The 56,226-nt window shown below is 37.6% G+C and overlaps 3 protein-coding genes across 4 annotated transcripts; 2 read left to right on the forward strand and 1 right to left on the reverse strand.

The window, feature by feature from the left end:
- Positions 1 to 6,506: 6,506 nt before the first annotated feature.
- On the reverse strand, positions 6,507 to 7,886 carry LOC113325003. The gene has a single exon (XM_026573253.1). The coding sequence runs from the start codon at positions 7,884 to 7,886 to the stop codon at positions 6,507 to 6,509; it is 1,380 nt and encodes a 459-aa protein (XP_026429038.1).
- Positions 7,887 to 29,322: 21,436 nt separating this feature from the next.
- On the forward strand, positions 29,323 to 36,614 carry LOC113321805 (AMP deaminase-like). Its single transcript, XM_026569722.1, has 19 exons — positions 29,323 to 29,953; positions 30,401 to 30,567; positions 30,713 to 30,914; positions 31,177 to 31,355; positions 31,483 to 31,534; positions 31,643 to 31,770; positions 31,882 to 32,061; positions 32,217 to 32,284; positions 32,395 to 32,537; positions 32,900 to 32,961; positions 33,250 to 33,363; positions 33,797 to 33,937; positions 34,403 to 34,555; positions 34,731 to 34,784; positions 34,864 to 34,974; positions 35,379 to 35,552; positions 35,665 to 35,745; positions 35,870 to 35,968; positions 36,096 to 36,614. Exons 1-19 carry the CDS (start codon positions 29,551 to 29,553, stop codon positions 36,162 to 36,164), a joined length of 2,580 nt encoding a protein of 859 aa, XP_026425507.1. The 5' UTR covers positions 29,323 to 29,550; the 3' UTR covers positions 36,165 to 36,614.
- Positions 36,615 to 37,767: 1,153 nt separating this feature from the next.
- Positions 37,768 to 50,122, forward strand: LOC113322049 (anaphase-promoting complex subunit 1-like). Of its 2 annotated transcripts, none has more exons than XM_026570059.1 (36): positions 37,768 to 38,137; positions 38,212 to 38,275; positions 38,359 to 38,712; positions 39,098 to 39,203; positions 39,300 to 39,460; positions 39,868 to 40,055; positions 40,129 to 40,198; positions 40,652 to 40,822; positions 40,915 to 41,399; positions 41,809 to 42,268; positions 42,362 to 42,700; positions 42,781 to 42,864; positions 43,049 to 43,141; positions 43,294 to 43,353; positions 43,771 to 43,869; positions 43,965 to 44,105; positions 44,223 to 44,303; positions 44,760 to 44,831; positions 45,077 to 45,148; positions 45,436 to 45,529; positions 45,615 to 45,697; positions 45,883 to 45,939; positions 46,093 to 46,170; positions 46,262 to 46,383; positions 46,467 to 46,627; positions 46,894 to 46,970; positions 47,048 to 47,161; positions 47,242 to 47,343; positions 47,489 to 47,629; positions 47,775 to 47,948; positions 48,078 to 48,141; positions 48,241 to 48,380; positions 48,468 to 48,625; positions 48,954 to 49,032; positions 49,169 to 49,267; positions 49,396 to 50,122. In XM_026570059.1, exons 1-36 carry the CDS (start codon positions 37,899 to 37,901, stop codon positions 49,780 to 49,782), a joined length of 5,469 nt encoding a protein of 1,822 aa, XP_026425844.1. In that variant the 5' UTR covers positions 37,768 to 37,898; the 3' UTR covers positions 49,783 to 50,122. The 2 variants fall into 2 exon arrangements, with proteins under 2 accessions (XP_026425844.1, XP_026425845.1); XM_026570060.1 differs by having other exon boundaries at positions 43,055 to 43,141.
- Positions 50,123 to 56,226: the final 6,104 nt, after the last annotated feature.

Genomic DNA, 56,226 nt, shown 5'->3' on the forward strand with positions numbered 1-56,226 from the left:
GAACGTATCGACTAAAGAAATTGTCCTACATCACATCTGATGGTATGTTGAACTCTTTTCCTTCACCGAGGTTACTTTTTCCCATTGGGTTTTGTTACTCAGAAAGGTTTGTAGTGAGACAACAATAATACCATAAATGCAAATCATGGGGAGATGTCGACATCAGGGGGAGCATCTAGCAATGCACTGATGACATCAAAGTGTGTTGTACTCTTTTCCTTCACCGAGGTTACTTTTTCCCACAGGGTTTTGTTACTCGACAAGGTTTTTAATGAGACAACAAAAACATTATTAATACAACTCTGGCTGAGGTTGTTCTTCTCCTTACGAATGTTCAGGTTTTTGTGCAAAATATTTTCGTGACACGGTTCCACAAAGGAGAAAAATCTTGAAAAACGACGCCATCTCAGAAGTTCAAATGTCTTTCTCCTTCGACCAGTTTTTCATCAACGAACGTTTTCTGGCAAGGTTTTGACAAAGCAATGAGTTTGTGGTGAGGGTCATCCAAGGGGAGTGTTATAGTAAAGTGGACACATGGTATGGATGACCACTCCTTGATGGCTAAGTGCATGGCACATTGGACACATGTCTTTAAGTTGGACACATGTCTTTATGTTGGACACATGTAGAACTAGTTTTATGCCACTAGACACATGTACCTCTTTCTCTTGTTCTTTACTACAAGTGTACTAACACAAGCTCTCCTCTTTCTTGTATTTATATGAGAATGATAAATGAATGAAACACTCTAATTCTCCTTCTCCTCTACTTTTGCTTCTATTATGTTTGTCTCCTATTTCCAATATACTTAAACAATTTCTTTATTATTATTATTTGTTTAGTTAGTTTTTAGTTTATTTTAATTTGTTTATTATTATTGTTGTCCTACTATAATACTTATGGGTCCAATGTAATATTTCGACTTATAAAGTCTTAACGTATAATAACTTTTTTGTTATAAAGTATGCTATGTTTTGTACTAAACTACTTATTCAAACTTAATGGAATATGATTTTTTTGCTATATTTTGTTTGCTGATGGTTTTTGTTCATTTTATGGAGTTAACCACTTGAGATTTTGTAAGATTTTATCCTTCATCAATTGTTATAAAGCTTGGAAAACAGTTACAATTTCGCTGTTAGACAAGCGACATATGATACATTTGCATAAGAAAAAAAGGTACTATTTTCAGAATTTCTTTTGTGAAACTTTTAGTATTTCGGAAAACATCTTTTTTATTATAAAATTAGCCATACTCAACGATAATTCCTAGGTCCGTCCCTGATCATATATACCTTCGCTTCGTTGCTATAGATGGTTATTATATATATATATATATGTCGTAGGACCGAAAATATGGTCAGATGCTATACTTTTACTTATAAGTCTTAACGTATAACAATTTTTTGTTTTAAAGTATGCTATCTTTTGTACTAAAATACCTATGCAAACTTAATGGAATATGATTTTTTTGCTATATTTGGTTTGCTGATGGGTTTTATTCATTTTATGGAGTTAACCACTTGAGATTTTATAAGGTTTTAGTGATTCTTGTTGCATCCTTGCATGTGCAGTGATGTGTAGTTCACCAATTGCTATAAAGCTTAGAAAACGGTTACGATCTCGTTGTTGGACAAGCGACATATGATTTGCATAAAAAAAGTACTACTTTCGGAATTTCTTTTGTGAAACTTTTAGTATCTCTAGAAACATTTTTTTTTATAAGTTTAGCCCTACCCAACGATAATTCCTAGGTTCATCCCTGATTTCAGAGATGTGGCGTTTGGTTTTTACCAAGGGAAAGAGATGGTGTTTGGTTTTTACCAAGGGAAAGTTCCAGTTCCATGCTTCGATAGTCCTACTTCTGTACTAATCCCTCAAGTTTTGGTGGGTGTGTAAACAGATGGCCAGTTCTGACACGAGATTTTTAGATTGCGGAAAATGGGTCATTTGTCCAAATATTTTTAAATCGCGGTTCAAATGGACGAGTAAAAATTAATATGGGTGAAATGGACAAAAAAATAGCAAGGATGAAACTGGATTTATCCTGGCTTAAACTTAAAAAATAGCAATGATGAAACTGGATACATCCTGTGTAAATTAAAAATAAGAAAAAGTATTTGAAAATTGGCAGGATGAAACCGGTTACATCCTGGCTATTTTTAAATTTTTAGTCATTTAAACAGTATCAAAATAATTTTTGGCCATTTAAACAGTATCAAAATCTAACTGTCAATTTCACCCAGAAATTGTAGATTTTGGTCTTATTAACCAATTTTGTGTTTAGATTGCAGGGTACACAATTGTGCATGAGTTCTAGCTATCATCCGCAAATAGATGGCCAGTCTGATGTTGTTACCTTTGTTGTTTCGCCGGTGACCACCCAGCATAGCTAATGTTCTCACTCTTTTGAAATGGATTTGGTGCAAGCTCAGTCTAGGATATGAAAAAGAATGCAGATTTAAAGAGAACTGGCGAAGAATTTGCAGGGATAGACTGATGAGAGAAAAAAAAAATACAGCCTAGTAATGCGACTGTCCCAACCTGACTGGCGCTGGCCAGAGAACAAGAGAAAGCTGAGAAATATAGCCTAGTTTTTATTTTCTTTTTTTTTTAAAAAACAGAAATTCATTAATATAAAGTTCCAAGTCTTTGTCTAACAGATTCCTATATAAAGACCGGAGGGACATCTCGATTTTTGAAGCAAAAATTAACCTTCCCATTAGACACTATACCATTTTTTTCTTTTGTAATGTTGCTTCAATCCTTTATGGATAATGCTTTCGGTTGGTCATCTTTTTTCTTGTTATCCTCGACATTAAAATCAGAGTTAAGTTTGACCAAGCTCTTGACATACTTATAGACAAGTGATCGTAACATTTAATCGTCAAAATTCTTATACATCTTCAAACTCGTAGCGGTTCGTTTCTCTGGGTCATATAACACCAAGGCCGCTGTCTCGAAATAGTCGTAGTGAACCTCAAGTAGAATCTCGCCATTTTTTAGACACTCAATCCTCCTCAGGTACATAAATGTTTCAGATTCAAGTAGTAATATCAGGTCCGGTATGCTGTATACTTTTGTCCACGATTCTCTCATTCCATAATCCTTCATTACCCATACTTCGGAAGCAGCGGAATTACTATAAAGAATGCAAATACACCCGTCCAACACATCAAGATGTTTACGGTTTCCAAATTTCTTCACATCAAAGTATTCCGGTTGCGGAATTTCAATGCCATATTGGCGCAGCGTATCAACGGTAATTCAGCTCAATCTAGAAATTTAGGTTAAAATTTCTAGAGACCTGACTTCTTGAATCGAAGAGTTGAATCAAATTCGATGCAAGGCTCTTGAATTGATGACAGAATCAAATCAATGCAAGGCTTTAGAGAAAACTCTAGTTTATTATCTCTTAAACTGAATGAATAAAACTATTTTACAATCCCTTATTTATATTAACCTATCTTTCCTAAAAATCGAACATCTAAAAAAAAGAAATTATAAAAGAAAAGGAAATCTAAAAAAAAAGACCAAAATTAGGAAAGGTATCAAGATGCTGCATCAGGTCCCGCCGGGGTAGAAGGATTCGACCACGAATCTGGAACTGGGTCTGGTGGAACAAAACGTGATAAATAACGAACATTGAAGACATCCGAAGTGTTGATGTTTGCTGGAAGTTGTAGGCGATAAGCATTGTCATTAATTCGTTCCACAACTGTGAGAGGACCTATTTTCTTTGCCTTGAGTTTATTATAAGCATGAGCCGGCATTCGATCTTTAGTGAGAAATACCCAAACTTGATCACCTACTTCGAAGAGAACACGACGGCGACGAGAATCAGACGCAGCTTTGTACTTTGAGGAGGATGACTCGAGATTGGTAATAACCTGCGTATGAATCTTATGAATGTTGTCTACAAAATCATCAGCTACACCATGAAGACGTGTACGGTCTGGAAGAGTAGATAAATCCAAAGGACCACGAGGGAGAAGACCATAAACGACCTGAAATGGACTGAACCCCGAACTTCTATTTAGTGAATGATTATGAGCAAACTCTGCTTGAGGAAGTTTTGAATCCCAAGTTTTAATAGAATCACCCACAAGGCAGCGAAGCAAATTCCCCAAAGATCTATTGGTCACTTCTGTTTGACCGTCCGTTTGAGGATGATAAGCGGAGCTCATGTCAAGGCTGGTTCCTAGTAATTTCCATAAAGACCTCCAAAAATGTCCTAAGAACCGAGAATCCCGATCAGAAACGATGGAAGTTGGCAATCCATGGAGTCTGTAAACCTCTCGAAAGAAAAGTGTTGCGACTTGGACTGCATCTGATGTCTTTTTACATGGAATGAAGTGCACCATCTTGGAGAAACGATCAACAATGACAAAGATTGAATCGAAACCCTTTTGTGTACGAGGAAGACCCATCACAAAGTCCATACTGATGTCCGTCCATGGTTGTGTTGGAATAGGGAGAGGAAGGTAGAGACCGGCATTCGTGGAATGACCTTTTGATGTCTGACACACTGTACAGCGTTCGACAAAACGCTCAACATCACGTCTCAATGCAGGCCAAAAATAAGACTGAGAAAGTAAATACAACGTCCGGTCGCGACCAATGTGACCTTCATTATGTGTTTCAGCAACAAGTTTAAGACGGAGGCTGCAGTCTGGAATGCAAAGACGACTGTCTCGAAAAAGAAAGCCATCGTGCATAGTAAAATCTCGAGAAAGACCATTCTGAACGTCAAGAAGAACTCGACCAAAGAAGTCATCAGACTCATACAAATCAGCAAAGGTGGAAAATCCCGGAACTGAGACATGAAGAACACTCAGCAAAGAATGGCGACGACTCAGGGCATCAGCAACTCGATTGGAAACACCTGACGTGTGTTTGATAACAAACGTAAATTGTTGCAAGTAAGATATCCATGATGCGTGACGAGCTGAGATTTTATCTTGACTGTTCAGGTGTTTTAAAGCATCATGATCTGTGTAGAGAACAAATTCTTTATGGAAAAGATAATGTCTCCAGTGTTTGATTGCTTGAACCACTGCATAAAATTCCACATCGTAAGTACTATAACGTAGACGAGCTCCAGCCAGTTTTTCACTGAAGAAGGCGATAGGTCTGTTGCGTTGGCTCAAGACAGCACCAATGCCCAACTTAGAAGCATCACTATGAAGTTCAAAAACTTGAGTAAAATCTGGAAGAGCTAGTATAGGTGCTGATAACAATTTCGTTTTAATGATCTCAAAAGCTGTAGTTGCTTCGGTAGTCCAAGTGAAGACACTATCATGACGAATACAATCAGTGATAGGTGCCATCAAACTGCTAAATTGCGGCACAAATCTTCGATAAAAAGATGCTAGACCATGAAAACTTCGAGTTTCAGATAAAGTAGTAGGAGTAGGCCAAGATTTGATTGCTTCTACCTTGCTCGGATCGACGGCTAGACCTTTTGCTGAGACGATGTATCCAAGGAAGTGAACCTCAGGAGATCCGAACTCACACTTCTTTAGTGTGGCAAATAGTTGATCTCGACGGAGAAAAAGAAGTACTTCTCTTAAATGTGCAAGATGTTCTGTGAAGGACTTACTAAATATGAGAATATCATCAAAATAAACAACTACAAACTTACCTATGAAGGGCCGAAGAGATTGATTCATAACACGCATGAAAGTGCTTGGTGCATTGGACAAGCCAAAGGGCATGACAAGCCATTCAAAAAGTCCTTCTCGAGTTTTAAAAGCCGTCTTCCATTCATCTCCTGGGCGGATTCGTATCTGATGATAACCACTTCGAAGATCCAGCTTAGAGAAAATCGTTGCAGCTCCAATTTGATCTAATAGATCGTCGAGACGGGGAATGGGAAATCTATAGCGTACTGTAATTTTATTTATAGCACGGCTGTCGACACACATCCTCCAAGATCCATCCTTCTTTGGTATAAGCAAAGCTGGGACTGCACACGGACTCAGGCTTTCACGTAAATATCCCTTCAACACAAGTTCCTCAACCTGACGTCTAAGTTCTTCATGCTCACTCGGACTCATACGATAATGAGCTCGATTAGGAAGAACATCATCTGTAATTAGATCAATATGGTGTTGAATATCTCTGAGGGGAGGAAGGCCGGGTGGTAACTCATTAGGAAAAATATCCTGAAACTCTTCCAATAGTCTTTGAAAATGTTCTGGAGGTGACGGCAAAGACTCTCTGACAACCGAATTGATCAATATTAGAACACATCTTTCTTCTCGAAGTGTTTGTTCAAAAGCCTTTTGCTGCAAGAAAAGGACTGGAGCTGATGGTGTATGTTGTTTCTCGGGCAAAGAAGGCTGTAGAGTGAAATTGCGATTATTGTAACGAAAACTGTAGGTATTACGATAGCCATCGTGTTGTACTCGAAGATCAAATAACCAAGTACGTCCTAAAAGTAGATGGCAAGCATCCATTGGAGCAATATCACAATGAATCTGATCCTTATATGAATCACCCACCTAAAAAGAAATCAATGCTCGTCGAGTTATGAGTACATCGGTATTCCGATCCAACCATGCCAACTTGTAGGGGTTAGGATGTAGTTCTGTTGATAATTGAAGTTTGGTTACAACTTCCTCAGCAATGACGTTTTCACTACTACCAGAATCAATTATGAAGTTGCACACCTTGCCTCCAATAGTACACTTTGAATGAAAAAGATTATGTCGTTGAGGGTTGATATCTGTTCCACGCGGAGCTAAACACACACGTCGCAACATTAATGTTGGTCCACTATCAGCTTTAAGAACCTCTACTTCATCTTGTGGCTCTGTAGTTTCCTCATCGTAAATTACTTCAACGTCATTACCAGCAGTGTCAAGGAGGAGGCCTCTTCTGTTTCTAGTGGGGCAGTTAGACTGTCGATGACCTAAATCTCCACAAGAAAAGCAACGAATTGAGTTTGGTCGAGTTTGTCGAGTGTCAAGAGCTGGAACAATGGGTGTGTCTGCTTTGACAGAAACAGCGTCATCTGTCGCAGTCGGATTGTGATTTGGTCGAGAAGAACGAACAGTAGACCATGATGAAAAGGATAATTTAGTTTTCGCCTCAATAGTTAAAGCTTGTTGATGTGCTTCTGACAGTGTTAATGTATGGAAGAGATTGATTGTGTGTTGAATCTGTTGTCGTAATCCTGCTGTAAACCGTGCCACCAGTTGACGCTCAGAGTCTTGTATATCAACTCCATTGAGAAGTAAAAAAAATTCAGTGGAGTAGTCAGCCACAGATCGATTTCCCTGACGGATGGTATGGAGACGCTGAAACATAAGCTGGTCATAATTGTATGGAAAGAATGTTTTCTTAAGTTTTGATGAAAGTTTATCCCATGACATGATCTTTGGTTTTCCAAGACGTGCACGAGTTGTCTTCAATTGTGTCCACCATGCAGCTGCTCTTCCACGAAAACGCATTGTTAAAACAGGAACACATTGATCCATTGGAGCTCGTTTGAATTCTAGGATTTCTTCTACCGTGACTATCCAATCGAGCAGTTCTTCAGCTGAAGAATTTCCATGAAACTCTGGTATCTCGGTTTTGAAACCCGATTCCCAATGAATATGAGCTGCTGCATTTTGTACGTTATCTGGTGCTAGGGTACGGTTGGTGTGTAGAGGAGCAAAGGGATTAACGTCGTCTGCAAACGGGTTTTCTTCGTTATCAACATCGTCTCTGTTACTGTTAACGTGAGCAACATGTTCGCGTACGGCTGGTGTTGGTTGCTGAACCATAAGGGCTTGGAGGGCAGTTGTGATGGAAGCCATCTGGGCTTGTAGCTCAGCAATGGCGTCATGAGTGATTTCTGCTTCAGTACGAACTGGTGCTCGACGAGGTCTTACCATTGTAGTGACAGAAAAAGAACGTAGCCTGTATCTGATACCAACCTGGCGCAGCGTATCAACGGTAATTCAGCTCAATCTAGAAATTTAGGTTAAAATTTCTAGAGACCTGACTTCTTGAATCGAAGAGTTGAATCAAATTCGATGCAAGGCTCTTGAATTGATGACAGAATCGAATCAATGCAAGGCTTTAGAGAAAACTCTAGTTTATTATCTCTTAAACTGAATGAATAAAACTATTTTACAATCCCTTATTTATATTAACCTATCTTTCCTAAAAATCGAACATCTAAAAAAAAGAAATTATAAAAGAAAAGGAAATCTAAAAAAAAAAGACCAAAATTAGGAAAGGTATCAAGATGCTGCATCACATATCAAAAGCTAATAAGACTTCAGGGTAATCGTATGTCGTTCTTGCAAACCAATGAAGAGCTCCATTACAGAATACACCATTTGGTGCTTCCATATATAGTACGTCGCGAGTGAGCAATAAATATGGAATATATATTCGTTTCCATTTATCCGATCGGAACGAATAAATGTCAACTTCAGACTGCCTCTCCACTGAATAAATAAAAATACGTACACACTTATGTTAGAAAAAAACGGGTTTCATTTTAACAATTAAAACCAAATTTGCATGGAATATGATTTGATCCCTATACCTATTGCCCACTAGTTGTTTTTTCATTTGAATAGATAAAACAATAGTCCCACATAGACTAAAATCTAAAGAGTTTTAGACTTAAATACCGTAGAATTTGCTAAAAGGGCATGGCCCTTGGGTCAACACACTTTGGTGTGAGGGAGAATACCTAGACTAGGGCAAGGTTGCCTTTCCCGTACACGCGGTGCTTCGCACCGACGCACGCCGCTGTCGGTCGGTCGGTTCGGGTGTGGGTTCATTAGATCCTATCTTTTTGCTGAAACTTTTGGTACGTGTTTTCCACACATGTAGAAGAATATTACTCCTTGTCTGTACGTGTTTGGCTTTCCCGTACGCGCGGTGCTTCGCACCGACGCACGCCGCTGTCGGTCGGTTCGGGTGTGGGTGTGGGTGTGGGTTCATTAGATCCTATCTTTTTGCTGAAACTTTTGGTACGTGTTTTCCACACATGTAGAAGAATATTACTCCTTCTTTGTACGTGTTTGGCTTGGATTCTTTATGTGTCTCGCATGCTTTTGACTGACTGACAAAAGCAAAAGCAACAAAAGTTGTTTTCTGCAAAAGCTAAAGTCATTTTCTGTAAAAGCTAAAGTTGTTTTCTGCAAAAGCAACACTCTGCTCTATGCTTGACAAAAGCATCTCTCTGATTTTGTCTTGCACTGTTTTTAACCAAACATTACCAGTATTTCTGTCATACGCATGGGTTCGTTGCATGGCTTTTCCCTCTTGTTTGTAATGGCATAAACACTATATAAGAGAGTAGTTTTAAGCTCATTAGATATACAACAGAAAAACATCTCTTCTTTTACTCTCCATCTGTTAACAGTTCAAGTTTTCTCTGTGTTTAAAAGTTTTGCTAGACACTGCCAAGTTCTAAGAGTACTCTCTTTGTATGCTACATTGAGGGGTACTATCAGTAGTTGTATCATGGAGGTGACTCGCCAACTGCTATAGCATCTCAGAGGAGTAGCAGGCGATATTGCCTTTAGGACAGCGTATCATATACGTGCCTCTATCCTTTTCTGTGCATCTTCAGGAACATCAGTCAAGCGTCGGTTTGAGCTAAGTATTCTCTTCTCAATTACTATGATTGTTGTTACATTTTCTCCAACAACTTATAGTCATCACTCTTTGCATCATAACCAAATCCACGTCCTCTTTGTAGAATGCACCGTGTCTCACTCACTGGAAATCCAGGTTTTCGTAGATATTTGAACTCATGGGTATATGGGTTCCACAAACATGGATCCCATAACCAAAAGTCTTTCTCCATACGGTACATGTAAAACAGGCCATTACAAGAACCCACAATATTTGTATTTTTGAGATCACTGTCCAAGGAAACGAGTGGGTTACGAATCTTCTTAACACGTCCGTCGATACCACCGGATAATGATGATGATAATGTTTGTATTCATGAGATCATTGTCCAAGGAAACGAGTGGGTTACGAATCTTATTACGAATCTTCTTAACATAGCAATTCTCTCTGCTTGCTATATCTTGAACCGAGTTCCATTTAAGAAATCTGACAAAACTCCATATGAGTTATGGAGAGGTAGACAACCTTCCTATGCATACTTTAAAGTGTGGGGGTGTTTGGCCAAGATGGCCGTTCCTCGTTCCAAGAAAACCAAAATAGGACCTAAAACTGTGGATTGTGTTTTCCTAGGCTATCCTGAGCACACTAATGCTTATAGGTTCATGGTCATTGGTGAGAGCACCATAATGGAATCTAGAGATGCAGTGTTTTTCGAACACATTTTTCCTTTAGGGTCCGGACCTCGCAAAAGGGTCCGCGATGATCTCACAGATGTTCCTTCGACTAGTCAACCCCCATCTCTAGATGCTGAAACCGAACCTAGAAGAAGTAAGAGGGTTAGAACCGGGAAATGTTTCGGTCCAGATTTTGTGACTCTTACGGTAGAGTCTGAACCCCAAACCTATAAGGAAGCTATGACTTCTCCGGAAGCTCCCTTCTGGTAAGAATCTTCGAATAATTAGTGGTATTCCATTCAACAAAATGAAAATTAGGAGCTTGTAGACTTACCTCCTGGTAGTAAAACCATAGGTTGCAAGTGGGTCTTCAAAAGGAAACTTAAAACAGATGGAACTATAGAAAAACACAAATCTAGGTTGGTAGCTAAGGGGTATAGACAACAGGAAGGATTAGATTTCTTTGATACCTATTCACTGTTCACAAGAATCACTTCTGTCCGGATGCTGATTGTTATTGCTTCTATTTATGATTTGCTTATACATCAGATGGATGTTAAAACTGCATTTTTATATGATGAATTGAATGAAGAAATTTATATGGACCAACCTGAAGGTTTTGTTGTGAAAGGTTTTAAAGATAAAGTATGCAAACTGAAAAAATCTCTGTATGGTTTAAAACAAGCACCTAAACAGTGGCATGAAAAATTTAATCATGTAATGATATCTAATGGCTTCAAGGTTAATGAATCTGATAAATGTGTTTACATTAAATTTGTGGATGATTCTCATGTTATTGTGTGCCTATATGTTGATGATATGCTCATATTAGGTAGTAACCTTGATAGTATTAATACCACTAAAAGCACGCTTAACGAAAACTTTGACATGAAAGACTTAGGCCCTGCTGATGTAATCTTAGGGATGAAAATCAGAAAGATGTCTGATGGATATAGTCTTAGTCAATCTCATTATGTTGAAACTGTGCTTAAGAGATTTAGTCATGAAAATGCTAAACCTGCAACTACTCCTTATGATCCCAATTGTAAATTGAAAAAGAACAAGGGTGAGGGAATTTATCAACTTGAGTATTCTCGTGTTATTGGCAGTCTTATGTATTTAATGAACTGTACAAGACCTGATATTGCCTACACTGTGAGTAGATTAAGCAGGTACACTTGCAACTCTGGGCAGGATCATTGGAATGCTCTCTACAGAATTCTACGGCACCTGAGAGGAACTTCAAACTATTGCTTAAGTTTTGGGAAGTATTCTACTGTGCTAGAAGGGTATTGTGATGCTAACTGGATATCAGACTCACATGAGTGCAGATCCACTAGTGGGTACATCTTCACACTTGGAGGTGCGTCTGTGTCATGGAAGTCTTCCAAACAGACATGTATAGCTCGATCCACCATAGAGTCTGAGTTTATAGCCTTGGATAAAGCTGGAGAGGAAGGTGAATGGATACGAGGTTTCCTGGGAGGAATACCACTCTGGCCCAAGCCTGTGTCTTCGATTGCAATCCACTGTGACAGTCAAGCTGCTATTGGATGCACAAAGAATAGTGTATACAACAGAAAGTCTATACATCTTCAAAGAAGACACAAGACAGTGAAACAACTACTCTCTACTGGTATCATCTCTATATACTTTGTGAGGTCCAAAGAGAATATTGTATATCCTTTGACGAAAGGGTTATCTAGAGAGGTAGTTAGATCCACATCAAAGGGGATGGGACTCAAGCTCATAGAATAAATATCCATGAAGGACACTCAACCTTGTGAATGGAACTCCAAGATCAAGGTTCAATGAGAAAACTAATTTTTGGTGACGTCGCGAGAGCATTATCTTTGTCCCTCCCTATGGTGTAACCGTATGATAGTGTTGCCTGCATGAGTTAGGATGATCTGTCAAGATCTTAATGAGTTCCATGGATTTGCTTAAAACGGGGTGTGGCATGACACTCTTAATGGACTCACCTATGTGGTTGTTGGAAGTGGGGCCGCTTCCTATGAGAATTTGAGCTTTTTCTCTAGAGACATTCATTAAGTCCTGGATTTAGCCCACGGCCAAAACGGGCACAACGGCAAGAGCTTGGCAGCTTTTTCTTTGAGACATCAAAGTGTGGTTGTTATTTCTGAATTGCATTCACTGTTGGCGATTCAAGACATTGTGTTCACCGTAACAACAAGCAGTTCCGGTAACCTCTCACTAAGTTAAGGTTCAATCTCTGGGACACCTTATATTGATGTATTTTGTTTACTCGTATTTCGTCGATATGTTTTATCATTCATGTGGGGGATTGTTAGAAAAAACGGGTTTCATTTTAACAATTAAAACCAAATTTGCATGGACTATGATTTGATCCCTAGACCTATTGCCCACTAGTTGTTTTTTCATTTGAATAGATAAAACAATAGTCCCACATAAACTAAAATCTAAAGAGTTTTAGACTTAAATACCATAGAATTGGCTAAAAGGGCATGGCCCTTGGGTCAACACACTTTTGTGTGAGGGAGAAGACCTAGACTAGGGCAAGGTTGCCTTTCCCGTACGCGCGGTGCTTCGCACCGAAGCACGCACGCCGCCGTCGGTCGGTCGGTTCGGGTGCGGGTGTGGGTTCATTAGATCTTATCTTTTTGCTGGAACTTTTGGTACGTGTTTTCCACACATGTAGAAGAATCTTACTCCTTGCCTGTACGTGTTTGGCTTGGTTTCTTTATGTGTCTCGCATGCTTTTGACTGACTGACAAAAGCAAAAGCAACAAAAGCTATTTTCTGCAAAAGCTAAAGTCGTTTTCTGTAAAATCTAAAGTTGTTTTCTGCAAAAGCAACACTCTGCTCTATGCCTGACAAAAGCATCTCTCTGATTTTGTCTTGCACTGTTTTTAACCAAACATTACCAGTATTTCTGTCATACGCATGGGTTCTTTGCATGGCTTTTCCCTCTTATTTGTAACGACATAAACACTATATAAGAGAGTAGTTTTAAGCTCATTAGATATACAACAGAGAAACATCTCTTCTTTTACTCTCCCTCTGTTAACAGTTCAAGTTTTCTCTGTTTTTAAAAGTTTTGTTAAACACTGCCAAGTTCTAACAGTACTCTCTTTGTATGCTACACTGAGGGGTACTATCAGTAGTTGTATCCTGGAGGTGACTCGCCAACTGCTATAGCATCTTAGAGGAGTAGCAGCCGATATTTCCTTTAGGACAGCGTATCATATACGTGCCTCTACCCTTTTCTGTGCATCTTCAGGAATATCAATCAAGCGTCGGTTTGAGCTAAGTATTCTCTTATCAATTACTATGATTGTTGTTATATTTTCTCCAATAACTTATAGTCATCAATCTTTGCATCATAACCAAATCCATGTCCTCTTTGTAGAATGCACCGCGTCTCACTCACTGGAAATCCAGGTTTTGGTAAATATTTGAACTCATGGGTATATGGGTTCCACAAACATGGATCCCACAACCAAAAGTCTTTCTCCATACGGTACATGTAAAACAGGCCATTACAAGAACCCACAATATTTGTATTCATGAGATCACTGTCCAAGGAAACGAGTGGGTTACGAATCTTCTTAACACGTCCGTCGATACCACCGGATAATGATGATGACAATGAATCATTATCAAAAGAGTGCAGTCTTCTTTCACCGTCTATAAGCAAGAGTTTAAAGCTCTTCTTCGCATGAATAAGTCTGGGGTTATCATCATCAAGGATTTCGATGATGATATCTTCCGTGAGAGTCGGAAAAGGTTCTTGTTTGTTTTTCTTGTTCATTTTCTCGTTTTCGTTTTCGTTATTGTTTCAACTTCGTCTTCTTGTCGTCTCTCCTCTTATTCATGTTTTCTATACCTGACGAAGCCATCGGTGTTACAAACAATTAATCCTGTTAGAACACACAAAAAGTCTTGGTTTCTCGGCTCCTCCCTCTTCTTATGCCTCGATGAGTTGTGAACTCTTGCACACAATACGATGATCGAGTATTGTGTTTTTTTATAGTTAGAGCGACGATAAAGTCATAGGGTTTTATAGATGGTCTAAAACCCTATTCTATCATGGGCTGAAAGAAAAATTGAAGCCTGGGTCCCGGGAAGGCTTTGGTCAAGCTCAGTAACCCGGAAAATGTTCTCGGCCTTGTGGACTTGGAGACAGCGACCTGTAAACACCCTAATATTATTATAGGGTAATGAGGAGACTAATCCCAATACACAATACAATTATCTAGACAACTCTGCCTTTTTTTGGAAGAGTTCCTGCTATTTATAGGCAAAACCTGACATGCCAGTGTCGTACACGTGTATCCTAATATCTTTCTTAGTAAGTCTTTTATTATTAGCCGTACACATGTACTGTTACAGCTGGGGTTATTTGGGCACCCTCTAATTATCTCTTTCGGGGCGGACCTATCTTTGGGGCAGCCCCTTTGCGTTGCATCCTCGTCCGTGGTGACCTCGGCTCTGCTGGTGGTGACTTCGACCAATACCCGAAGCCCCCATTTATGTCGTTGGCTCTTGGTCAAATTCATGTGTGTACATTAGCCCCCTGACTGTATTGTCGAGGCTTGCGGATTCGGAAATCAGTCATAACCCTTTTCTTTTAAAACGCATCTTTTGATCATCCCTTCTTCCCGGAGTCCCCTGTCAGTCACAACCTCGAGCTTTTCCTCTTGCCTCTTCGAAGCCCCCTGTTGATTGTGATCCCGGATTTGGACTTATATCGGCTGGCTGAAATTCGGGAAATTCATCTTGAAGATTTATCAGTATGATATTTCTTTTAACCTTTGCTTCCTTCACCTGGAGATTTGTGCCTTCATGACGGCATCCTTTGTTTCCCACGTGTCTTCTTTCTACTGATTTAGGCTTCTTTTGTTTGCTTCGAAAATTCTCTACAAAAGGTATAAATATTCACTTGACTGTTCTGATATCTTCATCATCTTTTACTTCTCTTTAATTCCTCTCTCTCATCTCTGTGATTTATAATGGTGTGTCCCCGGGAGGGTCATTCAGTGTTCTTGGGATCATCATCTGGTTTAGTGATCAGGGAGGATTCTGCGAAGGAGACTCGCCATTTATTGTTGGTCCGGTACGAAGTAGTGACCCATCGGCGGGCTGTACATGCTCGCCTCTGGGCTGAGTGGGTGGAACAGTCGAAAACGCACGAAATGGCTCTTCAATCAAAGGTTTCCCTGGAGGCGTTAGGACGCACTTATCAACTCCTCTTGGATATGAATACCGAGTGTGTAACGTCGTGTCGTCTGCTAGATGAGGCTCGTGCTTTCTTGGTAGATGTGGACCAAGCTATCGCCCGGCATCATGCAGCTTAGTTATGGGCATCTTACTAATATTTCTCTCTTTTAGACATTGCTTATATTTTCGATTTAGTCTATTTTCTTTCTTTCATCTTATCGCGGTTATCAGGATGTTCCTATAGCGGGTTCGGGGTAATTGATGAATGGGACTTTAGGCTGAGAAATATTTCGTTGTTTCCTTTATTCTCTGTCTATTCTTATTTTGGATGTAAAATTATGACTAGTTTCTTTGTTTTTTATTAGTTTCGTGGGTGAAGTTATTGATTTTCGTGTTTCTTGTTGTATTTCGGGTTTGTTCACAGGTGCATGGGTTCAATTTTTTTCGCCAGTTTCTGAAGGGGGTTTAGGAGTGAAGAATCTTGAGAGTACCAATATTGCTGCTAATTTGAAACACATTTGGGATTTTATTTCAGGAAAAGATAGTGTTTGGACCAGTTGGGTTAAGTCTAATCTTGTTAAAACAGATATTTTTGGAGTATGAATGTTCCACAGGACTGCTCATGGAGTTGGAGAAGAATCATAGATTATAGAGACATTGCAAGGACTTTTATGGGTACTATCCTTGGTAATGGTAAAGCCACTAGTTTTTTATTCGACTTTTGGTACCCTAACGGTAGGATATGTGATTGGGTTCCTATCTCTATTATAAACGCAGTTCATCAATTTGGGTTGTATAGTGTTTTGGATTTTTTAATCGAAGATGGCTGGAATTTTCCTACGGTTGATGGTTTTGACACCGTTGTCTGTTCCCAAATCAGTGTTGTTGAATTTGATATGCATGAAAAAGATAAAAAGATTTAGAAAGATAGTAGTTTTGGTGATTTTTTCATGAAGCATATTTATGCTTCTATTACTCTTTCTATGACTGATATGGAATGTCATAAGTTGATATGGTTCAAGGGGCTCATTCTTAAACACTCTTTTATAGGATGACTGGCAATGCATAAAAAACTCAAGACAAGATGCAAACTTGTTAAATGTGGAGTAATTTATAATGATTTGTGTTTGTTGTAATGAAGTGCCTAAGGATGAAAATCACATTTTTGGTAGTTGTTCCTTTTCCTCTATTATATGGCAAGGTATTATTTATAAATTGGGATATATCAGGAATTGCTTGATGAATTGGGATATTGAGCTTAAATGGTGTGTTGAACACTTTCTTGGAGAGGGTGTTGTTGCTTCTATTAAAGCTTTCCCTAAATAACTTTATTTAACACATATGGAAGGAGAGGAATAAACGTTTCCACTCTGATTCCGCCAGTTCCACCGCCACTATTATCTTCCTTATTGTAGCAGACGTCAGATTGAAAGTTTCAGCTAGTAAGTATTCTGATATCGAATCTCCTTCTGTGAAATCTTTTTTAAGTAGATGGGGGGTGTCTTGCACTTTCAAACAAAAAAAGAGGATTACTTGTTCTTGGAAATTCTCTTTTCTCGATTAAGTTATGATTGACGTTGACGGCTCTAGTGGTTTTGCAGCAATCATGCATGATTATAAAGGTAATCCTCTAGCCGCTTCTATTGGTGGGTTTAGTACATATTTCGTTTTTATCTTTAGAGTGAAAAGGTGACGAGCTTGCTATGAAGTTAGCCATTTAGAAAAATCAATTGCCGATTCATCTCTGCATTGATTCAATGATAGTTTATAAATTGTTAACTAATAAAACTCCCAATCCTAGTTAATAGATTTTGAGACTTTGGAGCAAAGTGTGCCAGCTGAGACAGAAGTTTAGAAGGTTCAGAATTGCGCATAGCTATAGAGAAACCAATCGAGCAGCTGATTTGTTAGCCGCTATCCACCCTTCGACTAAATTTATGGAGATTGACGATAAGGATTTTAGCCCTGAGCTTTCTCATATTATTGAGGAGATAGAAGCATGAAGATTTACCGTACACATTAGCTTTTGTTTTGTTTGTTCTTTGTTTGTTTGTTTTGTTTCTTAGTTTTGTTCCCTTAGTTTTTTGTTTGTGAGGTTTGGGTCTCCTTAACCCATCGGAATGCTTAAAAAAAATACATAAAATTAAATAATAAACCAACAAAATATAAACCCTATATTTTACATGAAATCAAATAGATATGACAATCATAGTAAAGTAAACCCAAAAGTATTACATGATATTAATGTACACGAACAAAAAAGATGACATCTGATAATGATGTTGGCTTGTGGTTGCGAAAAAACCTTCAATTGTGTGACAGCATAACTTTAGTGTGTAAGGTCCCAAATCTAACTTAGGAACGAGAGAGGACGAAAAATTAACTAAAACAAAGAACAAACAAATGTTGTTTTCTTGACACTGTAAAATTAAGTCACGTGAGTTTACTGTGTCATCTAATGGGCTAACTAAAATTTTGACATGGATTATTTTATTTTTTTCTTGACAATTAACCTAGCTAATATAAGTCCCTGCACAATTGGGGAGGGGGGATGTGACACCCCATCTTTTTAGCATGGCGCATGCTGAAATATGTGCCATGGCATGAGATGAAGCTTCATCTCAAAAGATTCAGTTGCGTTAAGAGGCCTAGGACAAATTCATGCCAAAATGACGCATTAAGCAGGTTATTTGTCTTAGGGCCGATATTGCACAATCATTTTGCAATATACAAGTGCGAGCTGGATTAGAGAATGATGCGTAATCATTGTGCATTAGGCCAGAGAGGGCCGGCCGGAAGAATATTGCACAATCATTGTGCAATAGGAAGAATGGGTATTGCGCAATCATTACACGCAATCATTATCATTAAGCGCAATCATTATCGTTACACGCAATCATTGCGATGAACAATGGAGCAAGCATGTCAATCTACTCCTCTTTTCTAAGTTATAGAAATTTCAAGTTAACATATATAGGGAGTGGTAGTCGGTTGAAGGTGCATATGCGTACTATGTACCAAGTAAGCTTCATAGCTTAGCCGGAAGAGTATAGATGATGCGTAAGCCTCATTATGAATGGAGCATATGATGCTTCGGCATCCCTATGCCGTGCCGCGGACCCGATAGCGCAACCTTTGTGCATTTTGACGGAACGGCCTATACGGACTAGGTCATTACCATTTTGCTATACTACAACCTTGCAAATGAGGTTCCTTAAGTTAATGTCCCTTTGTGGATGAACTACGGTATGTGCTTGATCCCTTTAGAGTAGGGAAGGGTACGTAGGCAGCAACAGATTGCGGACAAGCTTGATGAGGCTTAGTTGCATGCCAGCAAGTGGATGTTCATACTTCATATCAAACTACGTAGAGTTGGTAAGGTAGGGAATGACAAGGGCTTGGTGCAGCCTATGCCATAGTCCAAGGCTTATGCTTGGAAAAGATTCGAAGTATGACGGTTTCTTAGCTATATGGGAAATTTATTGATGAATTCCCTTCGTTGAGGCAAATCCATAGATGCATGCAATATGCATTGGCATTTGCCTTACACCCTTCAGTGGACAAGGGTGAGTTTGGAACGGTGTGGAAGCTAAATTAGATGCATCATGCTCCATGAGCATTCTTTCAAGGGAAAATGGATGTGCATTTGCCTAGATTTGAAGCCCGTATTGTAGCTTCATCATGGCGCATCGGTGGAGTTACGGCTTGCGGGGCAACGCGCCAAAGGCGTAATTTTTCGGTCTGTCACAGTTGGTATCAGAACAAGTTCCGGAAAAGCTCTAGGGACTGTGAGAAATGGACTCGTCAAGCGATTACTTTCCATAATGGAAATTTAAAGTTGGAGAGTAGGCCAACTTTGCGCGGAAAGAGTTTGTAACTGCTATGCCAGTTACTTTGTGAATCGAGTTGAGCTTGTTTGAGTGTTGTAAGTTTTCCTGGTATAAGTGGCACCCCACTTACGAGTGGATATCCGGAAGACCGTCCGGGACGGTGGGTAGACAATGGGACTGATCATCACCACACATTGGCAACTGGCCGTTGGTGTACGTTGTCAGGCCCGACTAGCATCCCACTTACGAGTGGCAACTTGGATGACCGTCAGGCACGATGGAAAAATGGAAGTTGTTTCACACAGTACTACATTTTTTTAACATATTCAACTTTGTGAACTTTAAGGACTCCTGACTCCTGAGTGTGTAGTATGGGATGAAAATTTGGGATACCTGGTCGAGATATCCTCTTGGCACTGGCCAATTTTGATTCTTGATATTGTTGTGGGCACTTTTGGATTCCTGGGCATGTAGTAGGGGACGTTTTCTCATAAGGTCTAAATTCTTGTACACGAAAACTTGAAGAAACTCGTGATTTCTGAGCATCAGGTATGAGACTTTTGTTCAGGAATCCAAACTGAAGAAATTGTCCACAATAGTTTTTACTTTGAATTTCGTGGACGAAATTCTTTAAAGGGGTGAATAATGTGACACCTCGTGTTTTTAGAATGACGCATGTTGAAAGATGCGCCATGGCATGGGATGAAGCTTCATCTCAAAAGCTTCAATTTCCTTAAGAGGCATAGGCCAAACCCACGCCAAAATGGCGCATTACGCAGTAATTTTGCCTAGGGCCGATTGTGCAATATACAAGTGCAAGATGGATTAGAGAATGGTGAGCAATCATTGTGCATCAGGCCAAAGAGGGCTGGACGGAAGAATATTGCACAATCATTGTGCAATAGCAAGAATGAGTATTGCGCAATTATTACGCGCAATCATTATCATTATGCACAATCATTATCATTTCATGCAATAATCGCGATGAACAATTAAGCAACCATGTCAATTTGCTCCACTTTTCTAAATTGTAAAAATTGCAGGTTAACATATATATGGAGGGGTAGCCGGTTGAAGGTGCATATGCGGACTATGTACCAATTAAGCTTCATAGCTTAGCCGGAAGAGTATAGATGATGCGTAAGCCTCATTACGAATGGAGCATATGATGCCCACTATGCCGTGTCGCGGACCCGAGAATGCGCAACCTTTGTGCATTTTGACGGAACAGCCTATACGGACTAGGCCATTACCATTTTTCTAGTCCATAGCCTTGCAAATAAGTTTCCTTAAGTTGATGTACCTTAGTGGATGAACTACGGTATGTTCTTGATCCCTTTAGAGTAGGGAAGAGTGCGTAGGCATCCGCAATGAGTTGCAACATTGCCGGTCCAGCACGTTGTCGCTCATATCATCTAATTCCGAGATGATTGCAGCAGATTGGTCCCTCATATCATCTAAACTCTGTAGCTCGATGCAAGAGATGATTGCGGACAAGCTTGATGAGGCTTAGTTGCATGCTACCAAGTTGATGCTCATACTTCCTATCACGCTACATAGAGTTGGTAAGGTAGGGAATGGCAAGGGCTAGGTGTGGCCTATGTCATAGTCCAAGGCTTATGTCTGGACAAGACTCGACAGTATGACGGTCTTTTAGCTAGATAGAAAATTCAGTGATGAATTCCCAACGTTGAGGCAAAGCCAGAGATGCATGCAATATGCATTGGCATTGGCTTAAAGGCCTTACACCCTTTAACGGACAACGATGAATTTGGAACGGTGTGGAAGCTAAGTTAGCTGCATCATGCTCCACGAGCATTCTTTCAAGGGGAAATGGACATGCGTTCGCCTAGCTTTGAAGCCTGTACTGTAGCTTCATCATTGTGCATCAGGGGAGTTACGAGCGTAATTTTCCGGTCCGTCACAGGGGTTCCCGGCCCCCACTCCCGTCATTGCTTGGAGACTGAACCAGGCTTAAATCCTTTGCTCAGGTTCTTTCCAGATTTTAGTATTTAGTTTTAAATCTCAATCGTTTAGTTATTATGGTGCAAAATGGTTTCCCTTCTTACTTCTGAAATTAATTTTTATTTCCTGCGGAAGTATTTTCGCTTTTAGTATCCAAACATCCAATAGCTAATCCACCCTTTAACCTTTATTCGGGAGGAGTCACCTCCTCACCTCCGACTCGAATGGAGCTTCTAGGAGGTATAATTCAATTTTTGTTTGATATGTAAGACAATGGTCTCTAAACTAAGTCTAAACTCCTTTAAATAGGAGTTTATTTTATAACTACAGATCTCGAACCTCTATCCTTGTCAGCGTAAGGATAATGAAAACCATCCGACTCTTTGAATATTTTCAAAATTTTCAGGAGGTATAATCTCGCTCTGCTAATTATTCCTCTACCTAATAAACATTTTTTTTTTTTGAATTATAAAACTTATACCATAAAACGGAATCCGTGGTTCTCTGTGAACCGCTAAAAAAAACTATGGAAAAACTGCCAAGCGGCTCCCGCTCACACTGAGTTAGCAAGGCCATATTTAATGGGTCCCACTAAAAAGTTTGTGAGGGTGCGGTTCTGCCCTGATTTTTGAAACGGAACAGGTACAGCTGTACAAGGGGTTTGTAACTTGTTGGCTTGGTAGGACACAATTAGGAAAAGGCCGAAAATAAAAATAAAATTATTGTACTCTTTGGGATGCGAGACATTTTACGGTCCTATGTTCCCTCGTTTTCTTTCAATCATTCTTTATTTTAATCATGAAAGTGGAGCATCTTTCAGCTTGCCGCACCATCGTAGCTCCACGAGTCCACTACATTCAATTTGGAATGGATCATCGGATTATCTTCAGCCATGGAATCCTTGCAAGAATATATAATAAAATAATAAAATACAAATTAACAGGACCTACCGAGTTGGTAGCAATCTCGTGCTCGTTGTAGAATCGAATGTGATTCCCTGCGATTACTCCACCGCCGAGTAGTACTAGAGAGTGTATATATGACGTATAACTTCTCATTGTGCGGCATCAACATGGGATTCCCTTATCCAAATAGAATACTGCCCAAAACTTCGTAGTACAAAATAAAATTTCCCCCTCTTTTGGAAGTAGATTTTTCTCTTTCATTTATAAATAAATTATCAGTATTTTTGGAAAAAGAATATCACTGTATTTATTTTTGTTGGGTTATCAGCTTAATTAGTGGTCTGTGAATACTACTAGCAATTACAAAGGTCGAAAAATTGAACCATGCCTCCTTCGATTTGAGACTGGGAATATGAGCTCTCAAATCTCAGTTGCATGATTTATAAGGACTGATACCAGCATTATTGGGAGTTGATACCATTTAACCGATCCAACAGTGAGGATCGCTTAAGATTTTGAGATGATATCAACCCCTAAATCGTGCTCAACTGGCATGCCAAAAGGTTTGAAATTTCAACAAATGTAAATATCAGCTTAACGATACGCATTGCCGTCGGATTATGCATGTACACTTATGGATTCTCTATTGCTTGTGTAAACAAGATCACGATTTTATCAATAAACTTTATTAATAATTATGTTCCACGTTAATGATCCTTGGGAATGGATGATCAACAGTTCAAACCAGGTATTGTCTAGTTTACTCGTTATTCTATTCCAGTTCCACCAAACTTGGCTCGTGGTTGTTTGGTTTATGCTTCCCAAATATGCTATTGCCAAAAGATTATACCAAGAATGTGCATAGCTGGATGTACCGTGTATAGACATACTGTTTTCTTTTGGCGGCAAGGATCAAGTTTATCCCCATGATACACACATTCCAAAATATTCTTTAGAAAGATGCAGTAGAGCTATCAAGATTACCAAATTTCATATGAGTAATACATGTCTGTGCCGGAAGAAAATCATGTCGCTATGCAGGAGCGGCGTCAGGATTGAGTAGTACATGTTGCCATGCAGGATCGGTGCTAGGATTTCAGGGAAAGATGCAAGAAAAATAAATATGCGACAAAATATAAACTTTATTTGCCAAATACTGGTTTAGGTTGGTTAAACAATCATAGTACATGCGATGACTTGAATTAGTTGGAAGCCCTGGCCAGCATGGATGTGCGTAAGTGAAACTGCGTTCGGACAACGCATACAACCCCACGAATGATGTGATGTTTGCCACACACGGATCGCAATTATTTCATTTTTCTTTTTTGCATTGCGACCACTAGTCTTTCTTGTCAAAATGATTTGTTGTTTTGCACAATTTTGGAGTGTTAAGCTTTTGTGTATTACCTTCAAACTCATTAGCTATTTGAGATATCTTCCCCTAATCAAGTATCTAAATGGATGTTAACATGGATTATATCCAAAATTGACAGCCATTAGGGATCCACATAACATAGTGATAGTATTGGTCATAAAAATTGTAGTTATTTGGAGTAGAATTTTTTTGGTGTTTTGGGTCGAAAAAAGCAGCATCTGATCAGAAACGCCAAGGATTGATAGGACTCGTAGGTGTAAATAGGGATCATTTGCTATTACCGTTGGAATCTTGCAACAAGAACATCATGTTAGACGTATCAAAATAATATGTAAAGAACTGATCCGAAACAACTTTACCGAAATAACTTGACGAGCGCAGAATCACAGGTTTAACAAGTTGTCCTTAACACATTAGTTCGCGGCTATATTCGAGTTGAGTAATGTTAAACCCCTCACAGCGAAGATGTGTCCAGGATAAGACTTCCCGATATAACTTGAGTTAGCACAACGCAAGTTACCCTCTCGTCGAACTTAACAACGGGGATGGAAAGTAAAACACCGCAAACTCACAAAAGCAAGAAGATGAAGAAACGAAGACGGAAAGATGGTCGCTTCTTATGTGTTTTTAATTCCAGAATTTTGAGTTGTATTTATAGGACAAAATGCTTGCAAATCAAGTTAGGTTTTTGTTTTCTTCAAAAACAAGTAAAACTCGTAAAAGAAATTTACCCATAAATAAAACTCTTCCAAAAAAATATTTTTGGAATTAATTTCCTAAAGAAAACTCGCCAAAAAATAAATCCGAGTAGAAGAGGAACTTGGTGCATGGTATACGCGTATATCGCATGGGTTGAAAAATGTATTTTTTTGCCCACCCTCGTTTTACAACACATACATAAGAGTATGATTATATAGTGGAGCTCCTCTTTAGTTTTCCACAATATGGGACTAAAGGTTTCATTTCATTCACCCAAAAATGAGTAAATATCCTTAAACCCTTAAGTCATCAGATCAAACCACACCAAGACCATAAAACCTTTTATTAAAACTCATTTTCTCCAATAATTACTACCATAGGGGTAAAGTCAGAAACGGACAAGTACCACTATAGAAGAAAAAAAATGTAAATTGGTTGGTTAGTACGATAACGACCGTAGACTCCACATTTCCCACTCCACGAGTCTTTCTTATAGACAATTATAGGGTACGACGACAATTGGTCACCATCTCTCCATTTCCCAAAGAAACCCTGGTTCATCGAGAAAATTAGAAAATTATGCGTCTGATAGCCAAAATATCATGAGCATGCACAAAACTTAATCATATGGTAGACCTAGAAACAAGCTACTATCATACGTGAATACAACCATGTTTTCACTTGTCTTCATGATGATAAATTGATGATTCTAAGTCAATATTTTTGGTTGATACTCTGTCTGTCTGAAATCGCCGGAATGCATGTTGTATATTTGAAACAGGTTGACCTCCTTGCTTCTCTCATGGTACAATCCTCTTCCCGCTGAGCCCCCCTTTCTCCTCGGTCCACAGAAAAAAATGTAGGACTAGTGCCAACAGTTCATCACGGAAGAAAGGATTCACCGAGCCGGGATCACCAACCAAGACTAATAGAATAGAAAATCACTGTCTTTTTTGTATACCTTCCCCGGTTCCGTTGCTACCGCGGGCCTTACGCAATCGATCGGATCGATCATATCCCTTCAACACAACATAGGTCATCGAAAGGATCTCGGACGACCCACCAAAGTTAAGTTATTTGTAGTTTACACAATTATTAAAACAAGGAGAAAAAATAGAGTGTGTTTAAGTATTTTTTTTCTTCAATTATACCATTATAGATAATAAGTTAATAACTAGTAAAAAAATAGAAATAATTTATCTCTTAAACTATACCACGTTTTTTCGTAAACTTTGTACCATTGAAAAAATGAAAACACCCACGTACCGAATATAAACATGACTATCAAATTAGAGGAGAGATCTCCTTACGCTTTCAACTATCTCACACGTTAGACGTTTTTTTGCGGATAAATACCAAACCGTAACGAATTTGAAACTAATATATCGAGGGTATGTTATTCTTACAAAGCTCTATTTTCTTAGCAAAAATGAGCTTATTGTGAGAAGTATAACACCACTATATACTACTTTGAAAATGAGCCTTTGAAAACCGACGGATTTCTGGCCGTCGAAATTAAGGCCGGTAGATTGTGAGGTTTTATATTTCGGTATGCGCTCATTTCTGATAGGCATGTAGAACTTGGTAAGAAGTACATATCCTCGAAATATAGCTTCAAATCCATTATAGTTTGGTTTATATGCACAAAAATAACGTAAAATGTGCAAGATAGTGTGATAATAAAAGTGTGAAGGGATCCTTCCTCATCAAATTATACATATTTCTTATAGTAACAATAATCAATTAGAATTGTAGTTTTAGAAATATTCCCTTGATTAACGAGATAGCTCATTTATTTGCGCGACAAAATTTAAAACCAATTAGCTCAACTAATTGGACACGGAAGGAGTATTTACATGACAAGATTTATACGACATTTGTTTTTGATGGAAATGATTCAAAGGAAGCGCGTACACCATTGGGTAGCGTCATGAATCTTCCAATGAACTTACCTATATTTGATCAAACATACCTTATTTTATGGAGCTGTATTAAGGATACTTACAGATCCGTTGGCGTTGGTCAAGTTTTGTAGGACTGGTAGGATGTTTTGAACATTTTTTTAAGGGATATTTTGAACATGTAATCATGCCATTCTCTAATTTTTCTTTTGTTGAATTTTCCTTTCTTTAATATGATATTTATTTATTTTTCGCAAAAAAGAAAACCACGTCATTTTATGAGGAAACTAAACCTACCGGAAAGTTTAATATTTGCATATGTTAAGAGAATAACATATTATAAGGTTGAAACTCTAAACACGATGGTATTAATTTTTCTCGGAATGGCAAAATAATAATTTACCAACCAAGTAAATGAAAGAATATAAAAAAAACTTATACCTATATCAAACAAGAAAACAAAAGCAAGTAAAAATAAGATATTTTTATCAAAATAAAATAAATAAATTAGGAGTCAAAATACACATGCCGAAAGCTTTCGACAGAGTAAGTTGGGATTTTTTAACAACTGCCATGGAGAAAATGGGCTTTTGTAGAGACTGGTGTACTCTAATAAGTCAATGCATGTTACAACATCTATTGCAGTTCTTTTAAATGGAACTGCTGGTGATTTTTTAAACCAAGAAGAGGATTAAGACTGTGGGATCCATTATCCCCTACTTGTTCCTTATATGTATGGAAGTTTTTTCAAGAGTTCTAATTTCTAAAGAAAACTCTAAAGAAATTCAAGGCTAAGAATAAGCATGAATAATACTTCAGTTTTCCATATTTTCTTTGCTGACGATTGTCTAATCTTCACAAAGGAAAATCTGCAAATCTGCAAAAATTTGTTAAATGCACTTCATGAGTTTAGTATGGTTTCAAGTCAAATGGTTAATTTTAAAAAATCAGGAATTTTCTTTAGTAAAAAAATACATCATAAGCTTAAAAAAATGATATCCAAGATGTTAAAAATCAAGAAAATAGACATCAAAGATTTTTATCTGGGAGTTCCATTATTTATTGACAATTCAAAACTAAAAACTTTTGACTTCATTGTTAGCAGAACGGAAGAAAGAATAAAAGGATGGAAAAGTAAGATTCTTAGCCAACCTAGTAAATTGATTCTAAACAAATCAGTTCTTTCTGGTATGTCAATATACCAAATGAGATGTTTTAAACTCCCTAAAAAGATTAGGGCTATAATAAATTCCATCCAAACTGCTTTCTGGTGGGGAAAAGATGCTAATGCCAAAGGGTATTACATAAAATCCTGGAAATTCATGTGTAGACCAATCTCAATGGGAGGCTTGGGTTTCAAAGATGCAGAAAAAATGAACCAAGCAATGTTAGCCGAGATTGCTTGGAGAATCATCTCTGAACCTAACTCTTGGTAGGTTAAGATGTTCAAAAAAAAGTATTTCAAAAAAATATCCTTTTTAGCGTTAAAAAAAGTTGTGAAATCATCTTAGATGTGGAACTGTATTGTGCAAGGGGCTAATTTAATTCATAAATACACTTGCTCGGAGGTTGAAGATGGTCAGTCTATCAACAGTTGGACTGACCGATGGATACCAGATATAGAAATCACTCAAGATCACATCTGTTCCAAAAGGAACCCCCAATTAACTAGTGTATCAGATTTGATTAATAGAAATACTAATAGGTGGAACCATGAAATCATTATTGCTTTTTTTCCTCATGTTATTGCTCAAACTATATTGAATAGTAAATTGTTTATGGATGTGCTTGATACCTTTGAACAGGATAAACCTAGATGGAATCTTACTAGGAATGACATATTCACAGTAAAGTCTTTATATGATAGGTTATGTGGTAAACTTGAAGGAAATCAGGTCACTGAAATGTTCTGGAAGAAATTATGGAAAACTCAACTTCCACAAAGAAATGCTTGAATGATGCATTTCCAGTAACACAAATTCTTAGTACACATATGTATGATGTAGACAATAAATGCATTTTCTGCAGAGGTAAAACAAAATCTGTTTATCATCTTTTGTTTGAATGTTGGTATGCTAAATCGGTGGGGATGCAACCACCTTTTGCTGATGAAGGTCAATTTACTTCTGTAAAAATTTCTTTTAGTGGTTACTTAAATTGGTGATGGAAATTAATGCTACAAAATGTTGGTTTATATGGAAAGAGAGGTGTAATAGGATTTTCGAAGACAAAAATGCTACTTCTTTACAAACTTTTATCATAATTCAGAGACACTTAGACTATTGGAGGTGTAATGAAAGGAATATGTCAAATTTTAATGTTTCCTCTACAATAAAACAAACTTATAATGCTCATTGGAAATGTTCTGAACATCATTGCTTTAAATTGAATTATGATTCCTCTTGGATTTCAGAGACAACCTTTGCTGGTTTTGGTTTAATCTTAAGGGATGATGCAGGTGATGGAAGAGCAGCTAAGTCGGGAGTATTCCTTGTTGCAAGTGCAGAAAAAGCAGAAGTTGTAGCTCTTTTGCAGGGAGCTAAGTGAGCCAGAGATACAGCTTTGGAACACTTTTGGATGGAAGGTGACTGTGAAAGAATTGTGGGTTTTATCAAAGGCAAGACAACAATGATGGATTGGGGGAACCATATTATAGTTAATGAAGCAATGCAAGTTTTAGCTGAATGTAATGAATTTTTGTGATTCAAGTTTGTTCACAGGACTGACAACTCTGTGGCAGACAAGCTAGCGATGGAGGCGATAAAATCTTCAATTTTCAATAGCTTGGACAGAAGATTTACCAGTCTTTATAAATAGATTTATTAACGTAGATAAGATAAGTAATCAGGAAAAATGTATTAGCAATACCAATAGAGTGTTGTCTCAATCTCAGAACAAGGTATGTCCTGTACTGATAACTTGACAACATTTCGACTGTCTGTATTTTCATCGTGGCTTCTTTAATACAATCCTTTATTCTCAAAAAAAAATAAAAAAAATAAATGAAAAACAGGAATTTCGAGTCAGACAAAGAAAATAAAAAACGAGAAAAATGAATGATATGACTTAAATAATGCATGGGACCCGAGTAATTTTTGTCTTTACTCTTTTTGACAATTGAAAGTCCAACAAAGTCGCAACAGGTCATCCTAAATCTTGACTTCCCCCAATAACACATACTACTCCAGAAGAAGAAGCAAAAGGAAAGTGGGCGGTGTTATTGCTGCGAAAGGAAGCATAGCATTTTCGGATTTTCCCACCATCAATTTCTGCAGCAGCAGCAGCAGCAGCAGAAGAAGAATATGACACTACATATTCTCCTCCTCCACTCTCTCTAGTTCTCCTATAAATAACCAAAAATCCCTCTCTCTTTCACCCTCAATTATTTCCCCGAAATCAAAAATAAAAATGGAGGCTTATGCATTACATATGGCCATGGCGGCTTTAGTTGGTGCATCATTTGTTGCTGTTTCCGCTTATTATATGCACCGAAAAACCCTAAATCAATTACTCGAGTTTGCTAAATCAGTTGAAAAAGACAGAGAAAATGGTGTTACTGATGATGAAGAAGACGAGAAGAATGTTCTTGAGGATGAAAAACGGTTTAATAACAAAAAGTATGTCGAGAAAAGAAAGAATCGGCGGAAAGGAGGTGGAGTAAATGGTTATTATCGCCGTGTTTCTAATTCTTTACCTGATGTTACTAAGATTAACGGTGGTGGAGATGAGAAGCTTGTTAATGGTGGTCGGTTAGATATGATTGATGATCGGATTCCTCCGGGTTTGTCCAGATTACGGAAACTTCCTGAAGGTATATGTTCGATTTACTAGTACAGTTGTGAGTTTTCAGTCTTTTCGATTTGTCAATTTGAGGATTTTGAATTAGTTGATTTCAGATTGATTTTTCTAGTCTTAATCTCAAATTTTGACGCTTTTTGTTGTAATAGTGAGTAATTTTTTGGTATTAGTTATAGAAACAATAGGTTTCGATGACAAATTGATGCCCTGAAGCTCGTAAGGCTTGAGTTTAAGATATTTGAATTTAGGTTGAAGTAGTAATTAAGTGGTATGGACTGAATAGCAGACAGATTTCCGAAGAAAGGACATTGAGTAGTAATCCAGGTCACCAGATAATTTATCTTTCCATTGGGTGGAATTTATTATCCATCCCATTGTGGTGTGCTTGAGTCTACTACTTCTTTGTCTGGTTAATTCTCGTATGGCTTTTGACTTTTAGTTGGTATTGCTACTGTTTCAGGACAACCTCTTGGTAAGGTAAATTCGACAAAGTCAGTTCGACCAGCTTCTCCTAAGTCTCCCGTTGCTAGTGCTAGTGCGTTTGAGAGCGTTGAGGGATCAGAAGACGAGGATTTGACCGACAATTCTAAGCTCAACTCTAGCTATTTGCTTGCTAACGGAGATGCTGTAAGTTTGTCCCGTAAATACTTGTCTCAATTTTGGCATTGCCTTCTAAAGTCAGTGTTGGCATTCTCTGCACACTCACCCATGCACAAGCCAATTTCTGTATTGGACAGAGAATCTGATGAATTTTAAACATTTGATGAGGCAGGGGACGGAAAGCATTTTCCAAACTGTGCCTAATCACATGAATGCCGTTGTGGAGCAAAATCCTATTCCTGCAGCCAGCATGATCCGTTCTCACAGTGTATCTGGTGATCTCCATGGTGTCCAGCCTGATCCAATAGCAGCGGACATTCTTAGAAAAGAGCCAGAACATGAAAGTTTTATGCGGCTGAAAATCACTCCAAATGGTAATACGCTGTTTTCTTTACTGTGCATGACACTTTTTATTAATTCCCTCACATGTTATCATTTATGAGTCTTATGGTTATAGATATCGTTGTCATCCTAGTATATGATTCCATCACACAGTATATTACACTCTTCTACTGGATAAGGGTTTGAGTTCATTGGTTCATTCTCTTTGCATAGAAAGGAAAGTATTAAAACATTTAAGCATATGATCCAAATTATATTGTGAGTTAAAAATATTGGTTTGTTCTGTGTAATTAGAGGTACCGTCTCCCGACGAAGTGGAAGTGTACCAGGTCCTTCAACAATGCCTTGAAATGCGAGAACGTTATCTATTCAGGGAGGAAGTTGCTCCTTGGGAGAAAGAAGTCATCACCGATCCTAGTACCCCAAAGCCTAATCCTAATCCATTTTCATATTCTCCAGAAGGGAAAACTGATGTAAGTTTATTACTCTGTGTTTTCATTTGATCAGTCATTTGCTTCATTCTCTTTCTCTTCCTGCTAACTTATCACACTGGTTAAATGGCATTTCTAATTCGCTTAAAATGTTTCATGGTAATTTCAGCATCATTTTCAAATGGAGGATGGTGTTGTTCATGTCTACGCTAATAAAGATTGTAAGTTGTTAACTGGTGTAGCTTTTGATTGGGCTGCTTATTTAGTGGTCTAGCACTTTCCCACTAAATAATTGTGTTTATGATGTGCTTGCTGCTATTTTGTTTCAGCAAAAGAGGAACTTTTTCCTGTAGCTGATGCTACAACTTTCTTTACTGATCTGCATCGCGTCCTTAAAATTATTGCTGCTGGGAATGTTCGAACTTTATGTCATCACAGGCTGAATCTTCTAGAACAAGTACTTCATTGATTCTTATTGTTATCTGATATTGATTTTCTGTAATCCGTATATTCTTGTGCATAAGGTAATGATCAAGCTTTTGACACTGTTCTTTGACTCCTGTTTCAGAAATTCAATCTTCATTTGATGCTTAATGCGGATAGAGAATTCCTTGCTCAGAAAAGTGCTCCACATCGTGATTTTTACAATGTTAGGAAAGTTGATACCCATGTCCATCACTCAGCATGCATGAACCAGAAACACCTTTTGAGGTTTATAAAGTCAAAATTGAGGAAAGAACCAGACGAGGTAACTATTTGAGCTGTCGCTTATATATTCTAAGAAAAGCCTCTATCCAACATGAATATAATCTTGTAGCGTGAAAAACAGATTCACATTCTATTCTTGTGACTTGTACTTTAATTTTGCTGAATGGCTGAACTTGTGGGCATTGTTTTATTCAGGTCGTTATATTCCGAGATGGAACTTATCTGACATTGAAAGAAGTGTTTGAGAGTCTGGACTTGACTGGGTAAACCATTTCTCTTGTTATCCATTTTGAGTAACTGAGATCTCTAAGATGATCTTTGACATGTTTTATCTGGATGAGGAAGATGATTTATGACTTGTTTATTTGGACAGGTATGATCTCAATGTAGATCTGCTCGATGTTCATGCAGACAAAAGTACCTTTCATCGTTTTGATAAGTTCAATCTCAAGTATAATCCCTGTGGTCAAAGTAGACTAAGGGAAATTTTCCTTAAGCAAGATAATCTTATCCAAGGTATAAGATGTTCCTTCCTTTACATTTTAAGTATCCAGAGAAATCAATTTACGCTTAGGCTGTGTTTGATACCAGAGAAAGGAAACAATTCCATGGAAAGTGTTCCCATGGAATCAGTTTCCTGAGGGAGGCAAGGAAAGACTTCCCGATGGAGTTCCGCGGAATTGAGTTTTAAAACATACTTTAGGCCACGCTTTTTTTGGAATTCCATGGAAACATATTTTTGACCAAACGACGGAAAACGCGCTATTTCCATGGAAAGATGGCTAATTCCATGGAATTATCTCCTATCAAACACAGCCTTAGTATTCTCTGCAAACCCTTTTGTTGCTGATTATATTCTTATTCTTCTTTTCCTTCAGGCCGTTTCCTTGGTGAGCTGACAAAGCAAGTGTTTTCTGATCTGGGCGCTAGTAAATACCAGGTACTTCTTCTATAATGCTGCATAATCTTAGTATACTCATATGGATGTAATTCAACAAGTTTTATCCAGATTTTGAAAGCTTAGTTGGATTGTGTCTGTATTTGCTTGAATAAGGGTTTTAGATGTTGGGTGCTATGTGTCGGTGAAATCTGAAGAGTTAATTGCGAAACATAACTCAAACTTATGGTATCACCATGTACATGTGAAATGACGTAATAGATATTCATGTTGCTTCGCATTTTTACTTTCTTCTTTGTGGACAGCTAATGATAAACACTGTGATTGCAGATGGCCGAATATAGAATATCAATATACGGCCGAAAGCAGAGTGAGTGGGATCAACTTGCCAGTTGGATAGTCAATAATGATTTATACAGTGAAAATGTTGTTTGGTTGATTCAGGTACTTTTTCGATTTGGACTTCAGTAAATCTCCCATAGAAACTTATGTTATTACGCTTTATTTCATGGTCACCGGATCAATCTTGTAGACTGACCATAGTGTCGTCTTAGTTCACCATAAGAATCTATGAGCGCGTAGTTTTGATTCAAGTGTTTAAGTTTAGTATAGTGGCCACGCTGTGCCAGTTAAATGAAGCGTATTGTCTTTCTCTAAGTATCTTTGGTGTAATGTTACAGTTTTGTTGTTAGAGGTACTTAAAGGATTGAATAATTTTCAAATCCAGGTTCTTCGTTGTTGCTTTACTTAAAGATCGTTGCATGCACCCTTTCAGATGGAGCTTTGGCTAAAATGTTAAACTGCAGTTTCTTGATCTTAGCTACTGTTGATTTAGATGCTTTGGATGTAATTTAAATATTCCTTTCCTACTTTTCAGCTTCCACGGCTGTACAATATTTACAAAGAAATGGGAATTGTGAAATCATTCCAGAATATGCTTGATAACATTTTCCTCCCCCTATTTGAAGTTACGGTTGATCCAGATTCACACCCTCAGTTGCATGTTTTCCTGAAACAGGTTCGCTACTCTCCTATTTCTTTTTTATTCAATCGTCTCAGAATATGTATTAAGTTTAGCAAAAACTCTATAGTATGGAAGGTTTCTTGTTCACCCAACATTCTGCACGTCAAGGGATAATACATTTGTTTTGTAATGAAGAAGCTATACTCTACTGGCACGACAAGATCATGGGATTATTGAAGGGCACAAATGATCAGTGGGTCTGATTAATAATGTGGACTCGTTTCTACACGGATTATCAGTTGCTCTACTTTTATCCATTTCTAAATTCTTTTTCATCTTTTTTTTTCCATTATTTTTTTTAGTCAGTCCTATATGTATGACAAGTTTGATGGAGCATAGTAAAACCATCTAGTTATGCTTCTCTCAGTCACATACTGTTTTATCTGTAGGAGCCCACGAAATTGCGAGGCCCAACATTCAACGTGAAAATGAGAATTCTTTAATCTTTTTGGTTTGCAGGTTGTTGGATTAGATCTGGTGGATGATGAAAGTAAGCCTGAAAGACGCCCAACAAAACACATGCCTACACCTGAAGAATGGACCAATGTTTTTAATCCGGCTTTCTCATACTACATCTATTACTGCTATGCAAACCTCTACACTTTGAATAAGGTGGTTAGCTTACCCCTCAAATAACGTCACTTTTATTGCTTATGATTGGTATTCAAGGTTCTGACTGCCTGTGATGGCTATTGTAACTATCGTGAAGTTGTTACTTTTTCTGCTTCGAGATACTTTCCACATCAGTAGTAGATCTGATTCCTAACTTTGGTATTGATATCGTCAGCTGCGCGAGTCCAAGGGCATGACGACAATCAAATTTCGTCCACACTGCGGCGAGGTAAACTACAGTTCTCACCTCCTGGAGTATTGTGATTTTGTTGCACTATTGTTGGTATCTGATGTCTATTATTTTTCAGGCAGGAGATATTGACCATCTTGCTGCAACCTTTATTACGTGCCATAATATTGCTCATGGAATCAACTTGAGAAAATCTCCTGTTCTTCAGTACTTATATTACCTTGCACAGGTTAGCAGCAAGCATAATTTTCTTACATATGTTTTACATTTAATCTTTGAAGTCGTCTTATATCAGTTCAGATAGTAAAATTTTGATGTGGTGTTATAATTGTGGTGGGCATTTAGGCTGGACCATGATTTGAAGTGTGGCATATAAGTTGGTCAAAATCAAACGATAATTATAATAGATTTTCTTTAAGAAACGAGAATTTAGAAATTTGGGCAGTATATACTCAGTGCAAATATGGTATGATATTTGACCAACAACAAATCACTTGTCAAACCATGATTAGACCCTCATGCCTACATCGAGCAACAGTCCACCTCAAGATTATTCATTGGATATTTTAACTTCAAATTGTGAAATCATATAGTTCACATGCTTAACTGTTCAGATGTCTGTTCTGGGAACAGGTTGGATTGGCTATGTCTCCACTTAGCAACAACTCCTTATTTTTGGATTATCACCGGAACCCTTTTCCCACGTTCTTCCTTCGAGGCCTAAATGTTTCTCTTTCAACTGATGATCCTCTACAAATCCACTTGACGAAAGAACCATTGGTGGAAGAATACAGCATAGCAGCTTCAGTGAGTGCTCCTCCCGTTCTCTTTCTCTTTCAGATGCTTTCTATAAGGCCTAAATATTTTTCACGCTCCCTACTTTTTCTTATTCAGTTGTTTTCTTCTTTACTTTTTGCAGGTGTGGAAGTTAAGTGCATGTGATCTGTGTGAAATTGCCCGCAACTCAGTTTACCAATCAGGGTTTTCACATGCTCTCAAGGTATGTAAACCATAAAATAATTTTTTTGAAGAGGTCCTAGAGTCTTCGTACTTGTTGGATAGTAATGATAATTATCTCAAATTTCTCACCATTTGCTCTGAGCTGTAAGTTTTTCTTTGATCAGTCTCACTGGATTGGGAAGTCATACTACTTGAGAGGCCCTGATGGCAATGATATTCACAAGACAAATGTGCCTCATATCCGTGTAGAATTTAGGGATACGGTATGTGCTTCACTGTAGTTAGTCTTTGTAACTGCGGTTGGATTTTGATTTTTCATGAGGAATAGGTTTTTTTCGAATATCAACATTGTTGTGTATAATTAAACGTGATGCCGTGATTGCATTGTAGATCTGGAGAGAAGAGATGCAACAGGTTTATCTGGGCAGAGCCAAGATCCCTGAAGAAGTTGAAAAGTAAAAGGACCTAAATGTGACAGCTTTATGCTTTACTCAATCCCTTACCTGGAGAGGTCAGGTGCAAAGGAAGTGGGGAAAAGGGCCCGACTTATGAAGGTTACTCAGATGGAAGATCTAGCAGCTGATGAAGCCGAGACAGACATTGCCAGCTGACTACTTGGAGAAAGAGCTGGCGCTGGACACAAGCAACCAGTGTGTCACTTCTGGAACCCAACTTTCGGGATCACAATCTTAAATCTTCCTTTTGTTTTAAATAAATCTTTATAAGGAGCTGTAAGTTCGCCATGACAACCTATTAGGTCATCGGAAAAGTTACCACGCTGAACTCTTTTACATTTTTCAAATCATAGTATTATAAAAGAAAACAATTTGCGAAACTCTTTTAATTTAATAAAACAAATTGTAAATCTTTCCTGGACTAGCTATTTCAGTTGTTAATTTTGAAGACTTATAAGGTGCATAATTACTGGCATTTATTTCTTATTACTTCTTTTTGAGCTCAAACTCAGAAGATGAAAGGTACATGTTATGTATGTCTAAGTTCTACACAACTCATGCCAAGTAACTGTAATTTTTCCTGGCAATGCTTCTAATAGTAGACCCTCCTTGTGCATCCTGGATTGACTAGCTTCCCGAGAACCCCCGACAATACTGTAGGTATCACACTGTTATTAAAGTCATTGGGTGACTATACCATTGACTCGAGTTCAAAACTCAAGTGACCATACCAATTACCTTGAGTTCAAAAGTCGTCAGAAGAAGAAAAATTTGTTGGTATCACCATTACACCCTTTCTAGGAAGTCTATTATTGGGGCATCACACTCCAATAGAGGGGCTTTACTTGGATTTTTAATGTCCAAAAAAGTGGTTATGGGATATCCTAACACATATACAAAATGTCTAGATTACCTTTTAACTAAAATAAAAAATTAAAAACCGTAGAAGTGATTTCACGTCCAGGTTTGGATTAATTCAAACTTTTGTAGAATTTTATTTTCATGTAGTTTTACGTCCAGGTTTGGATTAGTTCCAACCGTAGAAGCTCATTTTACGTCCAAGTTTCTTTTAATTCCAACCGAAGAATCCGATTTTACGTCCAGTTTTCTTTTAATTCCAACCGTAGAAGTGATTTTACGTCCAGGTTTGGATTAATTCCAGCCGTAGAATTTTATTTGCATGTAGTTTTACGTCCAGGTTTGAATTAGTTCTAACCGTAAAAGCTCATTTTACGTCCAGGTTCCTTTTAATTCCAACCGTAGAATATGATTTTATGTCTAGTTTTCTTTTAATTCCAATCGTAGAAGTGATTTTACGTCCAGGTTCACATTATTTCTAACCGTGGAGGTTTATTTTACGGCCAGTTTTTCTTCCCATAAAAACTGTCCCAAAATTCACCAAGTATACAATACAATTCATTAATTTAATTTTTATCTAATTAAATTAAATTAAAATTAACTAAATAAAAATTGTTTAGTCATTACAAAATTATTTTATATAAGAGATTGCATACATCAAACGCACCTGCTTACTATTTTATATTTTAAAATTGAATATATATCTTAATATAATAAAAATAAGTAAATGTGAAAAGAAAAAAGAAAGTTGCTAAAACCCAGTCAGTCATTAACTAGGGTTTAAACCCGTCTAAGAAATTTGCCCGCTCTTTCCCCCAAACTCAAAATCTCCAAAAGAGCGGGAGAGAGACAGAGCGAAAGTAAACTAGGGTTTGTTATCATGTCGATTAGAAGCAGGAATTTCACAGTTGTTGGTGAATTCAAACCATTTGGTTTGATAGCAGAAGCACTAGACGGAAAACAACCATCTGAAAGTGCCGCCAACGAACCAGAAAAGTACGGTTACTTCCTTTTCAACCCTAAAATCACCCGTGAGAATGACAATTCATTCGATTACGATTCATCCGCTTCTTCTTCTTGTGATCAAAGTGATCACGAACTCTTCATTCGTGGAAATCGGTAAGTTATATTTCCCAAGTTATCCTATTTATTTCACATAATTTTGGTTTCTAATGGCAAATTTGTTATTATAGGATAATATGGAGCTCTGGTTCTCGTATTCAAAAGAGATATACATCTCCTTCTCCCGTGTTAAAGGTAGTTGAGTTCTAGTTTAATCACTACTTACTTTGAGTTTGGGTGTGAAAATCTGAGTGTTAATGAATTTGTTTGTAAGTTAGGCATGTTGGTGTCGTCTGGGTGTGAATTCAGAATCAGTGCTATGTGTATTGCAACGTGATACTTTGGCAATTTATAATACCTCTGGTGAAGTAGTGAGGGTTCCGCTCCCACATACAGTTGTGTCGATTTGGCCTGTTCCGTATGGGGTAATCCTTCAGAAAGGAACTGAGGGAAATCAACTACCTTATGTACCTTTTTCATCTTCTTCGAGTCCATTTGTTAGTGCGCGTCCGAAAAGAGATCATGGGTATAGTCCACAACTGCATCCAAATACACGTAATTCATTTGATAAAGGACATATAACTAAGCAATCGTCACATCTGGTTCTAAAAGATTTGCTGGAAGAACCTCAGGTACGAACTTTTAAATCCTCTGAATGTCATACTATTTTTTTTCTTCTCCTTTGTGAAAGACATTACTGGAATGTGTGGTAGATAGTCATTGTTTCCATACAGCGTACATCCACATCTATGAATAGCTTTCATGGCCTGTTGTCACACAGTTTGTGATATTTGTGAACACTAGAGCTCAAAAGAACCCGGGTTCCTCTTTGTGACCTGAAAACCCAAACTGCTCTTCTAACAAGATATTGTTGTTGCACTAACTGTATGCATATCACCTTTCGAACTGATTTTTTTCTTTGTTTAAATGTGCAACTTCGAACTGATTTTTTTTCTTTGTTTAAATTTGTAACAATTTATTTGGTTTAAGTAAGTGTTGGGTACATTACATTGTCAGGCCACCTTTGTTGAAGAAAGGGGACATATGAACGTGATGAAAGATTTTGATGAAAGAACTATTTGGACTAGTGATGTTGTTCCTTTAATGGCAACATACCACAAAGGTTCGACATCCCTTCCCTCCCTCTATCTACTTATCAAAGCTAAGTTGAATTTGGTGGATGCTATTTAGATGCTTATAGTATTGATGCTTTGGACAGGAAAGATGCAACATTCCCTCTGGTCCATTGAAATTGTTGGGTCCAATCCCGGATCTGCCAGTGCAAATTCGTTTGAAGTGCTTCCTGATGGGGTGTCAGTTAAGCAATTCTTTTTCCGGAGGATATGGCAGGGAAAGGGCGCCCAGTTTGCTGCTAGTAAGGTGCTTGATTTAATTACAAGATGTTATTCCATTGGTAAAAGTATATGAATATAATTGTGTATATATAATAATTCCCAGTAAGTCTTCTTTGATGCATGATTTCGTTTTTGTATCACTTATATGCTCTTCAACGTGTATCTATCTGATCCCAATAGTTTCTAGATCCCTGAGAAGAACATATCATTTCATTAGATGCATTGACTAGTTGTTTGTTGTGTCTTAACCTTGATAACTTATTCCTGTGTATGGATGCTGCTGAAAGTGTTTTCAGTTTCTTCTGTCATGAACTTGTGATGCTTTTATCTTTGGTCGTATTATTGTTCTGTTCATCTTCCACCTTTTGTTTCTATTTATTTAAAAGTTCGCCCTCTACATTTTGTATGGCCTTTTAATTTGATCTTCCTCAGGTTTTTCTGGCAATGGAAGTCGATGGGGTACCTATTATCTGTTTCCTTCTGCAAGAACAAAAAATACTTCTTTGTTTACGACTCCAAACTGTAGAGATAAATAATGAAATTCTCTTTGATATCAAACCTGATATGAGCTGGAGTATCCCTGCAATTGATGCTGCTTGTGTGATTGTGACACGCCCAAGGTATTAAAACCTCTTTTGTTTCTTTTCTAGTTCTCCGTTCTTGCACATTGCCCTCATTCAAAATTTTCTGCAGAATAAAAGACGGGTTGCTGCCATTTGGTGACATCATTGTCTTGGCTCCGGAAAACATTGTTCTTCTTTATGTAAGTTGTCTTGTTAGTATGCTTTTCTTGTTTCTAAATTGTGTGGTTGAAAGCACATTATTTATGGAAAGCTATGAAACTTAGATCGTTTTGTTTCTCAGTAAAGTTTGAAGGAAGTCATATTGCACTAACAAATGTTCATCTAATTGCTTCCATAAGCATGTAGATATATTTGACACCATTTCCCCCCTCTAAAATTCACCATTATGACAGTTGTATCTTTGTTATTTAAAATGTTTAGCATGAGAGTTATTCACCATTAAGCAGCTGTTTCTACAAAAGCACTCCAAATGTTTAAATCATCCATACAGATAATGTCGACATTCTTTGAAGACTTTTATCCTTGCGATTCCAGCATATCTTAGTGGGATCATTTTATTATGGCTTCGAATGGTTGTTGCTTATACTTCTGTAAAATAAATGATCGTGTCATTTCCATGTGTAAAACTGCAGTCAGGAAAGCAATGTCTGTGTATGTATTCGCTACCATCTGGGCTGGGTAAAGGCATGCATTCATCTCATCCTAGCTCTTCAGCATCATCATCTTTTCGCAATGAGTTAAAAATTACAGGATTGGCTGATGCTGTTGAAGGTCGAGTTAATGTAATTCTTAGCAATGGACAGGTGTGTTTTATTCCACTCCATTCTATGGTTGGAAATATAAATCACTGATGGGTATGTATTTGTAGATTGACTAGATCTGTAATACTCTGCAGGTGTTTAGATGTGCTTTAAGAAGAAGCCCTTATTCTTCCTTGGCAAATGACTGCATCACAGCAATGGCACATGGGTTACATGCTAATTTCTATAATCACTTCCTGGTTCTTCTTTGGGGAGATGGTGACTCTGCATATTTGTCAAATGCCGATTCTTGTGTCAATTCAGAGTGGGAGGCTTTTAGTAATATTATACTGCAAATGTGTAGAAAATTGATGTTTATTCCTGAAAAGAGTTCTGGTGGTATGCTGCCTTCATCCTGGGAGTTTTTACTTAGCAGCAAATTTCACAAGAATTACCGCACAATTACTTCTTTAACTGGAACTTCTTCCTCAAAATATCTTGACTTTAAAGATAGTTCTAGATCAAACGTAGGGAATAAACAAATCCCCGAGAAGTCACTCTATGCACAGCTTCTGCTGGAGACGTTGGATGCCTTGCATGCCCTCTATGAGAGTTTGAAATTGGATAACCTTCGTAAAAGGTAAACTCTGGTTCAGTGTGTACTACTTTTGTGTGGTTGGCGAAGGTACTCCAGGCTTTTGAGAAGCACACAACTATAGGAATAAAAACATGAAGCACGCGAACTGAAATTTTTGAATTCAAAGCTTTTGTTCATGTGTTGGTGCTAGCTGACTTCACATTTTCTTCATCAGTTTCTCTTGGCGGTTTAGACCATACTTTCTGCAATATTTTCTTCAATAATTTTACCACAGTACTAGCTAAATGTGGACATAATTGGCGTGACTCGTAATGAGTTTTTCCCTTAATGATTTTGTTTCTTCCTCTCATTCATCATTTATTTAATTATCTGGCACCATTTCTGGTGACTTGGGGCTCTTCTGCTAGCCTTAGGCACATCTTTTGCTGAATATATATGCCTGTGGTTGCAGGGACTTAGAACTTCTGGTTGTTCTATTATCTGATGTAGCTGGTATCCTTGGTGAGGAAAGCTATGTAGATTACTACGTCCGTGATTTCCCCCACATGAGCCAAAAAGTGGGGACTGCCGAGAGCCCTTGTTCACCTAGAACCCCTCCGAGCTTATTCAGATGGTTTGAGTGCTGTTTGCAGCGTGGTTGTCATTTGGCTAGCGTTAATGATCTTCCACCTTTAATCTGCAAAGATGGATGTTCCGTCGTGAGCTGGGCCAGAAAGATAGTTTCGTTTTATAGCCTGTTATTAGGGGCTGAAAAGGTTGGCAAGAAGCTTTCGACTGGCGTTCATTGTGAAATTGCTACTGGAGCCTTCTCTACTTCTGAAGAGCTCACTATCTTGGCAATGGTTGCAGAAAAATTTGGGCTTCAACAACTAGACCTACTGCCTGCTGGTGTATCACTTCCTTTACGACATGTGGGTTCCATTAGTCGTAATTCATAAACTGACCTTATGCATCTTCTAGTTAATCATCTCATTAAAGATACATCATTTGTTTTGCATATATAGGCTCTGGACACATGCAGAGAATCTCCTCCCACAGACTGGCCTGCAGCTGCTTATGTGCTTATTGGTCGAGAGGATTTAGCATTGTCATGTGCAGAACACTCAAGCAAATCCAAAGAACTGGAATCCCAAACGAGTGTTAACTTAATTTCGGTTTCTACTCCTTACATGCTGCATTTGCATCCGGTCACGACCCCTTCATCAGTTTCTGATGCAACGAGATTAGATGGTTTCACAATTGAAGACGCTGATTCTCTTGAGGGATCGACAGAAGATGGTATGGAGCATATCTTCAACTCTAGCACACAGCTGCGGTATGGGCGGGATCTGCGATTAAATGAGGTAACTGGAGCATTTTTAATCAGGCAATTTATTTAGTTTGGCTTTAACTACATATTGTATGGAACTTGTTGATTCCCCAGGTTAGGCGCCTTTTGTGCTCGGCAAGGCCTGTCTCGGTGCAAACATCTGGGAGTCCTACTGCATCTGATCAAGACCAACAACAGGTGAATACTTTTAACTGACCTTGAAAATTTTGTCATTGTGCTTGGGATCATTTACTACTTTTAAAGTGGTTAGGCTATTAGATCAGAGACATCGGCATGTCTCTTCTTACTTCCATGAAGTTATGATTATTTTGCAGTTTTTCTTATATATGTTCTTCAAATTTTATTTTTTGTTACCTCGAAGGCTCAGCTATGGCAGCTCGCACAAAGGACTACTGCTATCCCATTCGGTCGTGGAGCATTTACTCTTGCCACAACCTGCACTCTTTTGACAGAGGTACCTCCATCTTGGTATTTGAATTATCAAGATGGAAATCTATGTCATTGTGAATTTTGTAGTTTGCTTCTGAATGTCGCCTAGTGTTAGAGGCTTTATGACGTATATATTTATATATGGTTTTGTTTCTAAATTTGTGTTGATATCTGTAGGCACTTGTGGTTCCAAAGCTTGTCCTGGCAGGTCGCTTGCCCGCTCAGCAAAATGCAACCGTACGTTCTTTCACATTTTCCATTTAACTATGACGGGCTTACATTAGGTCACGAAATTTAATGATTGCAAAAGATCTAATATCAAGCATTATATTGTTCCAAAAATCACCCTCTCAAGTAGATTATTAATTTTGTAAAACCTACTCTTTCAAGTAAATTTTTTAGTCTGCAATTATTAATATGCTCCAATCTTTATACCGAGTTGAGAGGTTTTAATTATCTTTTCATGCTTCAGCTTCCAAATAACCAAAATGTCATTTAAGTTCTGCAGATCATTGTGTTATGTAATGTAAGGGTACATAATTGCTATCAAATCTTTACGGCTTTTCTGTGTTCTCCAGTTTCAGAATGTTACTAGACAATTGCTGAGTTTTTAAGTCTATTGTATTTATATCAATCAGTTTTTCCCTCGAACAGGTAAATCTTGATCCAAGTATAAGGAATATACAGGAACTTAGAACTTGGCCGGAGTTTCATAATGCTGTTGCTGCTGGGTTAAGACTGTCACCTTTACAGGTTTGTCATTCTGTCTCTATTCTATGTACAAGAGATGTTTTTGTAGATTCACACTGGAGCCACTAAAAAAATGCATCTGGTCCTGTTTTTGGCAGGGGAAAATCTCAAGAACATGGATAACGTATAACAAACCCGAGGAGCCAAATGTTACCCACGCAGGACTGCTTCTTGCCATAGGATTGCACGGACAGTTGCGTGTTTTAACTGTCACTGATACTTATCAGTATTTCTCACAGGTGTAGTACTCCCTTAATTGTTTTTGCATTTCATTACCGATTCTAATCTTTTTCCTTTTATTAAAAAATAAGTTCCATGCATAGAACATGTAAAGTTTCTCACTCAAGATCTAACAGGAGCACGAAAGCACGACTGTAGGATTGATGCTTGGTTTGGCAGCATCCCATAGGGGAACTATGCAGCCAGCTGTATCTAAGGTAAAACTATGTTAAGCTTTTCTTATAGTCTCTTTAAACTCGTGTTAATTATGATCTCTTTATACTCGTGTTAATGTATGTTGGTTACTATTCATAGCTTAATTGATAAAATTACTTCTCAATAGAGTACAGGATCTCTATGAATAAAAGTAGTCTTACTAATCCAGAAAAGAAAAGGAATATGCATGTATTCACATAAATTTAAAGCTTTACTGGTTGGTAGAAGATGTGCCAGCAAACAGATTTACAATTTAGTGGTTTACGGTGTTTTGAAACTTGGTGCTCTTGACTTGTTTTAAACTTAGGGCATTGTATTGGAATGGGTCCAAGGTGCAACTTTTAGTTTTCTTCTTACTATTGTAAACTTGCTCATGGTTGATTCTAGAGTGATCTTTTATGTTTCCAAGGTGAAAGTCCAGTTAATCTTTTGCTGAACATTATACTGTCTCCTTGCAGGCTCTTTATTTTCATATTCCTTCTCGCCATCCATCTACCTTTCCAGAATTGGAGTTGCCAACACTTTTGCAGGTAAAGAATTCTTATGCTTGGCATTACCACCACTCTTTACTTGTATACATCTATCACCAGGATATTGGGGTGCCCTTGTATAAGTTTTTTAATAATACAATAATACAGTTACAGTTATACCTGATTTTTTAAGAGGTTCCTGAATCCTGCATGATATTTGTGTAAAGAAAAATTTCTCAGGTAAGCTTACTATTAGGTTTTGCCTCTTCTGAATCAGTTTAAAATTCTTATTGTTTTTTCCTCAGTCAGCAGCACTCATGGCTATTGGGATACTTTATGAAGGATCAGCGCATCCACAAACTCTACAAATTCTTCTGGTATTCTGTTCTCTGTGTCTGTAGCAGCCTTAAGAACTTCCACTGAAAAATATTTAGGTTCAAAGTTTTAACGAAATAGTTCTATTTTTTCCATTTGGTTCATAAATATTCTGAAAAATGTATAATAGCTAGTCATTTGAGAGTAAGAAAACAGCTGCATTTGAAGACAAATAGCTTTTCAGTATCATTCATGATTCTGAAAATTGTATTCTTATAAGCTATAACTTGAATTTTACTGCTCATGCTCTTTGTGACTCACTGGTATGTTTTTTCAACTGCTTGGAAAGGGGGAAATCGGGCGTAGAAGTGGAGGTGATAATGTACTTGAAAGAGAAGGCTATGCTGTTGCAGCAGGATCTGCACTGGGGCTTGTAGCTCTAGGTACGCGTCATTCTCGTCACAGTAAGTTACATGAATTTAGCACCAGTAGGCCATGCCTTCTGATATGGTTTAACTTTTGATTAAGGTCGAGGGGAAGACGCATCTGGTTTCATGGACACTTTGGTGGACCGTCTATTCCAGTATATTGGTGGCAAAGAGCATCATAGTGTATGCTGCTGGATTTGTTTGTTCAAACTTATGTATCTTTGTCAGCATTTATGTTTTGTCTGTACGATATTTTGGTTAACTCAGCACATGGTTAAAGTTTGTCCTTATACGTGCTGTCTGACAAGCATTTCTTGGAGTCTCACTTATTCTTTGATATTAACATCCAAACTCATCGTCTTTATCAGGATAGATCTTTTACCACACCACCATCTGTTGACGATCATAACCGCTCTGTCGGGCAGGTAAAGTAACCGTGCAGCCAGCCTTCAGTTACCTTTTTGGGTCTATTCGTGCATGTGAATTTATCTTTATACCTCTTAGAGTAATTGCAGCAAGTATCTTGTATCGGTAGTAATGTTAATGGAATTGTTGTGTCACCCTCTTGGTATGGTTAGATGATGGATGGCACACCAGTCAATGTCGATGTAACTGCACCTGGTGCTATAATCGCTCTAGCTTTAATGTTTCTGAAGGTAAGATTTTTACAAGTAAAGTTTAAGTAGTTTCTTAGCATTCTAATCCCTGCAATATGTCCATCATATCTTTTCACTTATCTTCCTACAGACAGAATCGGAGGTTACGGCTTCAAAGCTTTCGATTCCACAGACTCATTTTGACTTGCAATATGTAAGGCCTGATTTCATAATGCTGCGTGTCATTGCTCGGAACTTGATAATGTGGAGCAGGTAAAGTTTATGCACTATTATTTGGACTGACAATGAAGTACCCCTCGATGAATGTTTATTTAGTGTCTATTTGGTGCATGCAGAGTTCAACCATCTGGAGAATGGATTCAATCCCAGATTCCTGAAATTGTGAAGATTGGGGTTGCAAACCTAGGAGACGAGAATGGAGAGACTGATGAAATCGATGTAGAAGCACTAGTTCAGGTGTATGTCAATATATTAGCTGGATCATGCATTTCTCTCGGTAGGTCTCCTTTGTCAAGCAAATTGCAGTTCATTTTGGTTCTGCCATACTTTTTATACTTGAATTCCTTATTCCTGGAGTTAGGTTTGTTCTTTTTCATAATATCTCTTGCAAGTTCTGACGTCTTTCTGCTATACGTGTCCTGACCTGTTGTTTTCTTGAGATTGCACAGAAGATTATTTAGATAATTGTCCTTACAGTAGTGTTATGTTCGAAAGTTATGTTTGAATTTGTTTGTGTGATTTATGTAAAGTGGTTGTTGGCAGGGTTGAGGTATGCTGGTACCAGAAATAGCAATGCACAGGAGTTGCTCTATAACTATGCTATCTACTTCTTAAATGAGGTTATCCTTTGCTCTGATGTGACTCTACATCTTTGTTCCTTGACAAGATTACGTATTCAATCAATCTATCTTTGCAGATTAAGCCTGTGACTGGTGCAAGTGTGAGAACATTGCCTAAAGGTTTATCGCTATATGTAGATCGAGGCACATTGGAAATATGCTTGCACCTCATTGTTCTTTCCCTCTCAGTGGTAATTTAAAGATTGTTCTCTGATATGCTTGATCTGTTTTATTGCTTCAAAAATCTGACCAAGCTTCTAAATCTTGTTAGGTTATGGCAGGATCTGGTCATCTCCAAACTTTTCGTTTGTTAAGATTTCTTCGCGGTCGAAGCTCTTCAGATGGACATGCTAATTATGGTTTTCAAATGGCTGTATGTTTTATTTGTTGTGTAAATACAATCTTTTAGTATTTATACATTACATTTTTCCCTTATCCATTATTCTTAAAATTTAATTTCATTCGAAGATATAATTTCTCTATATCCAGCATGTTTACATTTTCCATCTTTTTTTCAGGTTAGTTTGGCTATTGGTTTCTTGTTCCTTGGTGGAGGAATGCGGACCTTTTCAACTTCAAACAGTTCAATTGCTGCTTTGCTGATTACCCTCTATCCCCGCTTGCCTACTGGACCAAACGACAATCGATGCCACTTGCAGGTATATTAAGATATGAGTTTCCTTGTGTGTGGCATGTTTGTAGGAGTAGCAGGGAGCTAGTCATATCATTTACTTGAAGATATATATCTCATTGATTTTATAGTATGCCCGGTAGCTAACTTGCTGTAAGGCGCATTTTGTACAGGCGTTCAGGCACTTGTATGTCCTTGCAACAGAAGCTCGCTGGGTGCAGACTGTTGATGTGGACACAGGTTTGCCAGTTTATGCGCCTCTTGATGTCACCGTTGCAGAAACTGAACATTATTCAGAAACAAGCTTTTGTGAAGTTACACCTTGTATTCTACCAGAACGCTCCATTGTAAGTTAAATTACTCACTGTCAATCCACATCTGGACTCATCTATTCAGAGCCTGTTAAACAAATATCTACCTAAATGATACACTATAACTTCACTTCTAATCAAAGGTTACTTGTATCTTGTTTGTAGCTGAAAACTGTTAAAGTTTGTGGACCTAGGTATTGGCCTCAGGTGATAGAGCTAATTCCAGAAGGTATGTGTGTGGGACCCCTGCTATCTTTCCATTCTGAATTTGTTACTAAAACAAGTATAGAATTGCTAATTTTGCTGCCACACTTCATATTTCACTCAGATAAACCCTGGTGGAGTTCAGGAGAGAAAAATGACCCCTTTAATGGTGGCATAATCTATATCAAACGGAAAGTTGGAGCTTGTTCATATGTGGATGACCCTGTAGGGTGCCAGTCACTGCTCTCACGAGCGATGCACAAGGTTAGTTGTATAGTTAACCTGATACCTCATATACATCAGAATCATCCTTGTAACATTTATGCATGAGTGTTTTTTCTTTTTGGGCAGGTTTGTGACTTGGCAAGTTTACGATCTTGTGCTACCAGCGGCAATGGAAATAGTGAACTAGGTTTGTTTAAAGTTGATCAGCTGGTCAGTACGTTCTCATCAGATCCTAGCTTAATAGCTTTTGCACAGCTTTGCTGTGACCCTTCTTGGAATAGCAGGCAAGTGTTATTCTGTTGTAGTTTTTGTTATGTGTTTGTTTTCTTATCATCTTGTTGCACCCTTTGCTTGTATACTTGCATATTCAAATTTCCCAATTTCTTGTAAGGATGAGTTTTGCAGGAACCAGGATAATCCAACTTCATTTTTTAAGCTTGGCAAATAAATTATATTAGAACCATATAAACTTTACACGAGTAGAATTTGAAGAACACCAACAGCAACGAATAACTAAAGAATTTAAACAAAATTGAAGTAACTAAAAGAGAAAACTAATAGATATAATCTTCAAGAACTTGTTTTCTTATTCGATATAACTTCTATTTGCAGATTGGATGTCGATTTCCAGGAATTCTGTTTACAAGTATTATTTGACTGTGTGAGCAAGGACAGACCAGCTTTGCTACAGGTAATTTGAGGTTGCATTTGTGAGTGTGAATATGTAAAATGGATACACAACATTTTTTATGTACGTCTGCTGCTCTTATCTAGAACCTTGAATGATATTATCTCGCCATATGATGACAATGCTGAAAATCACGCAGGTCTATCTTTCATTATACACAATTATCGGATCGATGGCTGAACAAGTGTCCAGCAATAATGTCGTGTTCACTGACTCCATCTTCATCTCTAGTTTAAAGGTAATCATTAAATTTGCATTTTTGCAGTACTTATTCACCGTCTCGCTATTGGATTTGTTTATCCTGAACCGAAATATGGACATAGGAGTGTTATACTTTGATGGAAGTAACCTTTTATGAACATGCAGGTTGCACTTGCCTACAATGAGGCTTTGATCACTGGGAAATTAACCAGTTCAAAGGGGGGTATAGTCCAGTCCACCTTCATTGCATCTCTCAGAAAGAGGGTTGAAGAAATCATCAACTATTCAAGAGCTAAGGAAGACCTATATCACTATTTGAATGGGGCGAAGTGGTCACAAGTCCAAGGAGACAAGAGTGCAGTGCTTGCTTGGTATCTTCAGTGGTTCGGCGTCCCACCTCCTTTCGAGATTAAGTCTGCAATTGGAAAAGTCAGGCCCATAGTTGGGAAGTCATCATCAGTCCCTCTTATGCGATTGTTGCTGCCTAGAACCCACATTACCGCCATTGCAGAAATTGATCAGCTGCAGAGTTCTCTAACAATCCCTTGTTGATTAAGAATGACAGAAGTTGTCAAACATGCATCTGTCCAACTTACCTCCAACAACAATGGCAGGCATCAAGGCTGCTCGCTCCTGTTTATACAAACTCAAGTGCAAAGAAGAAGAAGAAGGTACATTGTTACCTTGTTAGCAAAAAAACCTTCATCAAATCAGGATTCCATCCACAAACACTTGAAACAGCAACGATTCTACAGCAGTCGAAGAATGACATTTTTGCGGGGTATTCTGTTACCAGCATTATTGTTAATCTATCTAGTTTAGTTGCGTAATGTTGTACTATAATATAAGCTACATTTAAAAGTGTAAATGAAAAATTCGTAATTGAGAACCCTATTTATATGTTTATTTTAGTAAAAGATTACAAGTCATATAAACACCGAAATGCATTCGTTAACCCTAATTCATCAAACTCATACCTACATTCAATAATCCAAATAATGTCGAATCGTTTTTCTTCTGCCCGTCACCCTCTTAAACCGTTCTTCACCTTCTTTATCCCTCATGAAAAAGAACTTTAGAAACTGAAATACCAGGAAAAACCAGAATGCACCCCACGAAAAACTTCCGCCTACAGAAAAACCTCCACCTCCACCACCACCACGATAATAAGGTGGAGGTTCCTTACCACCACCGAATCCTGACCCACCATCATCCAATATAGGATCCTTCTGTTTCCCCATAAAAGGAGACACCACCACGTTTGGTGTATCTACGGTTACAGTTTCACCCAGCGCAGCACCTCCTCCGTTCATTGAAAAACATTTGCTTAAGCATCTGGTTTTCAACAATGGTTGAATTTGCATGTTAGATGATTTCATAACCAGAGCAGATTTTGCAAATCCTTTGTTGATCGGGTTGAAAAATACCCTTACCAACCTTCCCCCAGAATATGTTGATCCTGCAACTCTTGCGGCCGTGGGGAATTTTAGACCAGGAGAGAGGGTTTTCATCGGTGTGATAGATATTTGAAATCTTTCTTTCTTAGATGAAAACACAGAAAACGGGACGATCGTAGTTTTTCTTTGGAAGAAGTTGGTCGACGGAAATTTTAGGGCAAATTTATAACTTTTTTTTCTTTCCCTTTCTATCTAGAATGATCTATTTATAGACCAAGGAATCCAGTTCCGCCCGGTTACCAGTTTCTAAGTCGGAACCGGGACCGAGTTGGATTCAGTTTGTGATGATTTTAGTAGTTTGGGCCACCCAGGAGTCTGCCAGTGGTAGTTTAGTATTGAGTGCCTAAGAGCATCCACAATGGGCTATCAAACCCATTTATTTGGTTGAGGAACGAGACACAGTGGAACGGATTATCGACTAAAAGCCGGACCATAATCAAATTTTAGACTATATTTGGTCTGGGACCAAGACCAAGACCAAATTTGGTCGGGCGGAGGTATAAAGCTCGTCTGGAGTGGGGCAGAGATATAAAATGTGCCTCATGAAAGTTATGCATGAGAATTCGAATTAGAAGAAAAAAAAAGTGGGAGGCGAACATATAATGTTCGCCCCATGAGAATTCAAATTAAAAAAAAGAAGGAAAGTGGGAAGCGAACATGAAATGTTCGCCCCATGCAAAACTTAATTTAAAAAAAAAATTGGGACGAACATATAATGTTCGTCTGGTGAAAGTGATGTGGGGCGAACATTTCAGTTACGCTCGACCAAATTTTAATCGGGTACCGTTGCGTTGTAACATGGACTAAACCCAAAATTTGGTCTTTTTTTTGGTTTTTGGTCTTTGGTTTTGGTCGCACCACTGCAGTTGCTCTAATAACTTATTTATTCAGGCATATGTACTGTAGTAAGATACTACTTAATAATTCTCTTTTTTTGTCAACAAAATTGGCAAATGTGAAAAATCAGGATAATGATGAATTAATTAAATGAGTTTCAAGACGAGAGAACACATACCAACCTTTAATTTCAAATATTTAAACCAAGAAATCTCGGATTGAGTCGAGGAGACATAAGGTAAGCATTTCCTATAATTCCACATCCGCACTCTCCACAAACATATTACCATTAAACACAGTTTCAAAAGAGTTCTCCCCGTAAATGTCAATACCGAAAGAATGACAGCCGACCTTTATTCTAATCACAAGAGAAGTATTTTCATGGACTTTAAATTTATTCGCCAGTTACGAACAAAATAATTTTGTATCCAATATTTTTCACTCTTCTCGCCAGTTAGGAACAAAGAAATTAAAAATAATGATCTTAATATTAGATCACTAAGATACAATATTTTCGTTGGAAAAATCATTAACACAAACTATTCTCTACACCAGTTACGAACAAGAGAACAATTAGTGCGATATGACTCAATGTAAGAATGATAACTTTTATATCCATGTATGGACATAGAGATTAAATTTCACCACTTATTCCCTGGTGGAAACACAATCAAGGAAGTAAGTAGATACCTAAAGAATATCTTACGGAATCTTGTAACAATTAATTCACAAAAGTGTAATAGTGGAGAGGTCAAAACTGTAATTCTCAAAATAGTTTACTTCTCTTTTGTAAGAGTGAAATAGCTTAACCTATGAGAAAATATGAGATATATGTTCTAATGACCAAAGAATGATAGAAAGTAAAAAATATCAAGAAATAAGCAATACAAATATATAATCCATGGAGAATCAGGTATTGCAAGTCATCTTTCAAAATAATTTAATCAATAAACTTTAAAAACGCAATATGGTAATATTTAGAATATCTAATGTAACATATAAAAACTACGCCAAAAACTAGTGTTCCTCCTTAAACAATAATAACAAAATTCTTACAAGGAGTTAACTAGTAAAAATAAGAAAGACCATCTCTAAGAGATTGTGCGGAGAATACCTTCTCATTGTTGAAGAATCCATTTGTGAGAGAATTGTTATCTCAAGCTTGTTGTCAAAACCATATCCTGATTTCCAGTCTACAATTAGTTAAGTCTCATATTAGGATATAAATATAGTTGCGAAACATAGGACTTGAGCAGTCTTCATTGTGTTCTACTGTTTGAAGACGAAGATCAACCGAAGCTTTGGAGAACTTCATCAACAAAAGGTAAGTGAAGACTGAACCACCTATATCTCAAGTTATATTCACTTTTCTATCATCTGAGACGATGTCGCATAACTAATTAGATTAGTATGCATACACAAAAATTTTGAGTCAAGTTTATCTTGATAATTTATCAAAAAATAATGAATAAGTAATATTAATGAGCATTTCTTCATGCTTGATGAATTTAGGTTAAGGAAAATTTATTTTTCGGAATCAAAATCATGATTCAAGTTTCATCATTCGACAATGTGTCATTGATGTTATTCAAGAATGTTTCAAATCGATTAAGAGAAAAATATAAAACCACTATAGATTCAGATACAAGACAGTGGTATCAGTCTTAAAAACTGGTTAATTGTTATAGTCTGAACCCATATTACATGTATTCGTACACGTAGCGGAGTATCTGTACATATCAACTTACCAATTTATGATACGCATATTCTTATGCACATCATATCAAAATATGTTTATTTCGTGACCCGGATTGGTGGGCATACTCGTATGAAAACCATTCTTGAACCATGGTTACGGAATCGGGATGGGTATCCAAACGATATGCGAACTAAAACAGTTATGTGTTCCTGAAATCGATAGTGTTTCCAAACAGGTACGCAAACCAATTTAATCATGTGAACTCCGGATTAGGCGACAGTCTTAAAGTTTCCAAACTGGTACACAAACTTAAAATGTTATGTGAACTAGGGAACTTTGGTTTGGTGGAAATTTTGCAAAGTGGTACGCAAACCTAAAAAGTTTTGTGAACTCCAAAACTCAATTTTGGTTTAAAGTTTCCAAACCGGTATGCGTATTGTTACTGAACCGACTCACAAACGACAATGGTCTTCGTACCTCGTACACCTACTAGCCATGTCGATTATATTTTCAAGTGTGTTTAAATTATTTCTACGAGATAATTAACATTTGATTAAATTTCCATAAACACTAGACTTAGTTGATCACATATTTGTGACTCGGAATTAATGTCTTATGTGCTCATGAAAATGAAGATTAAGCTTTTAAGTTCAAACATGCTAGTTTCGGCTTATCATGTTGAACATAATCTTTGTACACGGTTCGGTTACGGTCTCACCTAACCAAATTGTATATCTTGCTTATGTAAATCAGATTTAAAGATTCATCTAACGGTGGATATTATTTGCTTGGTTCCAATCTATCTTAGCTTAAATCTAAAGAAACATATGCTTTGATTGTCTACAAAAGAGGAACCTCAAAAAACTGAGATCTTGGAATCCCGACACTACTTTTTGGTGTGTCATAGTTGTATATAGAGTCATTCTTTTCAGAAACCCTTTTAAGGTTTAACGACTATAAAGGCTTCATAGGGATTCGTGAAGTCAGGTCCAGTTATGTTTCCTTGATAGCTTGAGTATCCTGATTTTGATTTATTGTAGATACTGCTCCATCGATCAAGATAGATAGAAATCGTCAAAGTTCTCTTTATCTCGAACTTAGTTGATTCCAAAAGTTTCATACTTGTGAGGTGAATAATAATCTAGGACTTTTTTTACTGATGTTAGAAAGGGACTTTTACCTACATCATTCAGCACTTGGATCTTCAAATGGGAAGCAGCTTTAGAATGTAACTATGGGTATGTATCTTATTTTACTGGGTTGGGCTTTATGGGATCAAATTTTTTTGACCCCCTTTTTCTTTTTTCTTTTGCAATAAAATTTGAACCACTTTTTGGGATATGGTTTCAATTTACGAGGATATTTAGAAGTAAAGTAAAACCACCCCTTAGTCGCATATTTTAGATAATGAACAAAATGTCCTTTTTTTAATTTTATTTTATTTTTTAAATCTTTTTTTTTTGTTTCCAATTTTGTTTTTTCTAAATTTTAAGTTTTTGAAACCGTTTTTTTTTTCTTTCTTTCTTTCTTAATATTAGCTTTGGTTCGAAGAATACAAATTTGCAAGTATTTTTCTCGCAAACTCTTTAGCAACATGCAAATTCGAAGGTATTTTTCCGCAAACATATTGTTTTTTATTTGTTTTTGATTGAAAAAATAGATTAAAAATTATCAATTTAGGATTGAAATGTTCGTTACAGAATATTGTTCGATTATGAGTAGTTTAGAAAACCCCTAGTTTTCTAACTGAAACGAAAAATTTCCTTGCAAACCGAACTTATAGTTCGGTGCGTTCGCAAAACGTTTAGAAATTTTATACCTAATCAAACTTTGACTAGTCCGTTCGCAATTTTTTTTGAAATTTTTTACTTAACCGAACTCTTATCTGAATATACACTGAATAAGGTTCGGTTATATTTTCTCTTAGCCGAACCAAACCGAACCACATACAAAAAGAAACAAAAAAAAATTAAAGAAAAAAATTAAAATTAAAAAAATTAATAAACAATTCAATTAATAAAAGGATAACTTAATCATCTCAAAATTTTAGATCACCCCTTATAACCATAAGGAAGGTGTCCTAATCAAATCATGGCCCCCTAAAAAAAAAAAGTCCCCAAAAAATCGTTCTAAAATTTAAATTTAATTTTTTACCCGAAGAAAACTTAATAGTGTTGTAGGGACTTATGGCCCTATCGTTTATAGATGTCCGGCCTAACTAGATAGTTAGGGTTTTCTCTATTATACTTATCACGATAAAATCAGCAAGAACATATCACGCAACTACCGTCTTACCATATCTCTCTTGTATTACTCTCACTCAAGATCAAGCGGAATTTGGTTCCATACGATGCCAGTTTGCTTCTTAGTTGTAGTAGTTAGGTCACATTTTAAAACTAATTTGTCAAGCTAGAAATGATAATCATCCATATAGTTGCGTCAGCCGTATATCACCCTAAGTTAAGTATTCCTACTAGTGTGTATGCTGCCGTGCTACTAATACGGTAAGACGGTAGAGTGACATTGATACCACCCCAGATGTAACGTAGACACTACCCTTGACGTTACCTGAGATGCATATCACACGGCAACATAATCCCACAAAACCCGCCAACATGTCCTTTCTGGAAACCCTCACCGACATCCTAAAAGAAAAGAAAAGCCTAGGCAATGTCGAAATGTGAAAAGTGGTAAAAGAATTAATTATTGTGCCAATCTACATGCAAATATTCACTTTTCCGGGAAGTTTCAATACTGTTGCAACCCAAACATATGCAAATATGCAATTTATCTTCCGGATTTTCTTTAGTTCATAATACTTGATGCTCTTCAAGTTAAGATTTTCTAAATTGATAGAATTTGGCAGTCCCAAAATATTAATTTATTAAAGTTTTACTGTACTGAGAAAATAACACAGCGCAAAGGTTTGTGTACTTGCCAAATTTAGTAACCACTCATTAGCTCTAAAAGACCTACGGAACCACATTCTCATCCGTAACAAGT

The sequence above is a fragment of the Papaver somniferum genome, chromosome 11, assembly GCF_003573695.1.
Source record: "Papaver somniferum cultivar HN1 chromosome 11, ASM357369v1, whole genome shotgun sequence".
In the NCBI taxonomy this organism is placed as follows: Eukaryota; Viridiplantae; Streptophyta; class Magnoliopsida; order Ranunculales; family Papaveraceae; genus Papaver; species Papaver somniferum.

Coding starts and splice junctions, on each gene's coding strand:
- LOC113325003 (XM_026573253.1), bottom strand. CDS start 7,886: ATGGTAAGACCTCGTCGAGCACCAGTTCGTACTGAAGCAGAAATCACT.
- LOC113321805 (XM_026569722.1), top strand. CDS start 29,551: ATGGAGGCTTATGCATTACATATGGCCATGGCGGCTTTAGTTGGTGCA. Junction 34,785..34,863: donor TTCGTCCACACTGCGGCGAG/GTAAACTACAGT, acceptor ATTATTTTTCAG/GCAGGAGATATTGACCATCT. Junction 34,975..35,378: donor ACTTATATTACCTTGCACAG/GTTAGCAGCAAG, acceptor TTCTGGGAACAG/GTTGGATTGGCTATGTCTCC.
- LOC113322049 (XM_026570059.1), top strand. CDS start 37,899: ATGTCGATTAGAAGCAGGAATTTCACAGTTGTTGGTGAATTCAAACCA. Junction 43,354..43,770: donor CCGCTCAGCAAAATGCAACC/GTACGTTCTTTC, acceptor TCCCTCGAACAG/GTAAATCTTGATCCAAGTAT. Junction 45,698..45,882: donor GTGGCAAAGAGCATCATAGT/GTATGCTGCTGG, acceptor CGTCTTTATCAG/GATAGATCTTTTACCACACC.